This window comes from Pseudophryne corroboree, chromosome 4, assembly GCF_028390025.1.
Source record: "Pseudophryne corroboree isolate aPseCor3 chromosome 4, aPseCor3.hap2, whole genome shotgun sequence".
NCBI classification, from domain to species: domain Eukaryota; kingdom Metazoa; phylum Chordata; class Amphibia; order Anura; family Myobatrachidae; genus Pseudophryne; species Pseudophryne corroboree.
In genome coordinates this window covers 545,210,664-545,282,752 of record NC_086447.1, presented here as the reverse complement: position 1 = coordinate 545,282,752, position 72,089 = coordinate 545,210,664, and the positions used below count along the sequence as shown (strand labels likewise).

Here is a 72,089-nt window from a genome sequence, read left to right as displayed (position 1 = left end):
TCCGAACGAAGAATTTTCATCGTTGAAGTGATCGGAGTGTGATTGACAGGAAGTGGGTGTTTCTGGGCGGAAACTGACCGTTTTCTGGGAGTGTGCGGAAAAACGCAGGCGTGTCAGGGAAAAACGCGGGAGTGTCTGGAGAAACGGGGGAGTGGCTGGCCGAACGCTGGGCGTGTGTGTGACATCAAACCAGGAACGAAATGGCCTGAGCTGATCGCAATCTGTGAGTAGGTCCGTAGCTACTCAGAAACTGCTAAGAAATTTTTAATCGCAATTCAGCAAATCTTTCGTTCGCTATTCTGCTAAGCTAAGATACACTCCCAGAGGGCGGCGGCCTAGCGTGTGCAATGCTGCTAAAATCTGCTAGCGAGCGAACAACTCCCAATGAGAACAGAATACCGCTGGAGGAAAGCTACTGGAAGCCAAGGCATATACTCTGCCAACACTGGGTGCAATAGCAAGAGAGTCAGACTGCACCACAGGGGGTAATCACAGGAGAAGCAGGCTGCACCGCAGAGTATAGTCACAGGGGAGTCAGGCTGTACCGCAGAGTGTAACCACAGGAGAAGCAGGCTGTACCGCAGAGTATAATTACAGGAGAGTCTCTAGTGAAGCTGAAGACTGGAATCACTGAAAAGACAATTGAAGCACTGACAATTTCCTGGGTGATGGGACAGGATATTTATACCTGCTGGTGAGCAGGCATTGGCTGACAATTAGACACAGGCACCAGCAGCGCTGCAGATTGGTGAGAAGAATGACATGTGACTTTATCCAACATGGCTGCGCCCTTCAGAGTATGAAGGGGATAGAACCATGTGCCAAACAACAATGGCGGCGGAGACAGCAGCAGCAGAAGACTCCACGCTCTCCCACATACGCACAGCGGCCACAGGGATGACGGCGGAGGCCGCGGCACACAGAGGACGCCACACTCAGCTTCCATGCGGCAAGAACGCGGGTGTGGCAGTGACGGCCGCGACGGGGCTGAGAGCGCCATACTAAACTAAGTAAAACCACTAAGAAGTCCGCTGAACCAGCTCTGCGGGTAACACAAAAATGAAATGTAAGACAAAACATAGTTATGACCCGGCCCTGGCACGCTGAGCCAATCTCAGGAGACACCGAACTGGTAGGAAATGGCGTCCAGTTACCCGGATCGTGACACCTGAGGGTTTTCAAATTCAAAATGGAGTCTCTCAGAGCCATGATTTCATGTCTGAAGGAGGGAGAGTTTCTGGTATCCCTGGATATCAAGGATGCGTACCTCCACATTCCGATTTGGCTGCCTCACCAGGCTTATCTCAGTTTTGCACTGTTGGACAGTCACTGTCAATTCCAGGCACTACCATTCGACTTCTCCACAGCACCGAGGGTGTTCACCAAGGTGATGGCAGAGATGACGGTTCTCCTCCGCAAACAGGGGGTGAAAATAATCCCATAGCTGGACGATCTGCTGATAAAGGCTTCGTCCAGTGAGAGGTTGTTGCAGTTCATTGTTCTCCCGACTCATCTGCTCAGGTGACACGGTTGGAACCTGAATTTTCCAAAATCATATTTGGAGCCGATCAGGAGGTTGTCTTTTCTGGGAATGATCCTCGACACAAAAGTGCAGAGGGTGTGTCTTCCGGGGGGAAAAGCGTTGGTGATACAAACAATGGTCCGGGATGTCCTGAAGTCAGCCCGGGTTTCGGTTCATCAGTGCATTCGCCTTCTGGGGAAGATGGTGGCCTCTTACGAGGCTCTATAGTACAGAAGGTTTCATGATCGGCCCTTCCAACTGGATCTCCTGGACAAGTGGTCGGGATCTCATCTACACATGCACCAGAGAATACATCTGTCGCCTAAAGCCAGGATTTCGCTCCTCTGGTGGCTACAACTACCTCACCTTCTGGAGGGCCGCAGGTTCGGGATTCAGGACTGGATCCTTCTAACCACAGATGCAAGTCTCCAGGACTGGGGTGCAGTCACTCAGGGGGAAACCTTCCAAGGAAGGTGGTCAAGCCTGGATCCAGCCTTCCAATAAACATTCGGGAACTAAGAGCCGTCTACAACGGTCTTCTCCAAGCGGCCCATCTTCTGCGAGATTGAGCCAATCAAGTACAGTCCGACAATGTAACGACAGTGGCTTACATAAACCGACAGGGCGGAATGAAGAGCAGAGCTGCAATGTCAGAGGTAACAAGAATCCTCCTCTGGGCAGAAAAACACGCGTTGGCGCTGTCAGCGATCTTCATTCCGGGAGTAGACAACTGGGAAGCGGACTTCCTCAGCAGACACTATCTCCATCCAGGAAAGTGGGGATTCCATCCGGAGGTGTTCATGGAGGTAACAGATCTTTGGGGTGTACCTCAAATAGACATGATGGCCTCTCGTCTCAACAAGAAGCTTCGGCGGTATTGTTCCAGGTCAAGGGACCCGCAAGCCGTGGCGGTGGACGCCCTAGTGATCCATGGGTGTTCCAGTCGGTGTACGCGTTTTCTCCACTTCCACTTATTCCAAGAGTTCTAAAACTCATAAGGAGAACAAGAGTTCAGGTGATCCTCCTTGCTCCGGACTGGCCAAGAAGGGCTTGGTACGCGGATCTTCTGGATCTACTGCTAGAAGAGCCAAGGCCTCTTCCTCTTCGGGAGGACCTGTGCAGCAGGGGCCGTTCGCTTATCAAGACTTACCGCGGCTATGTTTGACGGCATGAAGGTTGAACTCAGATATTAGCTCGGAAGGGCATTCCAAACAAGGTTATTCCTACCCTGTTACAGGCTAGGAAAGGAGTAACGTCTAAACATTACCATCATATGTGGAAAAAAATATGTATCTTGCTGTGAGTCCAAGAAGTTTCCTACAGTGGAGTTTCAACTGGGATGGTTTCTCCTCTTCATGCAAGTAGGTGTGGATATGGGCCTGAGGTTGGGATCTGTAAAGGTCCAGATTTCGGCCCTATCCATTTTCTTCCAGAAACAATTGGCTTTCCTTCCGGAGATTCAGACCTTTTTAAAAGGAGTTCTGCACATCCAGCCTCCCTTTGTGCCGCCTACGGCACCATGGGATCTTAACATGGTGCTGCAGTTTCTCCAATCGGATTGGTTCGAGCCTCTACAGGAGGTTGAGGTTAAGTTTCTCACATGAAAGGCTGTCACTTTGTTGGCCTTAGCTTCTGCTAGACGTGTGTCGGAGCTGGGGGCTTTGTCTTGTAAGAGCCCCTACTTGATCTTCCATGAAGATAGAGCTGAGCTCCAGACACGTCAGCAGTTCCTTCCTAAGGTTGTGTCGGCATTTCATATCCATCAACCTATTGTGGTGCCAGTTGCTACTGACTCCTCAATTTCATCAAAGTCCTTGGATGTTGTAAGGGCTCTGAAAATCTATGTGAAGAGGACTACTCGTCACAGAAAATCGGACTCTCTGTTTGTCCTGTATGATCCCAAGAAACTTGGGTGTCCTGCTTCTAAGCAGACAATCTCTTGCTGGATCAGGTTCACTATCCAGCATGCGTATTCTACGGCAGGATTGCCGTGTCTTACGTCTGTTAAGGTCCACTCTACTCGTAAGGTGGGTTCTTCCTGGGCAGCTGCTCGGGGTGTCGTGGCTTTACAGCTTTGCCGAGCAGTTACTTGGTCGGGGTCGAACACGTTTGCAAAGTTCTACAAGTTGACACCTTGGTCGCTGAGGACCTGAAGTTTGGTCAATCAGTTCTGCAGGAGTCTCCTCGCTCTCCCTCCTGTTCTGGGAGCTTTGGTACATCCCCATGGTACTAATGTGGACCCCAGCATCCTCTAGGACGTAAGAGAAAATAGGATTTTAATTACCTGCCGGTAAATCCTTTTCTCGTAGTCCGTAGAGGATGGTGGGCGCCCGCCCAGCGCTTCGTGATCCTGCAGTGGTTACTTTGTTCAGTACTGCTTAGTTCTCGGTTAGTACTATTTTGTTACTTGGTTAAGTAATATTGGCCCTCATTCCGAGTTGTTCGCTCGCTAGCTGCTTTTAGCAGCTTTGCACACGCTAAGCCGCCGCCTACTGGGAGTGAATCTTATCTTTGCAGAATTGCGAACGAAAGATTTGCAGAATTGCGAAAATAAATTTCTTTGCAGTTTCTGAGTAGCTCGATACTTACTCTGCCACTGCGATCAGTTCAGTCAGTTTCGTTCCTGGTTTGACGTCACAAACACACCCAGCGTTCGCCCAGACACTCCCCCGTTTCTCCAGCCACTCCCGCGTTTTTCCCAGAAACGGCAGCGTTTTTTCGCACACACCCATAAAACGGTCAGTTTCCGCCCAGAAACACCCACTTCCTGTCAATCACACTCCGATCACCAGAACGAAGAAATTTCTTTGTTAAGCCGTGAGTAAAATACCAAACTTTTTTGCAAATTTACTTGGCGCAGACGCACTGCGAACATTGCGCATGCGCAGTTTGCGACTAATCGCTCCATTGCGATAAACACTAACGAACGAACAACTCGGAATGAGGGCCACAGTTCAGCCGTTGCTGATGTTTCAAGCTAGTTAGCTTGGTTTGCCTTGTATGTGTGAGCTGGTGTGAATCTCGCCACTAAAAGCCTTCTCTCAAAGTTGTCCGTCTCCTCGGGCACAGTTTCTAGACTGAGTCTGATAACAGGCGCATAGAGGGAGGAGCCAGCCCACACTCTCAAACTCTTAAAGTGCCAGTGGCTAATAGTGGACCCGTCTATACCTCATGGTACTAATGTGGACCCCAGCATCCTCTACGGACTACGAGAAAAGGATTTACCGGTAGGTAATTAAAATCCTATTTTCAGATCTCTCCAGAGATGTTCAATCGGATTCAAGTCTGGGCTCTGGCTGGGCCACTCAAGGATATTCACAGAGTTGTCCTGAAGTCACTTCTTTGATATCTTGGCTGTGTGCTTAGGGTCTTTGTCCTGCTGAAAGATTAACCGTCGCCCCAGTCTAAGGTCAAAAGCGCTCCGGAGCAGGTTTTCATCCAGGATGTCTCTGTACATTGCTTCATTCATCTTTCCCCTATCCTGACTAGTCTACCAGTTCTTGCCGCTGAAAAACATCCCCACAGCATGATGCCGCCACCACCATGCTTCACTGTAGTGATGGTATTGGCCTGGTGATGAGCGGTGCCTGGTTTCCTCCAAACGTGACGCCTGGCATTCACGCCAAAGAGTTCAATCTTTGTCTCATCAGACCAGAGAATTTTGTTTCTCATGGTCTGAGAGTCCTTCAGGTGCATTTTGGCAAACTCCAGGCGGGCTGCCATGTGCTTTTTACTAAGGAGTGGCTTCCATCTGGCCACTCTACCATACAGACCTGACTGTTGGATTGCTGCAGAGATGGTTGTCCTTCTGGAAGGTTCTCCTCTCTCCACAGAAGAATGCTGTAGCTCTGACCAGGTTCAGGTTCTTGGTCACTTGCTCTGATCAGGTTCTTGGTCACTTCCCTGACTGGGGCCCTTCTCCCCTGATCGCTCAGTTTAGACGGCCGGCTAGCTCTAGGAAGAGTCCTGGTGGTTCCGAACTTCTTCCATTTACGGATGATGGAGGCCACTGTGCTCATTGGGACCTTCAAAGCAGCAGATATTGTTCTTGTACCCTTCCCTAGATTTGTGCCTCGAGACAATCCTGTCTCGGCAGTCTACAGACAATTCCTTTAACTTCATGCTTGGTTTGTGTTCAGACATGCACTGTCAAGTGTGGGACCTTATAGAAACAGGTGTGTGTCTTTCCAAGTCATGTCCAATCAACTGAATTTACCACAGGTGGACTCCAATTAAGCTGTAGGAACTTCTCAAGGATGATCAGTGGAAACAGGATACACATGAGCTCAATTTTGAGTTTCATGGGAAAATAGGATTTTACTTACCGGTAAATCTATTTCTCGTAGTCCGTAGAGGATGCTGGGGACTCCGTAAGGACCATGGGGAATAGACGGGCTCCGCAGGAGATAGGGCACTTTAAGAAAGCTTTGGATTCTGGGTGTGCACTGGCCCCTCCCTCTATGACCCTCCTCCAGACCTCAGTAAGAGAAACTGTGCCCAGAGGATATGAACAGTACGAGGAAAGGATTTATGTAACCTAAGGGCGAGATTCATACCAGCCACACCAATCACACCGTATAACTTGTGATAAACTACCCAGTTAACAGTATGAACAAGTAACATAGCCTCGGTTCAAGACCGACCAACTATAACATAACCCTTATGTAAGCAATAACTATATACAAGTCTTGCAGAAGAAGTCCGCACTTGGGACGGGCGCCCAGCATCCTCTACGGACTACGAGAAATAGATTTACCGGTAAGTAAAATCCTATTTTCTCTTACGTCCTAGAGGATGCTGGGGACTCCGTAAGGACCATGGGGATTATACCAAAGCTCCCAAACGGGCGGGAGAGTGCGGGTGACTCTGCAGCACCGATTGAGCAAACAGGAGGTCCTCCTCAGCCAGGGTATCAAACTTATAGAACTTTGCAAAGGTGTTTGACCCCGACCAAGTAGCAGCTCGGCACAGTTGTAGTGCCGAGACCCTTCGGGCAGCCGCCCAAGAAGAGCCTACCTTCCTAGTGGAATGCGCCTTAACCGATTTAGGCAATGGCAATCCTGCCGTAGAATGTGCCTGCTGAATCGTGTTACAGATCCAGCGAGCAATTGTCTGCATTGAAGCAGGAGCGCCAACCTTGTTGGCCGCATACAGAACAAACAGAGCTTCAGTCTTCCTGATCCTAGCTGTTCTGGTCACGTAAATCTTCAAAGCCCTGACCACATCCAGGGACTCGGAGTCCTCCAAGTCCCGTGTAGCCACAGGCACGACAATAGGTTGGTTCATATGAAAAGATGAGACCACCTTGGGCAGAAATTGAGGACGAGTCCTCAACTCTGCCCTATCCATGTGAAAAATCAGGTATGGGCTTTTATATGATAAAGCCGCCAATTCCGAAACACGCCTTGCAGAAGTTAAGGCCAACAACATGACCACTTTCCAAGTGAGGTATTTCAACTCCACTGTTTTGAGTGGTTCAAACCAAGGTGACTTGAGGAAACTTAATACCACGTTAAGATCCCAAGGCGCCACCGGAGGTACAAAAGGAGGCTGAATATGCAGCACTCCCTTCACAAAAGTCTATACTTCAGGAAGAGAAGCCAATTCTCTTTGAAAGAAAATGGATAAGGCCGAAATTTGGACCTTTATGGACCCTAATTTTAGGCCCAAATTCACTCCCGTTTGAAGGAAGTGAAGCAGACGGCCCAAATGGAACTCCTCCGTAGGAGCAGCTCTGCCCTCACACCAAGAAACATATTTCCACCATATACGGTGATAATGTTTCGACGTCACATCCTTCCTAGCCTTGATCAGGGTAGGAAAGACCTCCTCCGGAATCCCTTTTTCAGCTAGGATCCGGTGTTCAACCGCCATGCCGTCAAACGCAGCCGCGGTAAGTCTTGGAAAAGACAGGGCCCCTGCTGCAGCAGGTCCTGCCTTACAGGAAGAGGCCACGGATCTTCTGTGAGCAACTCTTGCAGATCCGGATACCAAGTCCTCCTTGGCCAATCTGGAACAATGAGAATTGTTCTGACCCTTCTTAGTCTTATTAATCACAACACCTTGGGTATGAGAGGCAGAGGAGGAAACACATAGACCGATCTGAACACCCATGGTGTCACCAGAGCGTCTACCGCTAACGCCTGAGGGTCTCTTGACCTGGCGCAATACCTCTTTAGCTTTTTGTTGAGACGGGACGCCATCATGTCCATTTGAGGCAGTCCCCACCGATCCACGATCTGTGCGAAGACTTCTTGATGAAATCCCCACTCTCCCGGATGCAGGTCGTGCCTGCTGAGGTAGTCCGCCTCCCAGTTGACCACCCCCGGGACGAACACTGCTGATAGTGCGCTTACATGGCCTTCCGCCCTGCGCAGAATCCTGGTCGCTTCTGCCATGGCCACTCTGCTCCTTGTGCCGCCTTGGCGGTTTACATGAGCCACTGCCGTGACATTGTCGGACTGAATCAGAACCGGGTTGTTCTGAAGCCATTCCTCCGCCTGGCGTAGGGCGTTGTAAATGGCCCTTAACTCCAGGACATTGATGTGGAGACAAGTCTCTAGGCTCGACCAGAGACCTTGGAAATTTCTTCCCAGTGCGTCAGCCCCCCAACCTCGGAGGCTCGCGTCCGTGGTCACCAGGATCCAGTCCTGAATGCCGAACCTGCGACCCTCTAGGAGGTGAGCACTGTGCAGCCACCACAGGAGAGATACCCTGGCCCTGGGAGACAGGGTGATCCGTTTCTGCATATGTAGATGGGACCCGGACCATTTGTCCAATAGGTCCCATTGGAAAGTCCTCGCATGGAACCTGCCGAAGGGGATGGCCTCGTATGAAGCCACCATCTTCCCCAGAACCTTTGTGCAATGATGCACCGAAACCTTTTTTGGCTTTAAAAGGTTCCTGACCAGGGCTATGAGTTCCTGAGCCTTCTCCACCGGAAGAAAAACTCTTTTTTTGGTCTGTGTCTAGAATCAGGCCCAAAAAGGTCAGACGCGTTGCATTTCGGTAAATTGAGAATCCAGCCGTGCTTCTGCAACGTCTGCACGGACAGAGACACGCTGTCCAGCAACTTCTCCCGAGATCTCGCCTTTATAAGGAGATCGTCCAAGTACGGGATAATTGTGACTCCCTGCTTGCGCAGGAGCACCATCATTTCCGCCATTACCTTGGTGAAAATTCTCGGGGCCGTGGAAAGACCAAACGGCAACGTCTGAAATTGGTAGTGACAATCCTGTACTGCAAATCTCAGAAACGCCTGGTGAGGGGGGAAAATCGGAACATGAAGGTACGCATCCTTTATGTCCAGGGACACCATCCAATCCCCTCCCTCCAGGCTGGTGATGACCATTCTGAGTGATACCATTTTGAACTTGAACCTCTTCAAGTACAGGTTCAGGGATTGTAGATTTAGAATGGGTCTGACCGAACCGTCCGGTTTCGGTACCACAAACAGGGATGAATAATAACCCTCTCCTTGCTGGAGAGGAGGTACCGTGATTATCACCTGTTGAATGTACAATTTGTGAATTGCCGCTAACACTAGCTACCTGACGGGGAAGCCGGCAGAGCCGATTTGAAAAACCGGCGAGGGGGCATGTCTTCGAATTCCAGTCTGTATCCCTGGGAAACAATCTCTATTGTCCAGGGATCCACCTGTGATTGAACCCAGACGTGGCTGAAAAGACGAAGACGTGCCCCCACTTGATCTGACCCCCCCCCCCGGAAAGCCCCAGCGTCATGCTGTGGATTTTGCGGAAGTAGGGGAGGACTTCTGCTCCTGGGAACTAGCTGAGTGCAGCTTTTTTCCCTTGCCTTTACCTCTGGCAACGAAGGACGATCCTCGTACCTTCTTGTTTTTATTGGAACGAAAGGACTGCATTTGATAATGTGGTACCTTCTTAGAATGCTGCGGGGGAACATAAGGTAAAAAATTTGATTTACCGGCCGTAGCAGTAGAGACTAGGTCCGAGAGGCCTTCTCCAAACAACTCCTCCCCCTTGTAAGGCAATTACTCCATATGCCGCTTTGAGTCGGCGTCTCCCGTCCACTGTCGGGTCCACAAGAGCCGCCTAGCAGAAATAGACATAGCGTTTATTCTAGAGCTTAGTAAACAAATGTCTCTCTGAGCATCCCTCATATACAAGGCAGCATCTCTGATATGCTCCATGGTCATTAGAATGGTATCCCTATCTAAGGTGTCCATCTCCGTAGATAAGGAGTCTGCCCATGCCACGACAGCACTACAAACCCAGGCCGACGCCATGGCCGGCCTAACTATAGTTCCTGAATGTGTGTAAATGTGCTTCATGGTAATTTCCTGCTTGCGATCAGCAGGATCCTTGAGGGAAGCAGTATCCGGAGAAGGCAGTGCCACCTTCTTGGATAAGCGTGTCAGCGCCTTGTCTACTTTAGGCGCAGATTCCCATCGTATCCGATCCTTCTGTGGAAAAGGATACGCCATGAGAATCCTTTTGGGAACATGGAGTCTCCTATCCGGAGATTCCCAAGCCTTTTCGCATAATTCGCTTAGCTCAAATGAGGACGGAAACGTGACCTCAGGCTTTTTCCCTTTATACATGTGAACCCTCATGTCAGGGACAGGGGGTTCCTCCGTGATATGCAAAACCTCTTTTATGGCAATAATCATGTACCTAATACCTTTTGCCACCTTCGGCTGTAATTTTGCATCCTCATAGTCGACACTAGAGTCAGTATCTGTGTCGGTATCTGTGTCAGCGACCTGGGATATGGGGCGCTTTTGAGACCCTGAAGGTCCTAGCACCACAGGGACAGGCACGGACTGGCTACCTGACTGATCCCTAGCTTCAGCCTTGTCTAATCTTTTATGCAGGAGATTTACATTTGCATTCAAGACATTCAGCATATCCACCCAGTCCGGTGTCGGCGTTGCTGACGGCAACCTGACATTCAAGCACTCCCCCTCCACATTAAGCGAGCCTTCCTCATCAAACATGTCGACACACACGTACCGACACACTGCACACACCCAGGGAAACTTTTCCTGAAGACAGTATCCCCTGAAAGGCCCTTTGGAGAGACAGAGAGAGAGTATGCCAGCACACACCCCAACGCAACAACCTGGAGACCAACACAGAATGCTTTTCCCCAGCAGCGCTGTATTATACTTTATTCCGCCAATTATGTGCCCCCCCCCCTCTCTTTTTAAACTCCCTTCACTGTGTGTAAGCAGGGGAGAGTCCGGGGAGCTTCCTCTCAGCGTTCTGTGGAGAGAAATGGCGCTGGTGAGTGCTGAGAAGCCCCGCCCCCTCGGCGGCGGGCTTCTGTCCCGCTCAAAATCGTGTAAAATGGTGGGGGCTCAATTATATACATGTACAGTGCCCAGCTGTACATGTATATACCTATTTGCCATCTAAGAGGTGTTATTATTGCTGCCCAAGGCGCCCCCCCCTGCGCCCTGCACCCATACAGTGACCGGAGTGTGTGAGGTGATGTGGAGCAATGACGCACAGCTGCAGTGCTGTGCGTTACCTCTGTGAAGCTGAAGGCTTCTGCCGCCTGAGACGTCTTCTTGCTTCTGTTCTTCTGGCTCTGTGAGGAGAACGGCGGCGTGGCTCCGGGGGTGGACGCCCAGGACGAACCTGTGTTCACCCCCTCTGAAGCTAATGGTGTCCAGTAGCCGAGGAAGCAGATCCTATCAGTTAAGTAGGTCTGCCCCTCTCTCCTCAGTCCCTCGATGCAGGGAGCCTGTTGCCAGCAGTGCTCCCTGTGAAAAAGTAAAAATCCAAACAAAAATGCTTCCTGTAGCAAAGAACTCAAGAGAGCTCCCTGCAGTGCGCCCTTCATCCTCTGGGCTCAGTGTAAAACAGAGGTCTGGAGGAGGGACATAGAGGGAGGAGCCAGTGCACACCCAGAATCCAAAGCTTTCTTAAAGTGCCATATCTCCTGCGGAGCCCGTCTATTCCCCATGGTCCTTGCGGAGTCCCCAGCATCCTCTAGGACGTTAGAAAAAGGCTGTGAATACTTATGTACATGTGATTTATTACTATTTTTTATTTTTAATAAATTTGCAAACTTTTTTCACGTTGTTATTATGGGGTATTGTGTGTAGAATTTGGAAGAAACAGTTTTATTTATTCCATTTTTTAATAAGGCTGTAACATAACAAAATGTGAAAAAAGTGAAGCACTGTGAATACTTTCCGGACGCACTGTACTGCTACCTCCTTGTCACAGGCTCCAGAGTCCCGGCAAGACCTCAGTTGCTGCTGCTGGGTCCTCCCCCCACTGACATCTGAGCTGTCCCCAGAGCCAGGTCAGCGGCATGGGAATGGGGCGGGGAGCACAGGAGAGGGGCTGCAAATACTGTGCAGCCAGACATGGAAGTGCGAGTACAGGCCACACCACCCCCTTAGGCAGATCTGATAGAGCCTCACAGGGTCCGTTTTCTATGCAAATATATTGGCTGCAGCTCGGCCCCGCCCCTAGCTCCAGGCACTTCCTAACATACAGAGGGGAGGCAGGGACTCTCTGCTGCACAGCCAGAGGCTGAACTACCATTGGTGCAGCAGGTGCATTGCACCAGGGCCCCTGAGGACTAAGGGGCCCACTGCTGCACAGACAAGCAATGAGTTATCTCCTGGACCACTGGCAGACCATTTTGGACAATGCTGGATGACTGGCTCCCACTGGCTGAGGGATTTGCCCCTTATTTAGGTAGGCAGGGCTGACCTTGTGTGTGCGCCGGACTGATAGGGAAGTCCTGTCACCTATCAGCGCTGGTGATCACAGCCACTTACTGCCTCAGTAGCTACAACTACTAACAGACCTCTGTACATAACAATCATTGGTGTAATACAGGGGTGGGGAACCTCCGGCCGAAGCCGTTTGGTCCGGCCCACCAGCTTGTGTCAGTGAGACACGCTGCCGCTCAGTCCGGCGGCAGCGTGTCTCAACTGTCAGAACAGAGAGGAGAGCGCGGCTGTCGGGTGGGAGCGGCGGCGTGTAGTACTTCAAACCAGCCGCCGGTCCGTGAGCCAATCAGAGCTCGCGGACCGGCAGCCAATCAGGAGCCGCGGCTGCCGGTCCGCGAGCTCTGATTGGCTCTCGAACCGGCAGCTGGTTTGAAGTACTACACGCCGCCGCTCCCACCCGACAGCCGCGCTCTCCTCCGTGTTCCACGGTAAGCAGCACGGACGGGAGAGGGGAGGGCATCTGTATACCTGGCACTGTGGGGGCATTTGTATACCTGGCACTGTGGGGGCATCTGTATAACTGGCACTGTGAGGGGCATTTGTATACCTGGCACTGTGGGGGCATCTGTATACCAGGCACTGTGGGGGCATCTGTATACCTGGCACTGTGGGGGGCATCTGTATACCTGGCACTGTGAGGGGCATCTGTATACCTGGCACTGTGGGGGCATCTGTATAACTGGCACTGTGAGGGGCATCTGTATACCTGGCACTGTGGGGGCATCTGTATACCTGGCACTGTGGGGGCATCTGTATACCTGGCACTGTGAGGGGCATTTGTATACCTGGCACTGTGGGGGCATCTGTATACCTGGCACTGTGGGGGGCATTTGTATACCTGGCACTGTGGGGGGCATTTGTATACCTGGCACTGTGGGGGCATCTGTATAACTGGCACTGTGAGGGGCATTTGTATACCTGGCACTGTGGGGGCATCTGTATACCTGGCACTGTGGGGGGCATTTGTATACCTGGCACTGTGGGGGGCATTTGTATACCTGGCACTGTGGGGGCATCTGTATAACTGGCACTGTGAGGGGCATTTGTATACCTGGCACTGTGGGGGCATCTGTATACCTGGCACTGTAGGGACATCTTTATACCTGGCACTGTGGGGGCATCTGTATACCTGGCACTGTGGGGGCATCTGTATACCTGGCACTGTGGGGACATCTGTATACCTGGCACTGTGAGGGGCATTTGTATACCTGGCACTGTGGGGGCATCTGTATACCTGGCACTGTGGAGACATCTGTATACCTGGCACTGTGAGGGGCATTTGTATACCTGGCACTGTGAGGGGCATTTGTATACCTGGCACTGTGGGGGCAATTGTGGATCTGGCACCGCACTATTGGGGGCATATGTGTATCACGTCCCATTTTAACTGGCCACACCCATTTTTTTGGCGCGTGCGCGCCTCCGGCGCGCACACACAGTACCTCTAAGGGGCAGACCTACTGGGGGGCAGGGTAATTTTTTAAGTTGAGAATTTTTGTATGGCCCCCGAAGGATTTTATAAATATCCAAATGGCCCTCGGTAGAAAAAAGGTTCCCCACCCCTGGTGTAATACTATGAATTCTATATACAAGGGCAGGAATAATCACACTGGGGTAATACTCTGTATACAAGGGGAGGAATCCTCACACTGGGGTAATACTCTGTATACAAGGACAGGAATAATCACACTGGGGTAATTTTCTTTATACAAGGGTAGGAATAATCACACTGGGGTAATACTCTGTATACAAGGGCAGGAATAATCACACTGGGGTTAATTTCTTTATACAAGGGTAGGAATAATCACACTGGGGTAAATTTCTTTATACAAGGGTAGGAATGATCACACTGGGGTAATACTCTGTATACAAGGGCAGGAATAATCACACTAGGGTGATACTCTGTATACAAGGGGAGGAATCCTCAAACTGGGATAATACTCTGTATACAAGTGGAGAAATCTTATCTCTGGGGTAATATTCTGTATAACATGGGAGGAATCCTCACACTGGGGTAATTACTAATACTCTGTATACAACGGGAGGAATCATCACACTGGGGTAATACAGGGGGTATTAATGGTCGTACACTGTTGCAGTGCGGGAATACCAGCGGCTGATACTTTAAAACAGTATAATATAACAATACTACCTGGAGTACTGGGCCAGCAGATACTCACGCTTACTCTAAAAGTTCGCGACCAGCTATGATTATTTTGTTGCCTGGTAACCGAGTCGAAGAAATGACGTCTTAACTGAGCTGCCGGCTACTTCCGGGAACATCATGGCGGAGGAAGAGGAAACCGGGTGAGAGTTCAGGGGAGGTGATGACAGTGGTCTAACACGGTTATCCCTTTGTATGTATATGTCTGTTTATAGCTATATATATATAAATAGATTTGATACCGGCATTCTGTAACACTCTTTGAAACGATGTATGCCCGGTGCCCTCCATGTAAATCAGCTAAAGAGCTGTCTGTACAGCTCTTTCCATGGCCGCACTCAATAAAAATCCACGACAACATAATTTTCAATCAACGTTTCAGCGCTATAATGCGCATTTTTTTTTTTTAGATCAGTTTACAAACAAAAAGCTGATTGAAGAAGTTGTTGTGAACTTATTTATAAGAGTCCTGAGTGCCGCCATGCAAAAAAATAAAATAAAAACAAAGTACATATAATGTAATTATTCCTCTGGTGCCATAAAAGTGTATACCTCCCAACATGACCCTCTCCAGGAGGGACAGAATGCTCTGTTCCTGGGCATCCTTCTTAATTTATGATTGCCATCACCTGTGCTGAAATTCCTTTCTTATCCATTAACCTGTTCAATACAGGTGTCGGCAATCATACATTAAGAGGGAAGTCCAGGTGCAGAGCATTCTATCCCTCCTGGAGAGGGTCATATTGGGAGGTATGATAGTGTTATATACAAGTGCAAGAGGGGGGAGAGTAATAACTCATAATGACACATGTACCCCATCTGTGTCACCCCTGTCTGTCTTCCCCTCCCCTTAGAATGTAAGCTCTCACGAGTAGGGCCCTCTTCCCTCATGTGCTTATACGTTTCTTACTTTAATAATCCTCAACTGCCTAGATCCCGCAGTTTTTTGGCCACCTGGAACTTATCTCTATGTTTACTGGTGTAGTTATGCTTAGTTACCCTGTCTGTACTTGTCCAATATTGTCTTCAACTGTAAGTCACTGTTTTCCTGTTTTGATTATGTGCATATGTACTCTGTAATTGGGCACTGCGGAACCCTTGTGGCGCCATATAAATAAAGGATAATAATAATAATACCATAACAATGTTATATACCAGAGCGGGATGGAGAAATTATCCCTCTTATACCATAACAGTGTTATATACCTTTTGGAGGAGGGTGGGGTAATAATCCCTCTGATACCATAATACCGGGTTCACATCACAATGTCGGGTCGCACACAGGAATTGGAAACGGGTCCTTCCTGAGGGCGACTCGGCATTGGACACTTTCAGACTGGTTTCCCGACCCCTCAATATGCGAGGTCGGGTTAACATTGGGGGCGGGGACGGAGCCTGCATTGGATGCAGAGACGGCAATGGGAGATTATATTATCTCCACATCACCTCTTCTCTGAACGGGTCCCTGGTCGCATCGACTCTGTAACCCGTTCACAATGCACTTGACCCAGGAATAACCCTTCTTTCTCATACGTCCTAGAGGATGCTGGGGTCACCATTAGAACCATGGGGGTATAGACGGGATCCGCAGGAGACATGGGCACTTTAAGACTTTGAAAGGGTATGAACTGGCTCCTCCCTCTATGCCCCTCCGCCAGACTCCAGTTTTAGAATTGTGCCCAGTGAGACTGGATGCACTACAGGGGAGCTCTACTGAGTTTCTCTGAAAAGACTTATGTTAGGTTTTTTATTTTCAGGGAGGCTGCTGGCAACGGTCTCCCTGCTTCGTGGGAGTTAGGGGAGAGAGGTATGACCTACTTCTAGTGAGTTCAAAGGCTCTGCTTCTGGCTGACAGGACACCTGCAGCCTGCCGTCACCCCCTTACAGAGCCAGAAATCAGAAGACAGGTGAGTAGCAGAAGAAAGAAGACTGCTCTTCAGTGATGGCTTTATGAGGTACCGCGCGGCGGGCGAGACGATGCGCGCCATGCTCCCACACAAATCACAGGTACTGCGGGGGGGGGGGGGCGCCGCCGCCAGCATAAAATCCTCAATTTGACCTGGCAAGAGTGGACATTAGTGCCTAGGCACTGTCCGAACCCCCGCCAGTATAATAATTTATTTAGGAGCGGGCAGAAGCGCGCCATTACGAACTGCTTCCTCACTCCCTCAGCTCACTGCTCGGCGCCATTTCCTCTCTCAAGACTGCAGAGACGCTGGTCCTCCCTTCCACTGTCTGACAACTATCAGGGTGCAAAACGGGGGGGGAGGGCGCAGTAGTTTTTGGTGCAATATATTGGCAGAGAAGCGCTACAACTTCTGAGGCATTATTTAGTGTTTTCAGGGTTGTTGTTGGCGCTGGGTTGTGAGCTGGCTAATCCTCTCTGTGTCCCTCTAACGGACTTTACTATGGGTCTGTCCCCTTATAAGCCCGGTGTGTCTGAGTGTTTGGCACACGTGTGTCGACATGTCTGAGGCTGAGTGCTCTTTTCAGGAGGAGGCTGTATTGGGGACACTGATATATGTGGGTAAATCCCTGTCGGCACCGCCGACTCCTGACTGAGTGAATGTCTTGAATGCGAATAGGACTCGTATCAGTAAGGAGGATGTGTTATCGCAGGTCCAGGACCCTTCGGGGTCACAAAGACGTTCGTTTGCCCAGTTGGTTAACACTGATACCGACACGGACACTGATTCCAAGTGAAATGTCCGTCTCCCTGGGCACAGTTCCTATAACTGGAGTCTGGAGGAGGGGCATAGAGGGAGGAGCCAGTTCACACCCTTTCAAAGTCTTAAAATGCCCATGTCTCCTGCGGATCCTGTCTATACCCCCATGGTTCTAATGGTGACCCCAGCATCCTCTACGGACTAAGAGAAAAGGATTTACCGGTAGGTATTAAAATCCTATTTTTTCTCCTGCAGGGTCCACAGGATAACACTGGGATATGAGGTAGCGTCAGCGGAATGGCACCAATCAATCAAAAGCTTTTGGCCTCCCAGAATGCAACGGGCCAGTCTCCTATATCCCTGGCTCAGGCAATTCATTTTCTCTAACGTCCTAGTGGATGCTGGGGACTCCGAAAGGACCATGGGGAATAGCGGCTCCGCAGGAGACTGGGCACAAAAGTAAAAGCTTTAGGACTACCTGGTGTGCACTGGCTCCTCCCCCTATGACCCTCCTCCAAGCCTCAGTTAGATTTTTGTGCCCGAACGAGAAGGGTGCATACTAAGGGGCTCTCCTGAGCTGCTTAGAGTAAAAGTTTAAAGTAGGTTTTTTATTTTCAGTGAGACCTGCTGGCAACAGGCTCACTGCACCGAGGGACTAAGGGGAGAAGAAGCGAACTCACCTGCGTGCAGAGTGGATTGGGCTTCTTAGGCTACTGGACATTAGCTCCAGAGGGACGATCACAGGCCCAGCCATGGATGGGTCCCGGAGCCGCGCCGCCGGCCCCCTTACAGAGCCAGAAGAGTGAAGAGGTCCGGAAAATCGGCGGCAGAAGATGTCCTGTCTTCAATAAGGTAGCGCACAGCACCGCAGCTGTGCGCCATTGCTCTCAGCACACTTCACACTCCAATCACTGAGGGTGCAGGGCGCTGGGGGGGGCGCCCTGAGACGCAATAAAAATACCTTTTTTGGCAAAAAATACATCACATATAGCTCCTGGGCTATATGGATGCATTTAACCCCTGCCAATTTTTCCATAAAAAAGCGGGAGAAGGGGGCGGAGCCTATCTCCTCAGCACACTGGCGCCATTTTTTCCTCACAGCTCCGTTGGAGGAAGGCTCCCTGACTCTCCCCTGCAGTCCTGCACTACAGAAACAGGGTAAAACAAGAGAGGGGGGGCACTAATTTGGCAGATAAATATATACAGCAGCTATATCAGGGAAAAGCACTTATATAAGGTTATCCATATATATATATATATATATATATATATATATATATATATAATATATAGCGCTCTGGTGTGTGCTGGCAAACTCTCCCTCTGTCTCCCCAAAGGGCTAGTGGGGTCCTGTCCTCTATCAGAGCATTCCCTGTGTGTGTGCTGTGTGTCGGTACGTTGTGTCGACATGTATGAGGAGGAAAATGGTGTGGAGGCGGAGCAATTGCCTGTGTTAGTGATGTCACCCCCTAGGGAGTCGACACCTGACTGGATGGTCTTATGGAAAGAATTACGTGATAGTGTCAGCACTTTACAAAAGACTGTTGACGACATGAGACAGCCGGCAAATCAGTTAATACCTGTACAGGCGTCTCAAACACCGTCAGGGGCTATAAAACGCCCGTTACCTCAGGTCGATACAGACACGGACACTGACTCCAGTGTCGACGGTGAGGAAACAAACGTATTTTCCAGTAGGGCCACACGTTACATGATCACGGCAATGAAGGAGGTTTTGAACATTTCTGATACTACAAGTACCACAAAAAAGGGTATTATGTGGGGTGTGAAAAAACTACCCGTAGTTTTTCCTGAATCAGATGAATTAAATGAGGTGTGTGATGAAGCGTGGGTTTCCCCCGATAAAAAACTGCTAATTTCTAAAAAATTATTGGCATTATACCCTTTCCCGCCAGAGGTTAGGGCACGTTGGGAAACACCCCCTAGGGTAGATAAGGCGCTCACACGCTTATCAAAACAAGTGGCGTTACCGTCTCCTGATACGGCCGCCCTCAAGGAACCAGCTGATAGGAAGCTGGAAAATATCCTAAAAAGTATATACACACATACTGGTATTATACTGCGACCAGCAATCGCCTCAGCCTGGATGTGCAGTGCTGGGGTGGCTTGGTCGGATTCCCTGACTGAAAATATTGATACCCTGGACAGGGACAATATATTATTGACTATAGAGCATTTAAAGGATGCATTTCTATATATGCGTGATGCACAGAGGGATATTTGCACTCTGGCATCAAGAGTAAGTGCGATGTCCATTTCTGCCAGAAGAGGGTTATGGACGCGACAGTGGTCAGGTGATGCGGATTCCAAACGGCATATGGAAGTATTGCCGTATAAAGGGGAGGAGTTATTTGGGGTCGGTCTATCGGACCTGGTGGCCACGGCAACGGCTGGGAAATCCACCTTTTTACCCCAGGTCACCTCTCAGCAGAAAAAGATACCGTCTTTTCAGGCTCAGTCCTTTCGTCCCCATAAGAGCAAGCGGGCAAAAGGCCACTCTTATCTGCCCCGGGGCAGAGGAAGGGGAAAAAGACTGCAGCAGACAGCCTCTTCCCACGAACAGAAGCCCTCCCCCGCTTCTGCCAAGTCCTCAGCATGACGCTGGGGCCTTACAAGCGGACTCAGGCACGGTAGGGGCCCGTCTCAAGAATTTCAGCGCGCAGTGGGCTCACTCGCAAGTGGACCCCTGGATCCTGCAGGTAGTATCTCAGGGGTACAAATTGGAATTCGAGACGTCTCCCCCTCGCCGGTTCCTGAAGTCTGCTTTACCAACGTCTCCCCCCGACAGGGAGGCGGTATTGGAAGCCATTCACAAGCTGTATTCCCAGCAGGTGATAATCAAGGTACCCCTCCTACAACAGGGAAAGGGGTATTATTCCACGCTGTTTGTGGTACCGAAGCCGGGCGGCTCGGTGAGACCCATTTTAAATCTGAAATCCTTGAACACTTACATAAAAAGGTTCAAGTTCAAGATGGAGTCACTCAGAGCAGTGATAGCGAACCTGGAAGAAGGGGACTATATGGTGTCTCTGGACATCAAGGATGCTTACCTCCATGTCCCAATTTGCCCTTTTCACCAAGGGTACCTCAGGTTTGTGGTACAGAACTGTCACTATCAGTTTCAGACGCTGCCGTTTGGATTGTCCACGGCACCCCGGGTCTTTACCAAGGTAATGGCCGAAATGATGATTCTTCTTCGAAGAAAAGGCGTCTTAATTATCCCTTACTTGGACGATCTCCTGATAAGGGCAAGGTCCAGAGAACAGTTAGAGGTCGGAGTAGCACTATCTCAAGTAGTACTACGACAGCACGGATGGATTCTAAATATTCCAAAATCGCAGCTGATTCCGACGACACGTCTGCTGTTCCTAGGGATGATTCTGGACACAGTACAGAAAAAGGTGTTTCTCCCGGAGGAGAAAGCCAGGGAGTTATCCGACCTAGTCAGGAACCTCCTAAGACCAGGCCAAGTGTCAGTGCATCAATGCACAAGGGTCCTGGGAAAGATGGTGGCTTCTTACAAAGCGATTCCATTCGGCAGATTCCACGCAAGAACTTGTCAGTGGGATCTGCTGGACAAATGGTCCGGATCGCATCTTCAAATGCATCAGCGGATAACCCTGTCTCCAAGGACAAGGGTGTCTCTCCTGTGGTGGTTACAGAGTGCTCATCTCCTAGAGGGCCGCAGATTCGGCATTCAGGATTGGGTCCTGGTGACCACGGATGCCAGCCTGAGAGGCTGGGGAGCAGTCACACAGGGAAAAAATTTCCAGGGCTTGTGGTCAAGCATGGAAACGTCACTTCACATAAATATCCTGGAACTAAGGGCCATTTACAATGCCCTAAGTCAGGCAAGGCCTCTGCTTCAGGGTCAGCCGGTGTTGATCCAGTCGGACAACATCACGGCAGTCGCCCACGTAAACAGACAGGGCGGCACAAGAAGCAGGAGGGCAATGACGGAAGTTGCAAGGATTCTTCGCTGGGCGGAAAATCATGTGATAGCACTGTCAGCAGTGTTCATTCCGGGAGTGGACAACTGGGAAGCAGACTTCCTCAGCAGACACGATCTTCACCCGGGGGAGTGGGGACTTCACCCAGAAGTCTTCCACATGATTGTGAACCGTTGGGAAAAACCAAAGGTGGACATGATGGCGTCCCGCCTCAACAAAAAACTGGACAGATATTGCGCCAGGTCAAGGGACCCTCAGGCAATAGCTGTGGATGCTCTGGTAACACCGTGGGTGTACCAGTCAGTATATGTGTTCCCTCCTCTGCCTCTCATACCCAAGGTACTGAGAATCATAAGAAGGAGAGGTGTAAAGACTATACTCGTGGCTCCGGATTGGCCAAGAAGGACTTGGTACCCGGAAATTCAAGAGATGCTCACGGAAGACCCGTGGCCTCTACCTCTAAGAAAGGACCTGCTCCAGCAGGGACCCTGTCTGTTCCAAGACTTACCGCGGCTGCGTTTGACGGCATGGCGGTTGAACGCCGGATTCTGAAGGAAAAAGGTATTCCAGATAAAGTCATCCCTACCCTGATCAAAGCCAGGAAGGATGTAACTGTGCAACATTATCACCGTATTTGGCGTAAATATGTTGCGTGGTGTGAGGCCAGGAAGGCCCCTACAGAGGAATTTCAACTGGGTCGATTCCTGCATTTCCTGCAAACAGGACTGTCTATGGGCCTCAAATTAGGGTCCATTAAGGTTCAAATTTCGGCCCTGTCAATATTCTTCCAAAAAGAACTAGCTTCAGTTCCTGAAGTTCAGACGTTTGTCAAGGGGGTACTGCATATACAGCCTCCTTTTGTGCCTCCAGTGGCACCTTGGGATCTCAATGTAGTTTTGGGATTCCTAAAATCACATTGGTTTGAACCACTCACCACTGTGGACTTAAAATATCTCACATGGAAAGTGGTAATGCTGTTAGCCTTGGCTTCAGCCAGGCGTGTATCAGAATTGGCGGCTTTATCCTATAAAAGCCCTTACCTAATTTTTCATACGGACAGGGCAGAATTGAGGACTCGTCCTCAATTTCTCCCGAAGGTGGTTTCAGCATTTCACTTAAACCAGCCTATTGTGGTGCCTGCGGCTACTAGGGACTTGGAGGATTCCAAGTTGCTGGACGTAGTCAGGGCCCTGAAAATATATGTTTCCAGGACGGCTGGAGTCAGAAAATCTGACTCGCTGTTTATCCTGTATGCACCCAACAAGCTGGGTGCTCCTGCTTCTAAGCAGACGATTGCTCGTTGGATTTGTAGTACAATTCAGCTTGCACATTCTGTGGCAGGCCTGCCACAGCCAAAATCTGTAAAAGCCCATTCCACACGGAAAGTGGGCTCATCTTGGGCGGCTGCCCGAGGGGTCTCGGCTTTACAACTTTGCCGAGCAGCTACTTGGTCAGGGGCAAATACGTTGGCAAAATTCTACAAATTTGATACCCTGGCTGAGGAGGACCTGGAGTTCTCTCATTCGGTGCTGCAGAGTCATCCGCACTCTCCCGCCCGTTTGGGAGCTTTGGTATAATCCCCATGGTCCTTTCGGAGTCCCCAGCATCCACTAGGACGTTAGAGAAAATAAGAATTTACTTACCGATAATTCTATTTCTCATAGTCCGTAGTGGATGCTGGGTGCCCATCCCAAGTGCGGATTGTCTGCAATACTTGTACATAGTTATTGTTACAAAAATCGGGTTATTATTGTTGTGAGCCATCTTTTCAGAGGCTCCTCTGTTATCATGCTGTTAACTGGGTTCAAATCACAAGTTGTACGGTGTGATTGGTGTGGCTGGTATGAGTCTTACCCGGGATTCAAAATCCTTCCTTATTGTGTACGCTCGTCCGGGCACAGTATCCTAACTGAGGCTTGGAGGAGGGTCATAGGGGGAGGAGCCAGTGCACACCAGGTAGTCCTAAAGCTTTTACTTTTGTGCCCAGTCTCCTGCGGAGCCGCTATTCCCCATGGTCCTTTCGGAGTCCCCAGCATCCACTACGGACTATGAGAAATAGAATTATCGGTAAGTAAATTCTTATTTTTTTGTTTGGTGTGGCAGAAGCCGTACCATGATCATGGGGCTGCTATTTTTTCGCAGCCATAAGCTATTTATTATTTTATTTCTCTGACGTCCTAGTGGATGCTGGGTACTCCGTAAGGACCATGGGGAATAGACGGGCTCCGCAGGAGACTGGGCACTCTTAAAAGAAAGATTAGGTACTATATCTGGTGTGCACTGGCTCCTCCCTCTATGCCCCTCCTCCAGACCACAGTTAGAATCTGTGCCCGGCCAGAGTTGGATGCACCTAGTGGGCTCTCCTGAGTTCACTAGAAAAGAAAGTATATTTAGGTTTTTTATTTTCAGTGAGATCTGCTGGCAACAGACTCACTGCTACAAGGGACTGAGGGGAGAGAAGCAAACCTACCTGCTTGCAGCTAGCTTGTGCTTCTAAGGCTACTGGACACCATTAGCTCCAGAGGGATCGAACACAGGGCCCGACCTCGATCGTCCGTTCCCGTAGCCGCGCCGCCGTCCCCCTTGCAGAGCCAGAAGACGGAAAAAAAAGATGAAAAACGGCGGCTGAAGACTCCGGTCTTCATTAAGGTAGCGCACAGCACTGCAGCTGTGCGCCATTGCTCCCATAGCACACCACACACTCCGGTCACTGTTGGGTGCAGGGCGCTGGGGGGGGCGCCCTGGGCAGCAATTAGTTTACCTTTTGGCATAAATTAGCACATAATACAGTGTATAACACTGTATATGTGCAAAAACCCCCGCCATTAACATTATAAAAAGCGGGAGAAGCCCGCCGCTGCGGGGGCAGGTCTATCTTCCTCAGCACAGCCTGCGCCATTTTCTCTTCACAGCTCCGCTGGAAGGACGCTCCCCAGGCTCTCTCCCCTGCAGTATCCAGTACGACCAGGGTAAAAAGGAGAGGGGGGGCACATAAATTTAGGCGCAAATTGTGTATTAGCAGCTATTGGGAAATCCCTGTGTTATATAGCGCTGTGGTGTGTGCTGGCATACTCTCTCTCTGTCTCCCCAAAGGACTTTGTGGGGTACTGTCCTCAGTCAGAGCATTCCCTGTGTGTGTGCGGTGTGTCGGTACGGCTGTGTCGACATGTTTGATGAGGAGGGCTACGTGGAGGCGGAGCAGGAGCCGATAAGTGTAATGTCGCCCCCTACGGGGCCGACACCAGAGTGGATGGATATGTGGAAGGTATTAACCGACAGTGTCAACTCTTTACATAAAAGGTTCGATGACGTAACAGCCTTGGGACAGCCGGCATCTCAGCCCGCGCCTGCCCAGGCGTCTCAGAGGCCATCAGGGGCTCAAAAACGCCCGCTAGCTCAGATGGCAGACACAGATGTCGACACGGAGTCTGACTCCAGTGTAGACGAGGATGAGACAAATGTACAGTCCACAAGGGCCATCCGATGCATGATTATGGCAATGAAAAATGTATTGCACATTTCTGACATTAACCCGGTTACCACTAAAAAGGGTATTATGTTTGGGGAGAAAAAGCAGCCAGTGACTTTTCCCCCATCTGATGAATTAAATGAATTGTGTGAAGAAGCGTGGTGTTCTCCTGATAAGAAACTAGTGATTTTTAAGAGGTTACTGATGGCGTACCCTTTCCCGCCAACGGATAGGTTACGCTGGGAGACATCCCCTAGGGTGGACAAGGCGCTCACACGATTATCTAAAAGGGTGGCACTGCCGTCTCAGGATACGGCCGCCATAAAGGAGCCTGCAGATAGAAAGCAGGAGGCTATCCTGAAGTCTGTGTATACACACTCAGGTACTATACTGAGACCTGCTATTGCTTCAGCATGGATGTGTAGTGCTGCAGCAGCATGGTCTGATACCCTGTCAGACAACATTGATACCCTCGACAGGGATGCTATTTTGCTAACCATAGAGCATATAAAGGACGTTGTCTTGTATATGAGGGATGCACAGAGGGACATTTGCCGGCTGGCATCTAGAATTAATGCAATGTCCATTTCTGCCAGGAGAGTATTATGGACTCGGCAGTGGACAGGTGATGCTGATTCTAAAAGGCACATGGAGGTTTTGCCTTATAAGGGTGAGGAATTGTTTGGGGACGGTCTCTCGGACCTCGTATCCACAGCAACAGCTGGGAAGTCGACTTTTTTTACCTCAGGTTTCCTCACCGCCTAAGAAAGCACCGTATTATCAAGTACAGTCCTTTCGGCCTCAGAAAGGCAAGCGGGTCAGAGGCGCATCCTTTCTGCCCAGAGGCAGGGGTAGAGGGAAAAAGCTGCACCAGACAGCCAGTTCCCAGGAACAAAAATCCTCCCCTGCTTCCACTAAGTCCACCGCATGACGCTGGGGCTCCACAGGTGGAGCCAGGTGCGGTGGGGGCGCGTCTCCGGAACTTCAGCGACCAGTGGGTTCGCTCACAGGTGGATCTCTGGGTTCTACAAGTGGTATCTCAGGGATACATGCTGGAGTTCGAGGCGACTCCCCCTCGCCGTTACCTCAAATCAGCCTTGCCAGCGGCTCCCAGGGAAAGGGAGGTAGTGCTGGCGGCTATTCACAAGCTGTACCTTCAGCAGGTGATAATCAAGGTTCCCCTCCTTCAACAGGGACGGGGTTACTATTCCACAATGTTTGTGGTACCGAAACCAGACGGTTCGGTGAGACCCATTCTAAATTTGAAATCCTTGAACACTTATGTAAGGAAGTTCAAGTTCAAAATGGAATCGCTCAGGGCGGTTATTGCGAGCCTGGAAGAGGGGGATTTTATGGTGTCGCTGGACATCAAGGACGCTTATCTGCATGTCCCCATTTACCCACCTCACCAGGAGTACCTCAGGTTTGTGGTACAGGACTGCCATTACCAATTCCAGACGTTGCCGTTTGGTCTGTCCACGGCACCGAGGGTATTTACCAAGGCAATGGCCGAAATGATGATACTCCTTCGGAAGAAGGGAGTTATAATTATCCCGTACTTGGACGATCTCCTTATAAAGGCGAGGTCCAGAGAGCAGTTGTTAGTCAGCGTGGCACTTTCTCGGGAAGTGTTGCAACAGCACGGCTGGATTCTGAATATCCCAAAGTCGCAGCTGATTCCTGCGACGCGTCTGCTCTTCCTGGGCATGATTCTGGACACAGAACAGAAGAAGGTGTTTCTCCTGGTGGAGAAGGCCCAGGAATTGTCATCGCTGGTCAGGGACCTCCTGAAACCAAAACAGGTGTCGGTGCATCACTGCACGCGAGTCCTGGGAAAGATGGTGGCTTCTTACGAAGCAATTCCTTTCGGCAGGTTCCATGCAAGGATCTTTCAGTGGGATCTGTTAGACAAATGGTCCGGATCGCATCTTCAGATGCATCGGTTGATCACCCTGTCCCCAAGGGCCAGGGTGTCTCTGCTGTGGTGGCTGCAGAGAGCTCATCTTCTCGAGGGCCGCAGATTCGGCATACAGGACTGGATCCTGGTGACCACGGACGCAAGCCTCCGAGGATGGGGGGCAGTCACTCAGGGAAGGAACTTCCAGGGACCGTGGTCAAGTCAGGAGACTTCACTACACATAAATATACTGGAACTAAGGGCCATTTACAACGCCCTGAGTCTAGCAGAGCCCCTGCTTCAAAACCAACCAGTGCTGATTCAATCAGACAACATCACGGCGGTCGCCCATGTAAACCGCCAGGGCGGCACAAGAAGCAGGATGGCGATGGCAGAAGCCACAAGGATTCTCCGATGGGCGGAAAATCACGTGCTAGCACTGTCAGCAGTGTTCATTCCGGGAGTGGAAAACTGGGAAGCAGACTTCCTCAGCAGGCACGACCTCCACCCGGGAGAGTGGGGACTTCATCCAGAAGTCTTCACGCAGATTGTAAACCGTTGGGAACGGCCACAGGTGGACATGATGGCGTCCCGCCTCAACAAAAAGCTAAAAAAATATTGCGCCAGGTCAAGAGACCCTCAGGCGATAGCTGTGGACGCACTAGTGACACCGTGGGTGTACCAGTCGGTTTATGTGTTCCCTCCTCTTCCTCTCATACCCAAGGTACTGAGGATAGTAAGAAAGAGAGGAGTAAGAACTATACTCATTGTTCCGGATTGGCCAAGAAGAACTTGGTACCCAGAACTACAAGAAATGATCTCAGAGGAACCATGGCCTCTGCCTCTCAGACAGGACCTGTTACAGCAGGGGCCCTGTCTGTTCCAAGACTTACCGCGGCTGCGTTTGACGGCATGGCGGTTGAACGCCGGATCCTAACGGAAAAGGGCATTCCAGATGAAGTGATTCCTACGCTGATAAAGGCTAGGAAAGATGTGACAGCACAACATTATCACCGTATATGGCGAAAATATGTTGCTTGGTGTGAGGCCAGAAAGGCCCCTACAGCGGAATTCCAGCTGGGTCGATTCCTGCACTTCCTACAGTCAGGAGTGACTATGGGCCTAAAATTAGGATCCATAAAGGTCCAGATTTCGGCCCTATCTATTTTCTTTCAAAAAGAACTGGCTTCACTACCTGAAGTTCAGACGTTTGTTAAGGGAGTGCTGCATATTCAGCCCCCTTTTGTGCCTCCAGTGGCACCTTGGGATCTTAACGTTGTGTTGGATTTCCTGAAATCCCACTGGTTTGAGCCACTTAAGACCGTGGAACTAAAATATCTCACGTGGAAAGTGGTCATGCTATTGGCCTTAGCTTCGGCTAGGCGTGTGTCAGAATTGGCGGTTTTGTCATGTAAAAGCCCTTATCTGATCTTCCATATGGACAGGGCAGAATTGAGGACTCGTCCCCAATTTCTCCCTAGGGTGGTATCATCGTTTCATTTGAACCAACCTATTGTGGTGCCTGCGGCTACTCGGGACTTGGAGGACTCCAAGTTACTAGATGTAGTCAGGGCTTTGAAAATCTATGTAGCCAGGACGGCTGGAGTCAGGAAGACTGACTCGCTGTTTATCCTGCATGCGCCCAACAAGCTGGGTGCTCCTGCTTCAAAGCAAACTATTGCGCGCTGGATCTGTAACACGATTCAGCAAGCTCATTCTGCGGCAGGATTGCCGCATCCTAAATCAGTAAAAGCCCATTCCACGAGGAAGGTGGGCTCTTCTTGGGCGGCTGCCCGAGGGGTCTCGGCTTTACAACTTTGCCGAGCTGCTACTTGGTCGGGTTCAAACACATTTGCTAAATTCTACAAGTTTGATACCCTGGCTGAGGAGGACCTTGCCTTTGCTCATTCGGTGCTGCAGAGTCGTCCGCACTCTCCCGCCCGTTTGGGAGCTTTGGTATAATCGCCATGGTCCTTACGGAGTACCCAGCATCCACTAGGACGTCAGAGAAAATAAGAATTTACTCACCGGTAATTCTATTTCTCGTAGTCCGTAGTGGATGCTGGGAGCCCGTCCCAAAGTGCGGACTCTCTGCAATACATGTATATAGTTATTGCTTACCTAAAGGGTTATTGTTTTGAGCCATCTGTTGACTGAGGCTCAGTTGTTGTTCATACTGTTAACTGGGTATGGTTATCACAAGTTGTACAGTGTGATTGGTGTGGCTGGTATGAGTCTTACCCTGGATTTCCAAATCCTTTACTAGTAATGTCAGCTCTTCCGGGCACTGTTTTCTTAACTGAGGTCTGGAGGAGGGGCATAGAGGGAGGAGCCAGTGCACACCAGATATAGTACCTAATCTTTCTTTTAAGAGTGCCCAGTCTCCTGCGGAGCCCGTCTATTCCCCATGGTCCTTACGGAGTACCCAGCATCCACTACGGACTACGAGAAATAGAATTACCGGTGAGTAAATTCTTATTTTTTATAGCCTTATTCTTTTGAGTGATCTTCCTAAAAAGCGTCATATATGCACCTTAGAAATAGTCACTCCAAAAACTCCCTGCCGGGTTGCGACAACGCTTACCCACGTGTACAGTGCTGTTTCGGCGGATGTCTGTGTGGATGTACTAATAAGTCAAGCTGACATTACCAGGCTGTGGCTGGAGAACAGGGAGAAGGTAAGGCGTCGGTTCCACATAGCGGGAGGGAGACGCGAGACACAGCCACACTGTTTTCGGGAGGAGACTACCGAACAGTCGCTGATGCGGCTGCCCAACTCGGTTGCACCAGTGCTAGGCCTCAGAGATTATAGGCTCCAGGGGTTAGTGTGAGGCCGCGATCCCTGGGGTTGATGTCAGCAGTGGTTAGTAAGACGCTCCCCTGGTCGCCCCTTTCCCCTGGTTCATGACCAGTTTCTTCCGAGTTCCCCGCCATGAACTGATTTCGCGTTTCTGTCTGAGACGCTAGATATATAACTGACCCAGTTGCAGCATAGGCGGCTGTGTCACTGGTGCTTCTGTGTTCACTTGGGCGTTTGTGTTCACTGATAACATGTGTTGACTTGGACGTCATTGTTCACTATTTGTGTCTTGAACAGATATGTAAGGCAGCCGTCTTCCATTAACACATTCATTAGACATTATACCTTTGATACCTTTGCCTCTCAGGACTCTGCATTCGGGCGAAGGATTCTTCTGTCCAATCACGAATGTCCCCTCCACTAAATTTGCTTTGGTACAACCCAATGTTATCGTGTGGATAATCTGTGAACCCTGCGGGAGAAATAAGTAGTTATGGTAGACTTACCGTCGATAACTGTTTCTCCTAAGTCCACAGTATCCACAGGGATCCCACCCTGACGCACCTGATTTGAGGATCCTTACAATTACTAAGCTCTTTCCTCTTGTGTGGAAGTGTGTGTATGTGTTCTTCTCGCCTGATTAGGTTTCTATGATGCTCCTGCATTGAGCTTTGGAAAATAACTGAATTGCCTAGCCAGGAGGCGGGGACTTTCTGGGTGCCATTCCGCTGATGCTACCTCCTATCCTAATGTTATCCTGTGGATACTGTGGACTTAGGAGAAAAAGAGTTATTGACGGTAAGTCTACCATAACTACTTATATTCCCGGGTTGAATTACTGGGTCAGGTGTTCCGGGAATTCGTCAGTGACCCCTTTCACACCGCACAGCGACCCGCGTCGACCCGACAATATACCAGGTCGTTACCAGGTTATTTGTGTGGTGTGAAAAAGGTATATGCCAGTTCAGGGATGAAGGGGGAGTAATTTTCCCTCTGGTGCCATAGCAGTGTTATATACAGTACCAGTTCAAGGGGAGTAATTATCCCTCTTATAGCGTGACAGTATTATATACCAGTGCAGGGAGGAGTAATTATCCCTCTGATACCATAACCTTTATATACCAGTAGAGGGGGGAGTAATTATCTCTCTGATACTATAACAGTCATTGATTGTGCTGAGCCCAAAAAAAAGTGGGTCCCCTCACTTTTAAAAAGTTGGGGACCTACCTGTCCTTTTCTGGGTCCCATCGGAATGAAGGTTCTTCTTGTTCATCATCTTCATCATCATCATCATCATCATCATCATACAGGACACTCTGCACCAAAGCTGTAAATAGAAATTTTGGTGCCCTCTGGCAGAAAGTGAATTGGTGCTCGCCTCCCATAATGAAAATCAGGGACAGTAAAAATGTAGGGGCGTGGCTTCATGGGGAAGTGGCGCGGCCACATAATAGTACCAATTCACATTACACTAAACAGTAGTGCCGCTTATACACAGTGCACCAGATAGAGCATGCTATACATATTGCGCCAGGTGGAGCACCTTAACCTTATATACATTGCGCCAGGTAGAGCACTTAGACACATTGCACCACTGGCCCAGGCCCCCTCCCCCTCATAGGCCAGAGGAACCCCCCACAGCAAGCGCAGCCACCACATCAGACCCAGAGTCCTGTCGTTGTCTCCCCCCACCCCACCCCCAGATGGTGTCGTGGGAACCCCCCACAGCGAGCCCATCCACCACTTCTTTTTACACTATGAATTATATGCGCCCGCTACCTGATGTCAATCTCGCAGCATGCGACCCGATGACTGTCACACAGACACTCCCCGGCAGTTCTGTACACTTAGCCAGGGAGCTGCGCCATGCCCGGACCCCATGGGGAACCCCCAGCGGCATTCACAGCGGCAGCCTGTCCAGCCACCATCGCCAGCACTCCCCGTGGGAATCCCAGCAGCGGTCACAAGTCCAGCCAGCCCCCACCGTGGGAACCACCCAGCCACCACTCCAGATGCTGTGAGAACCTCCCCTGACAGCAAGCCCAGCCACAACCCACTTGTTACTCTACACTCACCCGTGGCAAGCTACACCATACCCGTACCCCAAGTCCACGTGACCAGGAGAGGCACCAAAGAGGACTGGAAATGCTCCACCTCCTCTTTTTATACCTTGCAGCCAGGCTAGCATTAATCAATCATTCAAATGGCTGCTGTGGGACGTGTCCCTAGGGACCCACCCACTTTAGAAAATTAAGTCCCACGTCCTCATGATTGAGTAAAATATGTGCCATGGCGCGTTTTTGCGATCACTGAACAGTGCAGAGGGGAGTAATTATCCTCCTGATTAAAATGCTATTTCTCTAACGTCCTAAGTGGATGCTGGGGACTCCGTAAGGACCATGGGGAATAGCGGCTCCGCAGGAGACTGGGCACATCTAAAGAAAGCTTTAGGACTATCTGGTGTGCACTGGCTCCTCCCCCTATGACCCTCCTCCAAGCCTCAGTTAGATCTCTGTGCCCGAACGAGAAGGGTGCACACTAGGGGCTCTCCTGAGCTTCTTAGTGAAAGTTTTAGTTTAGGTTTTTTATTTTCAGTGAGACCTGCTGGCAACAGGCTCACTGCATCGAGGGACTAAGGGGAGAAGAAGCGAACTCACCTGCGTGCAGAGTGGATTGGGCTTCTTAGGCTACTGGACATTAGCTCCAGAGGGACGATCACAGGCCCAGCTTGGATGGGTCCCAGAGCCGCGCCGCCGGCCCCCTTACAGAGCCAGAAGGCAGAAGAGGTCCGGAAAATCGGCGGCAGAAGACGTCCTGTCTTCAACAAGGTAGCGCACAGCACTGCAGCTGTGCGCCATTGCTCTCAGCACACTTCACACTCCGGTCACTGAGGGTGCAGGGCGCTGGGGGGGGCGCCCTGAGACGCAATAATAAACACCTTGGATGGCAAAAAAAATGCATCACATATAGCTCCTGGGCTATATGGATGCATTTAACCCCTGCCAAAATACATAAAAAAAACGGGAGATAGGCTCCGCCCCCTTATCGGCGGCCTTATCTCCTCAGCACACTGGCGCCATTTTCCCTCACAGCTCCGTTGGAGGGAAGCTCCCTGGCTCTCCCCTGCAGTCACTACACTACAGAAAGGGTTAAAAAAGAGAGGGGGGCACAAATTAGGCGCAGTATTAACTATACAGCAGCTATAAGGGGAAAAACACTTATATAAGGTTATCCCTGTATATATATAGCGCTCTGGTGTGTGCTGGCAAACTCTCCCTCTGTCTCCCCAAAGGGCTAGTGGGGTCCTGTCCTCTATCAGAGCATTCCCTGTGTGTGTGCTGTATGTCGGTACTTTTGTGTCGACATGTATGAGGAGAAAAATGATGTGGAGACGGAGCAGATTGCCTGTAATAGTGATGTCACCCCCTAGGGGGTCGACACCTGAGTGGATGAACTGTTGGAAGGAATTACGTGACAGTGTCAGCTCTGTATAAAAGACAGTGGTTGACATGAGACAGCCGGCTACTCAGCTTGTGCCTGTCCAGACGTCTCATAGGCCGTCAGGGGCTCTAAAGCGCCCGTTACCTCAGATGGCAGATATAGACGCCGACACGGATACTGACTCCAGTGTCGACGGTGAAGAGACAAATGTGACTTCCAGTAGGGCCACACGTTACATGATTGAGGCAATGAAAAATGTTTTACACATTTCTGATAATACGAGTACCACCAAAAAGGGGTATTATGTTCGGTGAGGAAAAACTACCTGTAGTTTTCCTGAATCTGAGAAATTAAATGAGGTGTGTGATGTTGCGTGGGTTTCCCCCGATAACAACTGATAATTTCTAAAATGTTATTGGCATTATATCCTTTCCCGCCAGAGGTTAGGGTGCGTTGGGAAACACCCCCTAGGGTGGATAAAGCGCTCACACGCTTGTAAGGGCTCTATCCTCTCCTGAGATGGCCGCCCTTAAGGATCCTGCTGATAGAAAGCAGGAGGGTATCCTAAAATGTATTTACACACATACTGGTGTTACACTGCGACCAGCAATCGCCTCAGCCTGGATGTGCAGTGCTGGGTTGGCGTGGTCGGATTCCCTGACTGAAAATATTGATACCCTAGATAGGGACAGTATATTTTTGCCTATAGAGCATTTGAAAGATGCATTTCTATATATGCGTGATGCACAGCGGAATATTTGCCGACTGGCATCAAGTCTAAGTGCGTTGTCCATTTCTACCAGTAGAGGGTTATGGACACGTCAGTGGTCAGGTGATGCGTATTCCAAACGGCATTTGGAAGTATTGCCTTATTAAGGGGAGGAGTTATTTGGGGTCGGTCTTTCAGACCTGGTGGCCACGGCAACAGCTGGGAAATCCACGTTTGTACCCCAGGTCGCCTCTCAACATGAGAAGACGCCGTATTATCAGGCGCAGTCTTTTCGTGGATAAGCGGGCAAAAGGTTCCTCATTTCTGCCCCGTGACAGAGGGAGAGGAAAAAGGCTGCAGAAATCAGCCAGTTCCCAGGAACAGAAACCCTCTCCCGCCTCTGCCAAGCCCTCAGTATACGCTGGGGCTTTACAAGCAGAATCAGGCACGGTGGGGGGCCCGTCTCAATGAATTTCAGCGCGCAGTGGGCTCACTCGCAAGTAGACCCCTGGATCCTTCAGGTGATATCTCAGGGGTACAAATTAGAATTCGAGACGTCTCCCCCTCGCCGTTTCCTAAAGTCGGCTTTACCGATGTCTCCTTCTGACAGGGAGACAGTTTTGGAAGCCATTCACAAGCTGTATTCCCAGCAGGTGATAATCAAGATACCCCTCCTGCAACAGGGAACGGGGTATTATTCCACACTGTTGTGGTACCGAAGCCGGACGGCTCGGTGAGACCGATTCTAAATCTAAAATCTTTGAACACTTACATACAGAGGTTCAAATTCAAGATTGAGTCACTCAGAGCAGTGATTGCGAACCTGGAAGAAGGGGACTACATGATGTCTCGGGACATCAAGGATGCTTACCTTCATGTCAAAATTTACCCTTCTCACCAAGGGTACCTCAGGTTTATGGTACAGAACTGTCACTATCAGTTCAGACGCTGCCGTATGGATGGTCCACGGCACCCCGGGTCTTTACCAAGGTAATGGCCGAAATGATGATATTCCTTCAAAGGAAGGGAATTTTAGTTATCCCTTACTTGGACGATTCCCTGATGAGGGTAAGATCCAGGGAACAGTTGGAGGTCGGTGTAGCACTATCTCAGGTAGTGTTGCTGCAGCACGGTTGGATTCTCAATATTCCAAAATCGCAGCTGGTTCCGACGACTTGTCTTCTGTTCCTAGGGATGATCCTGGACACAGTCCAGAAAAAGGTGTTTCTCCCGGAGGAGAAAGCCAGGGAGTTATCCGAGCTAGTCAGGAACCTCCTAAAACCGAGCCAAGTCTCAGTGCATCAATGCACAAGGGTTCTGGGTAAAATGGTGGCTTCCTACGAAGCAATCCCATTCGGCAGATTCCACGCAAGAACTTTCCAGTGGGACCTGCTGGACAAATGGTCCGGGTCGCATCTTCAGATGCATCAGCGGATAACCCTGTCACCAAGGACAAGGGTGTCCCTCCTGTGGTGGTTGCAGAGTGCTCATCTTCTAGAGGGCCGCAGATTCGGCATTCAGGACTGGGTCCTGGTAACCACGGATGCCAGCCTGCGAGGCTGGGGAGCAGTCACACAGGGAAGGAATATCCAGGACTTATGGTCAAGCCTGGAGACATCACTTCACATAAATATCCTGAAGCTAAGGGACATTTACAATGCTCTAAGCTTAGCAAGACCTCTGCTTCAAGGTCAGCCGGTGTTGATCCAGTCGGACAACATCACGGCAGTCACCCACGTAAACAGACAGGGTGGCACAAGAAGCAGGAGGGCAATGGCAGAAGCTGCAAGGATTCTTCGCTGGGCGGAAAATCATGTGATAGCACTGTCAGCAGTATTCATTCCGGGAGTGGACAACTGGGAAGCAGACTTCCTCAGCACGACCTCCACCCGGGAGAGTGGGGACTTCACCCAGAAGTCTTCCACATGATTATAAACCGTTGGGAAAAACTCGACAGGTATTGCGCCAGGTCCAGGGACCCTCAGGCAATAGCTGTAGACGCTCTGGTAACACCGTGGGTGTACCAGTCAGGGTATGTGTTCCCTCCTCTGCCTCTCATACCCAAGGTACTGAGATTGATAAGATGGAGAGGAGTAAGCACTATATTCGTGGCTCCGGATTGGCCAAGAAGGATTTGGTAACCGGAACTTCAAGAGATGCTCACGGAGGATCCGTGGCCTCTACCTCTAAGAAGGGACCTGCTCCAGCAAGGACCCTGTCTGTTCCAAGACTTACCGCGGATGCGTTTGACGGCATGGCGGTTGAACGCCGGATCCTGAAGGAAAAAAGGCATTCCGGATGAAGTCATCCCTATCCTGATCAAAGCCAGGAAGGATGTAACCGCAAAAACATTATCACCGCAATTGGCGAAAATATGTTGCGTGGTGCGAGGCCAGTAAGGCCCGACGGTGGAAATTCAACTGGGTCGATTCCTACATTTCCTGCAAACAGGAGTGTCTATGGGCCTGAAATTGGGGTCCATTAAGGTTCAAATTTCGGCCCTGTCAATTTTCTTCCAAAAAGAACTAGCTTCAGTCCCTGAAGTTCAGACGTTTGTAAAAGGGGTACTGCATATACAGCCTCCTTTTGTGCCTCCAGTGGCACTTTGGGATCTCAATGTAGTTTTGGGTTCCAAAAGTCACATTGGTTTGAACCACTTAAATCTGTGGAGTTAAAATATCTCACATGGAAAGTGGTCATGCTGTTGGCCCTGGCCTGGGCCAGGCGCGTGTCTGAATTGGCGGCTTTATCCTGAAAAAGCCCTTATCTGATGTTCCATTCGGACAGGGCGTTATTGAGGACTCGTCCTCAGTTTCTCCCTAAGGTGGTTTCAGCGTTTCACCTGAACCAACCTATTTGTGGTGCCTGCGGCTACTAGGGACTTGGAGGACTCCAAGTTGCTAGACGTTGTCAGGGCCCTGAAAATATGTTTCCAGGAGGGCTGGAGTCAGGAAATCTGACTCGCTGTTTATCCTGTATGCACCCAACAAGCTGGGTGCTCCTGCTTCTAAGCAGACTATTGCTCGTTGGATTTGTAGTACAATTCAGCTTGCACATTCTGTGGCAGGCCTGCCACAGCCAAAAATCTGTAAATGCCCACTCCACAAGGAAGGTGGGCTCATCTTGGGCGGCTGCCCGAGGGGTCTCGGCTTTACAACTTTGCCGAGCAGCTACTTGGTCAGGAGCAAATACGTTTGTAAAATTCTACAAAATTGATATCCTGGCTGAGGAGGACCTGGAGTTCTCTCATTTGGTGCTGCAGAGTCATCCGCACTCTCCCGCCCGTTTGGGAGCTTTGGTATAATCCCCATGGTCCTTACGGAGTCCCCAGCATCCACTTAGGACGTTAGAGAAAATAAGAATTTACTTACCGATAATTCTATTTCTCATAGTCCGTAGTGGATGCTGGGCGCCCATCCCAAGTGCGGATTGTCTGCAATACTTGTACATAGTTATTGTTACAAAAATCGGGTTATTATTGTTGTGAGCCATCTTTCAGAGGCTCCTCTGTTATCATGCTGTTAACTGGGTTCAGATCACAGGTTATACGGTGTGATTGGTGTGGCTGGTATGAGTCTTACCCGGGATTCAAAATCCTTCCTTATTGTGTACGCTCGTCCGGGCACAGTATCCTAACTGAGGCTTGGAGGAGGGTCATAGGGGGAGGAGCCAGTGCACACCAGATAGTCCTAAAGCTTTCTTTAGATGTGCCCAGTCTCCTGCGGAGCCGCTATTCCCCATGGTCCTTACGGAGTCCCCAGCATCCACTACGGACTATGAGAAATAGAATTATCGGTAAGTAAATTCTTATTTTTACAGGTATAACTTATTCTTTTTATTTTCTCACCTTTCCTTTTTATTCTTTTTGGCCCCTACTCAATATTCCTGTCGGGCGGACAGTGTGTATGACAGATGCTGAGCTTAGTGTGTTTCTTATCTCGCCTCAGGTCTGTATTACAGGAGCTGCAGGTTCTACAGTCCATTTATCTGGAGGAGCTGGAGGTATCTGAGGAAGACGGGTAAGAAATGTGATTCCAGACTTTCATACTAATTACACAGTGCTCTATCTACCCCTAGTCCCTGGTATGTGTAATTGACAAATAATGGTAATAACTGGTATTACTAGGTTGGTGTTGAGAATCACTTTACATCCAGCAACTGGCGATGACCTGGAGACCCAGTATGTGCGCCTAACCCTACAACTGTCCCTCCCATCACAGGTAACATTATAGATCTTGTCTTTATACTTCTCCCCCTATATGTGATCTGTAAGGCCCGGTTCTCTGTTACCCTTCCCCTGTATGCAATCCCTGTGTTTTATAGGCCCAATTCTATTTTCCTGTTCCTCTCTATGTGATCCTTGTGTCTTATAGGCCTAGTTACTATTACTCTTCCTCTGTATACAATATTACTCTTCCTCTGTATGCGTTGCCTGAGTCTTACAGGCGCAGCTCTGTTACTCTTCCCCTGGTACGTGTTCCCTGTCTAATAGGCCTGCCTCTATGAATACTGTTCCTCTGTATGTGATCTCTATGTCTTATGGGCCTGTCTCTATGTTCTCTTCCATGTAATTTTAGAAATAATATTTGTATGTATTGCTCTTGTCCCCTCTCCCCTTTTTTATGGAGTAAATGTACTCCTTAGTCCAGTTTATGCACTGGTTTGTCTCTGATGTGCTCATGTACTGCTCTCTGTTCCATGACTTGCTGTGATCTATGTGTCTATTCTGCAGTATCCTGAAGAACCACCTGAGATAAGTGTGAGCAACCCCCGAGGTCTGTGTGATGAGCAGATTCAGAGGTATGGCGAGAGTAGAGATTGGGCTTTTGTCGGGCTGTGACAGGGGATTGCTATCAGAGCTCCATCCTAAAAATTAGGTGTAGAGGAGATAGCAGCCAATACTTTGTCCCTTTCTATCTGATTGGTCAGACCTTCAGAGAAACACAGCCCATGTGAAGTGTTATGTTATTGGCTGGAAGAAGACCAGTCTGCTCAGATAGGGGTACATTTACTAAGATGGGAGTTCTATTCAAGATGGGATGTTGCCCATAGCAACCAATCAGATTCTACTTCTTATTTATCTAGCACCTTCTAGAAGATATTACCTGGAATCTGATTGGATGCTATTGGCAACATCCCATCTTAAATAGAACTCCCATCTTAGTAAATTTACCCCATAGTGTCTATAGGGGAATGTGTGCGTCTTTTGCAATGGTACAGTGACACTAAGTTCTGCCCATTGCCAGTATACATTAGAGAGTAACTGAAGTGACCACAAGTTCAGCTGCTAAGATATTGGCCACAGCATTTTTCCACCCATATGTATGGACGCGTTCCAGTAGCATAACAATAACATAACATCTGGTTTACCCCTGACACGCCCATTATTGTACAACAAATGCCTTCACTATTGGACTGTATAAACTACAAAACCCTGTGTAATATAGCAGAATGAACTCTCAGCATTGCATGCTCAGTGCACTGTATGACGTATAAAGCTCTGATCCATGTCGCCGGAGGGCACATCAAAAGTAGTTCGCTAATGCCACTGCCATCATCTGCTATCTTTCCCTGACCACCTAAAAATCATATGGCTTCCTACATGGTACTGTATAACAAGCTGATAACAAGAATGATGTGTATTCCACCCGACAAATTTATACTGTATCTTTGTATCCAAGGAGTCAATCAGGTGCTGAGTGAATTTTTATACTCTTATAGCAGCTCACCCAGGTCTCTCTCTCGTAATACCATATGCAGGGCTGTTTGTCTCTCTTAGGGGGTAATTCAGAGTTGATCGCAGCAGCAAATTTGTTAGCGGTTGGGCAAAACCATGTACACTGCAGCTGTGGCAGATATAACGTTTGCAGAGAGAGTTAGATTTGGGTGGGTTATTTTGTTTCTGTGCAGGGTAAATACTGCCTGCTTTATTTTTACACTGCATATGAGATTTCAGTTTGAACACACCCCACCCAAATCTAACTCTCTCTGCACATGTTATATTTGCCCCCCCCCCCCCCCCCCCCCCCTGCAGTGCACATAGTTTTGCCAAACTGCTAACAAATTTGCTGCTGCAATCAACTCTGAATTAGGCCCGTAGGGGGTCATTCCGAGTTGATCGCTCGCTAGCAGTTGTTAGCAGCCGTGCAAACGCTATGCCGCCTCCCACTGTGAGTGTATTTTAGCTTAGCAGAAGTGCGAACGAAAGGATTGCAGAGCGGCTACAAAAAAAATTGTGCAGTTTCAGAGTAGCTTCAGACCTACTCAGCGCTTGCAAACACTTCAGACTGTTAAGTTTCGGATCTGACGTCCCAAACACTCCCTGTGTTCTCCGAGCCACGCCTGCGTTTTTCCTGGCATGCCTGCGTTTTTCTGAACACTCCCTGAAAACGGGCAGTTGACACCCAAAAACGCCCCCTTCCTGTCAATCACTCTGGCGGACATTGTGAAAGAAAAGCCTCGCTAGATCTTGTGTAAAACTACATCGGCTGTTGTGAAAGTACATTGCGTGTGCGCAGAAGTGCTGCTTTTTCACTTAATCGCTGCGAACATTTTTATCTAGCGATCAACTCGGAATGACCCCCTTAGTACCGTACACAGGGCTGTTTCTCTGTCTTAGTACCGTACGCAGGGCTGTTTCTGTCTCTTAGTACCGTACACTGGGCTGTTTCTCTTGTAGTACCGTACGCAGGGCTGTTTCTCTCTCTTAGTACCGTACGCAGGGCTATCTGTCTCTCTTAGTACCGTACGCAGGGCTGTTTCTCTCTCTTAGTACCGTACACTGGGCTGTTTCTCTTGTAGTACCATACGCAGGGCTGTTTCTCTCTCTTAGTACCGTACGCAGGGCTGTCTGTCTCTCTTAGTACCGTACGCAGGGCTGTTTCTCTCTTGTCCTACTTGATGCAGGGCTGTCTCTCTTTTGTAGTGTATTACATGGGGCTGTCTCTCATAGTACCTGATGCAGGGCTGTCTCTCTCTCTTGTAGTATCATCAATACGTTACACGTGACTGCTACACAGTCTGCGGGATGTCCTGTTCTCTATCAGCTTATTGAGGTGAGTCTTCCTATATATGGTGCGTGCCTGTATGTTGAGGGTCAGTTTGAAGTGTGTGGATAGATAGAGATAGAGATATATATATATATATATCTCTATCTCTATCTCTATATATATCTATAATAAAGAGAAATATGTTATGTCTTTATAGAAAGGGAAGGAGATGCTGACATCCAGCAATATTCCTCGTGGCCACTGTGTCATCTGCCTATATGAATTTCAGGTTTGGTTTTTATCTCTTCTTTGTTGAACATGAACATATTTTGTTATCATGTATGTTTCCTTGTTGAGTTCACTGCCCCAGGTTTGTTGTGATTGGGAAAACAAGAAAAACAAAAAAAGGCTGTGCTCATGGGAGTGATAGTAAATGAATAAAGGAGAGCTGACGTGGTTATCACTTTAAAATAATTTATTAATATTACATTAATCAATTAGAAATCCTAAATGGATAATAATAAAATATGTAGAAATAAAATGAAACAAATACACTGAGTCGCTGTAAGGGTAAAAAACAGTAATGTCTGTGCACGTTAGTATTTCTCAGATAGGGCCGTTACTGATACGGCTCAGATGCTGTAATGAGTAAAAGCCGGGCGGCTTACAGCTGCTATCAGCCGGCTCTCCCTTTCATTCTAGAGCGGCGTGTCCCCATCCAAGAATGTCTCCCTGCAGCAAACGGTGATTGTTCCAGGACTCCTCTTTTAATCACACAGCGACTCTTTCTCTTTCACCCCCTGGACATTCTTGAACCTTTCTCTTTACCTAACCTCACCTCTTTTGCCTTTCCTGCACCACTTTTTCTCTCCAACCTGACACTTTTTTTCCCCACCTCTCTCCACCTCAACCCCCACACCCGTTTTCTCACCACCTCTCATACACTCACCCACCCCTTTCAAGTTTGTTGTCTGGTTGTGCATGTGCTGGCTTGGAGCTGTTGTGCATGTGCTTGCTTGGAGCTTGCTGGCTGGGTGTGTATGTGCTGGCTCAGAGAATTGGCTGGATGTGGGTATTCATGGTCTTCAGGTGGTATTAGGGTTTGTTTCAGTAACTCATGCGTAAGATTATCTCACAGGTGCTACAAATTGCAAACCAGCAGCTGTATTGAGGTCCTTCTATCTCTTCATGTAATCCCAGACAGACTTGATAATGTTGAGATCAGGGCTCTGTGGGGGCCATATCATCACTTCCAGTACTCCCTGTTCTTCTTTGCGCTAAATATAGTTCTTAATGACATTGGCTGTATGTTTGGGATCATTGCCTTGCTGCAGAACACATTTGGAGCCAATCAGATGCCTCCTTGATGGTATTGCATGATGGATAAGTACCTGTTATTTCTCAGCATTGAGGACACCATTAGTCATGACCAAATCCACAACTCCATTTGCTGAAATGCAGCCCCAAACTTGCAAGGAACCTCCACCATGTGTCACTGTTGCCTGCAGGCACTCACTGAGTGTCGCTCTCCAGCCCTTCGGCAAACAAACTGCCTTCTGTTAGAGCAGAGCCAAATATTTCACATCTTGTCTCATCAGCCAGGGCACCTGCTGCCATTTTTCTGCACCCCAGTTGCTATGTTTTTGTGCATAGTTGAGTCATTTGCCCTTGTTTCCAAGTCAAAGGTATGACTTTTTGGCTGTAATTCTTCCATGAAGACCACTTCTAGCAAGGCTTCTCCAAACCGTAGAATGGGTGTACCTGGGTACCACTGGTTTCTGACAGTTCTGAGCTGATTGCGCTGCTGGACATTGTCCAATTTCAAAGGGAAGTAAGCATGATGTGTCTTTCATCTGATCCACTAAATTTCCTTGGCTGACCACTGCGTCTATAGTCCTCAGCGTTGCCCACTTCTTTGTGCCTCAGTGCTTGGAAATATAGGCAGGTACTTATCCATCATGCAATACCTTCATGGAGGTGCCTGATTGGCTCCAAATTTATTCTGCAGAAGGACAACGACCCCAAACATACAGCCAATGTCATTAACTATCTTCAGTGTAAAGAAGAAGAAGGAGTCCTGAAAGCGATGATATGGCCCCCAAAGAGCCCCGATCTCAACATCATTTAGTCTGTCTGGGATTACATGACGATACAGAAGGATTTGAGCAAGCCCATATCCAAAGAAGGTCTGTGGTTAGATCTCGATGATGTTTGTAACAACCTCCCTTCGGAGGAGAAGAAATGATACTGTATTGAAGGAAAAGGGTGGTCACACCAATATTGATTTGATTTAGATTTATCTTCTGTTCATTCACTTAACAGTTTATTTTTATCAATTAACAAAATGCAAACACTTCGATTTTTGAAATCATCCTTATCATTGTAAAATAATTGTCATATTATAGACCATACTAGCACTGTTACATTCTGTGTATAGCTGGCTTTGTGTCAGTCACTGGCTTGGGAAGAGATGAGCTTCCAGTGTGTGAAGTTGGCAACTCTTTATAGGTTGAGGTTATTATGCATGCCTCCCAACATGACGTATTACAGGAGGGACAAATTGCTATGCTCCTGGACTTCCCTTTTACTTTGATTGCTTTCATCTGTGTTGAGCTAGTTAGTTGATGAGAAAGGTGTTCAAACCCAGGTGATGGCACTCATAAGTTAAGAGGAAAGTCCAGTAACAGCATTTTGTCGCTCCTGGAATGGGTCATGTTGGGAGGTATGCATTATGTGGTTCACTGTGGAGTGTTGAGTTACTGGACCCTTTGAAGGCATGAATGGTAATCTATGTATGCTTGGTTGTATGTCAGACATTGTTTTACGGAATTTTGAGATATACATGTCTCTTAGGAAGGCGATTCGCTCACAAAGACAACGTGTTTTCATCACTTTCATTCCCACTGTTTGGGTCGGTACGCCAAGCACTGCCGAGACAACAGTCTTGGAAAGGTAAGTAACATACAGGTATTACCAATAACTAGAGGTCATCTAGTATGTGAATTGATTTTATCACACTAATTCTATACTACCTACAGTAGTCTTCTTTACAGTGTGTGCAAGCTTTATAGCATTAACTGTGGTGATATAGCGGCGTCTCTGCCTGATACACAAACAGTAACCAGCCGCTAGAGGATTAAATAAATAAAAAATGTGTTAAATGGGCATAGGTCAAAATAGATTCTAACATTATAATTACAGCTGCGCATTCCAAATGTTAGTGTGCGTTCATTCACTAGTTAATATCCTAAAATATAGGTAAGAAGGTAATTGGGATAGGGAGCAGAGTCAGACCCAAGTGATTACTCTCAGTACAATAAACATCTCCAGTGGTGAAGCAAATCTCAACACTGAAATCAGAGGCCTTCACTAGTACACTGTTTATTTTTATTTTGTTTTGAATGAAATTAAGTTTTAAAAGTTTATTCCACTGATAAACATTTTTTGAAAAGAGCACATTATGTAGAATGCAAAGGGTGTGGTCCAGTAGATCTACAATAAACAGACAGCCAGTAGGCTGATAGGGTCAAAAAGTCAACATGGAAAAGGTAGATGGTAGAAAAGTTGGAACTGGTTAAAAGGTCGACACAAAAATGGTCGACATAAGTTTTGTTTTTGTCATTTTGTATATTTCACCAATATGAGCCAAATTAGTGGAAACATGTACCCTAGCAGGCTCGCCACACTTCGGGCAAGGTGCATTGCTCCGCTACCACTGCACACGGCACGGGTTACTATACCCAATCGTAGTCCATAAATAAATGATGAAAAAAGTAAAAAAAATCTTGTATTGACCATTGTCTCGTCAACCGTTTGATCCTGTCGACCATTTAGGGTCGACCTATTGACTATCTTTTCACTGTAGATTTTTCAGCTAGATAATGGTGCACATATGTTACCAAGGTGTACAATCCTACACGGATTGTTGTCTTTATGTACATGTAGTTAAGTACTAATTATATTTTAGAAATTAATTTAACTGTTTAAAAAAAGTCTGTGTATTATAGTCATTACATTTATTTTGTTCTTAGAAACTTGTAAGGTTTAGGTACCCCCTGACATGCTCTTTTCTGTAGCATGTACCACTGATCTACTTTTTATGGTGTATTTTAGGAATCTGTCGTCATATGTCCTGTTTGTCGTGAGAATTTGACCTGTGACTTGAGCAAGCTGCAAGATGCCTCACCCCCACAGCAGCCAGAGGTAAGGACTCCCATATTAAGCTGTAGCCTCACCCCCACAGCAGTACAAGGTGAGGACCCTCATGTTAGGCTGTAGCCACACCTCCATAGCAGACAGAGGTAAGGACTACAGTAATATTGAGGGTCCTTACCTCTGGCTGCTGTATGGGTAGGTTTACAGCTTAATATGGGGGGTCATTCCACTGGGAGAGGAGTCAAAGTAGATAAGGCACATCCATGTGGAGAGTGCAGAGAGGCAGTTAGGAACATAGAATAATTGCGGAGGCAAGGTGGTTTTGGGTGTCACCTGAATAGAGGTGATTGTGGACACTAAAGAAGAATATTAGTTTACTGAGAGAATAGATGTAACAGTAGAAAAACAGTGATCTGAGAATGAGATGTGCCACAACAATTTGAGGGTTTTGTTTTTTTTGCTAGTAGAGACACTGAAGGCGCTTTCATGAATCTAGGAGGTGATTCAGGAGAGAAGGGTGTAGAAGAGGTATATTTTCTGTATCAAAACCTGGAGATTGTCAGGGTCTGGCTTGTTAGAAGTAATTAGTACATGCTTCTTCAAGGTGGATTGGAACGTGGTACTAGAGAGGGATAAGTTGAGGAGCAAGTTACAGACATGCATTGTAGTGGAAGTTCTAGAGGAGTTGGAAGGGAACAAGATTGAGGTGGAAGAGAAGTGAGAAGACCTCTGTAACCCTCAGCTGAATTGAGGGCAGTTGGGTGAGATTTCCTAATGTATGGTGTCGATTTTGCCTTTGAAGTACTCCTGAGCAGCGAGCCTGTCATGGCAGCCCTGCACTAGGCAGAGACCTTTCTTCAGGGCTATGAATGTGCACAGAACCACATGCTGGGCAGCTGGAAGAGCAGGCTTCCAGTACCCCAGTGTAAAAAGGTGACAGGGGCTCCCACTGTCCTCTCCGAGTCTAGTCACTGCAGTGTTCAGGTGGTTTGCTGTTAACACCCTCACTTCCCTAGGCTGCAGGAGCGGAAGCTCAACGCAGTAGTTCCTGGTACTGCCAGCACAGGAAGTGTAAAAAGTCCTAGTGCTGGGACTAGTGTATGCATAATAAAATAAAATGTATTAAAATCTGTTTTACTGTACGGTACCACCTGGGTGTGTAAAGGAGTCCGAATAAAGTATATAAAACAAATGTATATATTTTACAATGTATTTATATGTTCCCTGGTGGTCTAGGAGGATCTAGAGCCCTCTGTCCCCCTCCCAGGAAATCAAAAAGGCTTCCTCTGCAGCCTCATATCTTAAAGTGGTACGAGCAGGTGCAAGGAGAGCAGGCAAGCACATCCATCTAATTGTTTCATTGGAGCCTTACAAAACTCCCACTCATTGCAAGGAGATTGTTGCCTGCGGATCTTGTCTGCCTGCATCTCAAGCCCAAATTCATCCAGAGAAGATAAGGTCCCACTAGTAGAATCCTGGAAGTACGTTTTGGAGGGAAATATTCACCCACTCTAGTCATATTGGCACTTGGGGTGTGGATTTATCTGTCCAGGTGGTCTCAGGCACAGGGGAGTGACCCCCTTCCCGCTGTCCACTATTGACAATGGTAAAGTTGTGCTTGTAAGGCACATGCACTTAGCTTAATTGGTTAAAAGACCCAGAGCAGATTTACCCCCTGTGGTATTGTGTATTGCATCAGGATTAAAGAAGACCTGCTTGTCTGGGTGAACAAAATCATAAACTGGCATACGTTATAGATCTTCTGCACTACTGAACTTCACTACTGGCTGTCCTGGAGACCACACACAGCATGTTTCTCTATGGGAAAACCAATCAGTTATTGATCTTCTCAACAGTTGTGTTTCCAGTGCTGGAGCAGCAGAAAGGGTGGAGTGTAACAGAACAAACACATGCTGTCCATGAACACCAGGGCCTTCTCACATTTACTATTCAGACCAATCATTTTCTATTTTGGGCTCCATCTTTCAGCCAGATGACTGCACCAATGATGATAATGATGTTTGCCGTTGTGGCTGCCCTTCTGAGATTAGCAGATCAGAAGAGAGTCCCCGACCTTGCTTCAGGCCCATATATAAGACACGTTTCAGATCTAAGCATCTGCTGATTAGCTAAAAGAAGAAACTCTACTTAACACCTTCCAGGGGTTTGTGCTCTTGGGACTGCTATTCGACACCCATCAGCAGAGAGAAAACTAGTCCCTATAGTATGTAGGGACTAGAAAAAGTCCCTGATGGCATACAGACTGGCATTATTTTTTGCAAGAAGGTTTTCTCAACCTTTGTGGTGATGTCATTTGTAAGGTCCCTCTTAGGGGAGTTCTTGATGGAATTGGAACAGACGAGAAGGGGTTCAAGTTATGCTGGAAGCACATACTGGCCAATATAGGCATGGTACTTGGACACTCTTTGTTTAGCAGTTGGCCTGTTGTGGCACCTGCTTTCAAGACTACACTTTTTATATTAACAAGATTTAGCTGCAACTCCAGCTGGGGTACATATTGGTCTAAAACTCCAGGACTGAGATTGTCTCTTCCATCGTGTTCCAGTGTACACCGATGGACTAGTGTAAAATACATTTTTCATCTTCAATTATGGTCTCTGCAGCTCAGTGTGGAGTGAATATCCCGTGACCATACTCCCTTGGTATCGTAGCTGCAGCGACAGTGTAAGAAATGTCAGTTTACCAGAGATCACCATGTTATGCAGCGGCCAGCCGCGCCTCGTGTTTCATTCCTACAGTTAGAGTAGAATGTGCAGTGTAAGGCAAGGCTGATTGTATTCTTAATTTTCGCCCATAGGAGCTGTATGTCCCAGACACCTGTACACTACAGAGAGAAAAGGAACTCCGCCAGGTATATGAGAGGCAGTTGGCAAATGGAGGAATTATTGACCTTGAAGCGGAAAAAAATCGCTTTTTCATTAGCATCCAGGAGGTAAGGATCATAGAGAGAGCAGAAGGTCACTTTATCGGGGATGCAGTCAATTTACCTACAATCAAAATCCTGACGGTCAAAACACGACAACCATTGACTGATGGTCAAAATACCGACAAGGTCAAAATACCAACATGGTCAAAATACAGACTTAAAAAATTTAAACACTGTCAAAATACTGACATTTAAATGTCGACAGATGAAAAAAATGACATGAGTTTTTTATGATTTTTTTCTTGGAAACAGACTTGTTTATATTTTACCATCCCAGTGGAGGGGGAATATAATAGTGTGCCGAGCGCAGCGAGGGGACGCGGTACACTTATACGGTGTCCATGTTGACACACACACACAAAAAATTAGAAACACTTGTGTCGACTTTTTGACCTGTCGGCATTTAAATGTCAGTGATCGTGTTGCCATTTTAAATGTCGGTATTTTGACCATGTCTGTATTTTGAGCATCGGTCAAATGTTGTCGGGATTTTGCTTGTAAGTAAATCATGCTGATCTCCTTTATCTGGCATTGGTCCACGTTAATGGCCACTATGAGGTGTGTGCTTTAGTTTTACATCCACTGTCTAGAGTTGTGCAGGAGAGATGAAGCACAATGTAAGGGTCTCAGAAGTCATTCTTAGCAGCCTGGTAATTGCTTGTTTGGGTTCTTAGCTGGTAACTGAGCAAGTCATAGGCTATGGGTGCGTACACACTATGCAACATCGCATACGATCCGGCTGATATCGTCTGGTTCGCTGCGATATTGTATAGTGTGTATGCACGATACAGTATATGATACGTGCACCCGCCATGCTGCCGAATGCAGCATGGCCCCGCTTTTCCCTCCCCTCCCCTCATCCATCGCTGCCGACATCGGCAAGTGTGTATGCACTTGCCGGTGTCGGGACCCCATGTCGCATCCTGCGGACTTCGCACTGATGTGTACATAGCCTAAGGGTCTCAGAAGTCATTCTAAGCAGTCTGTAAATGGCTTGTTTGGGTTCTGAGCTGGTAACTGAGTAAGTCATACTCCTGTAGATGGGGGTGTTGTGATTATGGATCAGCAACCAAGGGAAGAGGTTGAGTAACATTGCCCTTCGCTCCTAAGGGAATCCGTGCCCCCTAATGAGTCGCCGTCTCTGGAGATCACTTTCCTCTGCTGCTAACAAACTAATAAAACGCCTACCTTTAGGTACCGTACATTATATGAGACTGGTAACCTATCCCAAACACTTAGTGCTCAGAGGTTGTCAGGGTATGAAATAGCAATAAGCAGATGAGGGAAATTTTGGATTTGCTCTGCATATATTAGTGATGTCTCCATAATCAGGAGCTTGGTTTCCATAATACTCAGATCAATGTCTGCAGTGTAAGTCACCCATGATGAGACCAGTTCTGTATTTGCCATGCTTTAGCACCTCTTATTACCTCAAATTACCCGTTGCCCCAAACAGGAGATTTAGGGCCTAATTCATGTTTGTACGCACATGCCTACGCAGCTGTGATTTTTCAGCCTACGAACTTGAAGAATATAGACGCCCATTGGAGCCATTGCAAAGTCCGCAGCAACAGTGTACACAAATGCAACACCAACCCCTTCAGTGAGTGTGTAGTCACGCAAAGTGGCCGCAGCAGTAGAGACGCTAGCGTCTTGTTTCTCTGTGTACATGATCGCAGCTGAAGGCCCAAAAACAGCCTGTCACCTCCCCTAAATGGTCCCTTCCTGTTAATCAGTCTGCCTATAAAATGTCACTGCGATCATGATCACAAAGGTACCTTGGTGTGTGCGCAGTGGGATCGCAGCGCATGCATAGTCTACTGATAATCGCTCCATGGCATGAACATCGGCATTGCATACAAACATGAATTAGGCCCTTAGCATCCAACCACCCACCCACTTCCTAGAACCTTAAGGATGGTGCAGTCCGCCTGGAAACCTTAATACTAGCAGAGGAGATGTAGGGTCCCATATGCTCTTACAACAAACAGTGCATCCCCAGGAGAATCCCTAACCCAATCCTGAAGGTGCCATGGCATTAACCAGTCATGCTATTGGTTGCGATGAAATGCTGTTTATTGCCAGCTGTTGCCTAGCACTCTACAATAATGCATGAATGGAGCCCTTGTTTTTGCCCTTGGAAATCTATGCTGATCTCACTTCAGACGTTGCTTGTAAAGCATCTTTTATAGATGGATCTTACTGATGTCTCCTATTGCTTCTATGCCAGCTACATGTCTAGGCAACCAGGGCAGCCCTGCTTGGTTATATTTGATGTTGAGTATGTTGGGAATGACATGTGAGCCACACCTTCCATATTCTTCCTACCCTTCATTTGTCACTACATATGTTCTTGACAAACATGCATTGTGTAACGTTCATTGTTTCCCAATTGACCAGACACCTGCCAGTGACCTCCAAGTACCACAGGAAGACCAAGTCTCTGCTGAACCGACGGCTCCGGCTGCCGTATCAAGGATGGAACCACCTCCCCTTCTCTGTCTTTCCAAGCAGCACCGTGGTGGACACAGGCCTGGTGTAAAAACACCTCTGAACATGGGTGGTAGATCTTTCCATCATGACCACCCTGATGGCCAGCCCTGGCAGAATAGCAGAGGATGGGCTGCCCACAACAGGTGGAGGTCGGACACTCGGAGGCTGTGGAGAGAGGAGGCTGTCTCCAGGGACACTCAGACACACACCAGGGGGAGGGTTAAGGGACGTAACTGTCGGACCACTGAAACTGTCCAGCCACCACAGAGAGACAGCACGGACAGCTCATTGGAGGAACAGCATGCCCTCTAACACACACTGCATCAAGTCTGAATAAAGCGGACAGTTCTGAGTAATGTCCACGTCCTTCATTATGTGAGCAGTGTATGGGGTTTGGGTGGGGTTTGAAGGGACTATAATAGAAGATGCTGTATAATAGTATATTTATGTTATATTAGTCTGAATGCCCTCTTTACCTGTCAGGTGGGACACACATCTTACACTTGCAATGTTGGGACCCATTACCAATAAACTAAAAATCATAAATTAATTACTATGACTAATCCTAACCCTTCATGTCAAGAGGTTCTGCTTTCAATGCATTCACAACCAGGCCAGTTCTTATTAGAGTTATCAGCCTCCTGCATTTTCCTGTGGCCCCGGCCGGGGTTACTTTACTGCTCATAGCAGCACAGAGCATATCTTTAGATTAGTGATTTGTTAGTAAGGGCAGGGGTGCATGTGACATGATGTCAGGAGGGGAATGGAGGCATCAGGAAGCCACAGACTGAAAGTATTATACTGGGAGGAGCAGGGTCCCCAGCAGCACGGAGCTTATCAGGAGATGAGTGATGTGTTGGTGAGAACAGGACTGCATGTGCCAGACTGAGAGTTAGATAGTGGAAGGAGCAGGGTCCCCAGCAGTACAGAGTAATTCAGGAGTTGAGTGATACAGTGCATCTGGAAAATATTCACAGCGCTTCACTTTTCTCTAACGTCCTAGTGGATGCTGGGGACTCCGTCAGGACCATGGGGAATAGCGGCTCCGCAGGAGACAGGGCACAAAAAGTAAGCTTTTAGGATCACATGGTGTGTACTGGCTCCTCCCCCTATGACCCTCCTCCAAGCCTCAGTTAGGTTTTTGTGCCCGTCCGAGCAGGGTGCAATCTAGGTGGCTCTCATAAAGAGCTGCTTAGAAAAAGTTTTTTAGGTTTCTTATTTTCAGTGAGTCCTGCTGGCAACAGGCTCACTGCTACGAGGGACTTAGGGGAGAGAAGTGAACTCACCTGCGTGCAGGATGGATTTGCTTCTTAGGCTACTGGACACCATTAGCTCCAGAGGGATCGAACACAGGCCCAGCCATGGAGTCCGGAGCCGTGCCGCCGACCCCCCTTGCAGATGCCGAAGTTGAAGAGGTCCAGAGGTCCGGAAACAGGCGGCAGAAGACTTTCAGTCTTCATAAGGTAGCGCACAGCACTGCAGCTGTGCGCCATTGTTGTCGGCACACTTCACACCAGCGGTCACTGAGGGTGCAGGGCGCTGGGGGGGGCGCCCTGGGCAGCAATGTATAATACCTTTTTCTATGGCTAAAATACATCACATATAGCCCTTGAGGCTATATGGATGTATTTAACCCCTGCCATATATCGCAAACTCCGGGAGAAGAGCCCGCCGTTTTAGGGGGCGGGGCCTATTCTCCACAGCACACAGCGCCATTTTCCTGCTCAGCTCCGCTGTGAGGAAGGCTCCCAGGACTCTCCCCTGCACTGCACTACAGAAACAGGGTAAAACAGAGAAGGGGGGCATATTTTGGCGATATTTTTATATATTAAGCGCATATAACAGAAACAACACCTTTTAGGGTTGTTTATATACATTTTTATAGCGCTTTGGTGTGTGCTGGCAAACTCTCCCTCTGTCTCCCCAAAGGGCTAGTGGGGTCCTGTCTTCGATAAGAGCATTCCCTGTGTGTCTGCTGTGTGTCTGTACGTGTGTGTCGACATGTATGAGGACGATTTTGGTGTGGAGGCGGAGCAATTGCCGGTAATGGTGATGTCACCCCCTAGGGAGTCGACACCGGAATGGATGGCTTTAATTATGGAATTACGTGATAATGTTAGCACGCTGCAAAAGTCAGTTGACGACATGAGACGGCCGGAAAACCAGTTAGTACCTGTCCAGGCGTCTCAGGCACCGTCAGGGGCTGTAAAACGTCCCTTACCTTAGTCAGTCGACACAGGTACCGACACAGATGAATCTAGTGTCGACGGTGAAGAAAGAAACGTATTTTCCAATAGGGCCACACGTTATATGATCACGGCAATGAAGGAGGCTTTGCATATCTCTGATACTACAGGTACCTCAAAGGGGGGTATTATGTGGGGTGTGAAAAAACTACCTGTAGCTTTTCCAGAATCAGAGGAATTGAATGACGTGTGTGAAGAAGCGTGGGTTAACCCCGATAGAAAACTGCTAATTTCAAAGAAGTTATTGGCATTATACCCTTTCCCACCAGAGGTTAGGGCGCGCTGGGAAACACCCCCTAGGGTGGATAAGGCGCTCACACGCTTATCAAAACAAGTGGCGTTACCGTCTCCTGATACGGCCGCCCTCAAGGATCCAGCTGATAGGAGGCTGGAAACTACCCTGAAGAGTATATACACACATACTGGTGTTATACTGCGACCAGCAATAGCCTCAGCCTGGATGTGCAGTGCTGGGGTGGTGTGGTCGGATTCCCTGACTGAAAATATTGATACCCTGGATAGGGACAGTATTTTATTGACTATAGAGCAATTAAAGGATGCTTTTCTTTATATGCGAGATGCTCAGAGGGATATTTGCACTCTGGCATCGAGAGTAAGTGCGATGTCCATATCTGCCAGAAGAAGTTTATGGACGCGACAGTGGTCAGGTGATGCGGATTCCAAACGGCATATGGAAGTATTGCCGTATAAAGGAGAGGAATTATTTGGGGTCGGTCTATCGGATCTGGTGGCCACGGCAACAGCCGGAAAATCCACTTTTTTACCTCAGGTCACCTCCCAACAGAAAAAGACACCGTCTTTTCAGCCGCAGTCCTTTCGTTCCTATAAGAACAAGCGGGCAAAAGGACAGTCATATTTGCCCAGAGGCAAAGGAAGGGGTAAGAGGGTGCAGCAAGCAACTACTTCCCACGAACAGAAGCCCTCCCCGGCTTCTACAAAGCCCTCAGCATGACGCTGGGGCTGTGCAAGCGGACTCAGGGGCGGTGGGGGGTCGACTAAAGATTTTCAGCACACAGTGGGCGCGCTCACAGGTGGACCCTTGGATCCTGCAGGTAGTATCTCAGGGTTACAAGTTGGAATTCGAAAAGTCTCCCCCTCGCCGGTTCCTAAAGTCTGCTTTACCAACGTCTCCCTCAGAAAGGGCGACGGTATTGGAAGCCATTCACAAGCTGTATTCTCAGCAGGTGATAGTCAAGGTACCCCTCCTACAACAGGGAAAGGGGTATTATTCCACACTATTTGTGGTACCGAAGCCGGACGGTTCGGTAAGACCTATTCTAAATCTGAAATCCTTGAACCTGTACATACAGAAATTCAAGTTCAAGATGGAGTCACTCAGAGCAGTGATAGCGAATCTGGAAGAAGGGGACTTCATGGTGTCCCTGGACATAAAAGATGCTTATCTGCATGTCCCAATTTACCCTTCACACCAAGGGTATCTCAGGTTCGTGATACAAAACTGTCATTATCAGTTTCAAACGCTGCCGTTTGGTTTGTCCACGGCACCTCGGGTCTTTACCAAGGTAATGGCCGAAATGATGGTTCTTCTACGAAGAAAAGGCGTATTAATTATCCCTTACTTGGACGATCTCCTGATAAGGGCAAGGTCCAGGGAACAGCTGGAAGTCGGAGTAGCACTAACCCAAGTAGTGCTTCAACAACACGGGTGGATTCTGAATCTTCCAAAATCTCAATTGACCCCGACGACACGTCTGCTGTTCCTGGGAATGATTCTGGACACTGTTCAGAAAAAGGTGTTTCTCCCGGAGGAGAAAGCAAGGGAGTTATCCGAACTTGTCAGGAACCTCCTAAAACCAGGAAATGTGTCAGTACATCAATGCACAAGAGTCCTGGGAAAGATGGTGGCTTCTTACGAAGCAATTCCATTCGGCAGATTCCACGCACGAATATTTCAGTGGGATCTGCTGGGCAAATGGTCCGGATCGCATCTGCACATGCATCAGCGGATAACACTGTCACCAAGAACAAGGGTGTCTCTTCTGTGGTGGTTGCAGAGTGCCCATCTGTTAGAGGGCCGCAGATTCGGCATACAGGACTGGGTCCTGGTGACTACGGATGCCAGCCTACGAGGCTGGGGAGCAGTCACACAGGGAAGAAACTTCCAGGGCGTGTGGTCGAACCTGGAGACGTCTCTTCACATAAATATACTGGAGCTAAGAGCGATTTACAATGCTCTAAGCCTGGCAAAACCGCTGCTTCAGGGTCAGCCGGTGTTGATCCAGTCGGACAACATCACGGCAGTCGCCCACGTAAACAGACAGGGCGGCACGAGAAGCAGAAGAGCAATGACAGAAGCTGCAAGGATTCTTCGCTGGGCGGAAAATCATGTCATAGCACTGTCAGCAGTGTTCATTCCGGGAGTGGACAACTGGGAAGCAGACTTCCTCAGCAGACACGACCTCCACCCGGGAGAGTGGGGACTTCATCCAGAAGTCTTCCACATGATTGTGAACCGTTGGGAAAAACCAAAGGTGGACATGATGGCGTCCCGCCTCAACAAGAAACTGGACAGATATTGCGCCAGGTCAAGAGACCCTCAGGCAATAGCTGTGGACGCTCTGGTAACACCGTGGGTGTACCAGTCCGTGTATGTGTTTCCTCCTCTGCCTCTCATACCAAAGGTACTGAGAATTATACGGCTACGGGGAGTAAGAACAATACTCGTGGCTCCGGATTGGCCGAGAAGGACTTGGTACCCGGAACTTCAAGAGATGCTCACGGAAGAGCCGTGGCCTCTACCGTTAAGAAGGGATCTGCTTCAGCAGGGACCTTGTATGTTCCAAGACTTACCGCGACTGCGTTTGACGGCATGGCGGTTGAACGCCGGATTCTAAAAGAAAAGGGCATTCCAGAGGAAGTTATTCCTACCTTGATTAAAGCCAGGAAGGAAGTGACCGCACAACATTATCACCGCATTTGGAGAAAATATGTTGCGTGGTGTGAGGCCAAGAAGGCCCCAACGGAGGAATTTCAATTGGGTCGATTCCTACATTTCCTGCAGGCAGGATTGTCTATGGGCCTCAAATTGGGGTCTATTAAGGTTCAAATTTCGGCCTTATCGATTTTCTTCCAGAAAGAATTGGCTTCAGTGCCTGAAGTACAAACCTTTGTCAAAGGTGTACTACATATACAGCCCCCGATTGTGCCTCCAGTGGCACCGTGGGATCTCAACGTAGTTTTGGATTTTCTCAAATCCCATTGGTTTGAGCCGCTCAAATCGGTAGATTTGAAGTATCTTACATGGAAAGTAACCATGCTACTGGCCCTGGCTTCAGCCAGGAGAGTATCAGAGTTGGCGGCTTTATCGTACAAAAGCCCATATCTGATTTTCCATTCGGACAGGGCAGAACTGCGGACGCGTCCTCAGTTTCTGCCTAAGGTGGTTTCGGCTTTTCACTTGAACCAGCCTATTGTGGTGCCTGCGGCTACTAGCGACTTGGAGGACTCCAAGTTGCTGGACGTTGTCAGAGCATTGAAAATATATATTTCAAGGACGGCTGGAGTCAGAAAATCTGACTCGCTGTTTATCCTGTATGCACCCAACAAGAGGGGTGCTCCTGCGTCTAAGCAGACGATTGCTCGTTGGATCTGTAGCACAATCCAACTTGCACATTCTGTGGCAGGCCTGCCACAGCCTAAATCTGTAAATGCCCACTCCACAAGGAAGGTGGGCTCATCTTGGGCGGCTGCCCGAGGGGTCTCGGCATTACAACTTTGCCGAGCAGCTACGTGGTCAGGGGAGAACACGTTTGTAAAATTTTACAAATTTGATACTCTGGCTAAGGAGGACCTGGAGTTCTCTCATTCGGTGCTGCAGAGTCATCCGCACTCTCCCGCCCGTTTGGGAGCTTTGGTATAATCCCCATGGTCCTGACGGAGTCCCCAGCATCCACTAGGACGTTAGAGAAAATAAGAATTTACTTACCGATAATTCTATTTCTCATAGTCCGTAGTGGATGCTGGGCGCCCATCCCAAGTACGGATTGTCTGCAATACTTGTACATAGTTATTGTTACAAAAATCGGGTTATTATTGTTGTGAGCCATCTTTTCAGAGGCTTTTTCGTTGTTATCATACTTTTAACTGGGTTCAAATCACAAGTTGTACGGTGTGATTGGTGTGGCTGGTATGAGTCTTACCCGGGATTCAAGATCCTTCCTTATTGTGTACGCTCGTCCGGGCACAGTACCTAACTGAGGCTTGGAGGAGGGTCATAGGGGGAGGAGCCAGTACACACCATGTGATCCTAAAAGCTTACTTTTTGTGCCCTGTCTCCTGCGGAGCCGCTATTCCCCATGGTCCTGACGGAGTCCCCAGCATCCACTACGGACTATGAGAAATAGAATTATCGGTAAGTAAATTCTTATTTTTCCACATTTTGTTATGTTACAGCCTTATTCCAAAATTTAATAAATTTATTTCTTCCCTCAAAATTCTACATACAATACCCCATAATGACAAACGTGAAAAAAGTTTTTTTGAGATTTTTGCACATTTATGTACATAAGTATTCACAGCCTTTGCCATGAAGCTCAAAATTGAGCTCGGGTGCATCCTGTTTCCACTGATCATCCTTGAGATGTTTCTACAGCTTAATTGGAGTCCACCTGTGGTAAATTCAGTTGGTTGGACATGATTTGGAAAGGCACACACCTGTCTACTGTATATAAGAAGGTCCCACACTTGACAGTGCATGTCTGAGCACAAACCAAGTCAAAGGAATTGTCTGTAGACCTCCAAGACAGGATTGTCTCGAGGCACAAATCTGGGGAAGGGTACAATAAATGATCTGCTGCTTTGAAGGTCTCAATGAGCACAGTGGCCTCCATCATCCATAAATGGAAGAAGTTTGGAACCACCAGGACTCTTCCTAGAGCTGGCCAGCTGTCTAACTGAGTGATCGGGGTAGAAGGGCCCTAGTCAGGGAGGTGACCAAGAACACGATGGTCACTCTGTCAGAGCTACAGTATTCCTCTGTGGAGAGAGGAGAACCTTCCAGAAGGACAACCATCTCTGCAGCAATCCACCAATCGGACCTGTATGGTAGAGTGGCTAGACGGAAGACACTCCTTAGTAAAAAGCATATGGCAGCCCGCCTGGAGTTTGCCAAAATGCACCTGAAGGACTCTCCGACCATGAGAAACAAAATTCTATGGTCTGATGAGACAAAGATTGAACTCCTTGGCATGAATACCAGGCGTCATGTTTGGAGGAAACCAGACGCTGCTCATCACCAGGTCAATACCATCCCTACAGGGAAGCATTGTGGTGGCAGCATCATGCTGTAGGGATGTTTTTCAGCGGCAGAAACTGGGAGACTAGTCAGGATAGAGGGAAAGAGGAATGCATCAATGTACAGAGACATCCTAGATGAAAATTGCTCCAGAGCGCTCTTGACCTCAGACGGGGGCGATGGTTGATCTTTTAGCAGGACAACGACCCTAAGCACACAGCAAAGATATCAAAGGAGTAGCTTCAGGACAACTCTGTGAATGTCCTTGAGTGGCCCAGCCAGAGCCCAGACTTGAATCCGATTGAACATCTCTGGAGAGATCTGCAAATGGCTGTACACTGACGCTTACCATCCAGCCTGATGGCGCTTGAGAGATGCTGCAAAGAGGAATGGGTGAAACTGCCCAAAGATAGGTGTGCCAAGCTTGTGCCATCACATTCAAAAAGACTTGAGGCTCTAATTGCTGCCAAAGGTGCATCAACAAATTATTGAGCAAAGGCTGTGAATACTTACGTACATGTGATGTCTTAGTTTTCTCTAACGTCCTAGAGGATGCTGGGACTCCGTAAGGACCATGGGGAATAGACGGGCTCCGCAGGAGACATGGGCACTTTAAGAAAGACTTTTGATCTGGGTGTGCACTGGCTCCTCCCTCTATGCCCCTCCTCCAGACCTCAGTTTGATACTGTGCCCAGTGGAGACTGGGTGCTTTCAGGGAGTTCTCTTGAGTTTCCTGTAAAAGAAAGTATTTTAGTTAGGTTTTTTATTTTCAGGGAGCCTGCTGGCAACAGACTCCCTGCATCGAGGGACTGAGGAGAGAGAAACAGACCTACTTCTGTGAGTTTCAAGGCTCTGTTTCTTAGGCTACTGGACACCATTAGCTCCAGAGGGATCGGTACGCAGGTCTCGCCCTCGCCGTCCGTCCCAGAGCCGCGCCGCCGTCGTCCTCGCAGAGCTGGAAGAAAGAAGCCGGGTGAGTATGTGAGGAAAAGACTTCAGAGGCGGCAGAAGAAATTATCTTCATAAGAGGTAACGCACAGAAGTGAAGTGGTGCGCCATTGCTCCCATTCACCTCACACACTCCGGTCACTGTAAGGGTGCAGGGCGCAGGGGGGGGGGCGCCCTGGGCAGCAATAAACACCTCAGGTGGCAAATGCACATATATACATGTACAGCTGGGCACTGTACATGTATAAAAAGAGCCTCCGCCATGTTATTAGTAAATTTGAGCGGGACAGTAGCCCGCTGCCGAGGGGGCAGGGCTTCTCCCTCAGCACTCACCAGCGCCATTTTTTCTCCACAGCACCGCTGAGGGGAAGCTCCCCGGACTCTCCCCTGCTTGACACACGGTGAAAGAGGGTTTTAAAGTAGAGGGGGGGCACATAAGCGCTACTGGGTAAACATTCTGTGTTTTTTCCTGGGTCATATAGCGCTGGGGTGTGTGCTGGCATACTCTCTCTCTGTCTCTCCAAAGGGCCTGGTGGGGAACCTGTCTTCAGAAAAGAGCTTCCCTGTGTGTGTGTGTGTGTGGTGTGTCGGTACGCGTGTGTCGACATGTCTGAGGTTGAAGGCTCACCTTAGGAGGAGGGGGAGTGTATGAATATTAGGTCTCCGTTGGCACCGCCGACACCTGACTGGATGGATATGTGGAATGTTTTAAGTGCTAATGTAAATTTATTGCACCAAAGATTAGACAAAGCTGAAGCTAGGGTACAGTCAGTGGGTCAACCCATGTCTGTCCCTATGTTGCCGGGACCTTCAGGGTCTCAGAAGCGCCCACTATCCCAAATAGTTGACACAGATACCGACACGGATTCAGACTCCAGTGTCGACTACGATGATGCTAAATTGCAGCCAAGGGTGGCTAAATGTATTCGATATATGATTATCGCAATTAAAGATGTTTTGCATATTACTGAGGAACCCCCTGTCCCTGACACGAGGGTACACATGTATAAGGGAAAGAAATCGGAGGTCACCTTTCCTTCCTCACATGAGCTGAACGAATTATGCGAAAAAGCATGGGAAACTCCAGACAAAAAACTGCAGATTCCCAAAAGGATTCTAACAGCGTATCCTTTCCCGTCACAGGACAGAATACGGTGGGAATCCTCCCCTAGGGTAGACAAAGCTTTGACACGCTTATCAAAAAAGATAGCGCTCCCGTCCCAAGATACGGCTACCCTCAAGGTTCCTGCTGACCGCAAGCAGGAGGTTACCTTGAAGTCCATTTACACTCATTCTGGTACGTTGCTTAGACCGGCAATTGCGTCGGCCTGGGTTTGTAGTGCTGTAGCAGCATGGACAGATTCTTTATCAGCGGATATTGAGACCCTTGATAAGGATACCATTTTAATGACCCTAGGGCATATAAAAGATGCTGTCTTATATATGAGGGATGCTCAAAGAGACATTAGTTTACTGGGTTCCAGAATAAACGCTATGTCCATTTCTGCTAGGTGAGTCTTATGGACCCGACAGTGGACGGGGCATGCCGACTCAAAGAGGCATATGGAGTTTTTGCCGTACAAGGGTGAGGAATTGTTTGGCGAGGGCCTCTCGGACCTCGTCTCCACAGCTACACAAGGTAAATCAAATTTTTTGCCTTATGTTCCCTCAATCTAAGAAGGCGCCTCATTATCAAATGCAGTCCTTTCGTTCAAATAAAAGCAAAAGAGTACGTGGATCGTCCTTTCTTGCCAGGGGTAAGGGCAGAGGAAAAAAGCTGCACAACACAGCTAGTTCCCAGGAACAGAAGTCCTCCCCGGCCTCTGCAAAATCCACCGCATGACGCTGGGGCTCCCCTGAGGGAGTCCGCTCCAGTGGGGGCACGTCTTCGACTTTTCAGTCACATCTGGGTTCAATCACAGGTAGATCCCTGGGCAATGGAAATTGTTTCCCAGGGATACAGGCTGGAATTCGAAGAGGTGCCTCCTCGCCGGTTTTTCAAATCGGCGCTACCAACTTCTCCCCTGGAAAGGGAGATAGTGTTACAGGCGATTCAAAAATTGTGTCTTCAACAAGTGGTCGCCGAGGTTCCCCTGCTTCAGAGGGGGAAGGGGTACTACTCAACCCTGTTTGTGGTCCCGAAACCGGACGGTTCGGTCAGACCCATTTTGAATTTAAAATCCCTGAACCTTTACTTAAAACGGTTCAAGTTCAAGATGGAATCGCTCAGAGCGGTCATCGCCAGCCTGGAAGGGGGGATTTTATGGTATAGCTGGACATAAAGGATGCATACCTGCATGTTCCCATATATCCTTCTCATTGGGCTTACCTGAGATTTGCGATACAGGATTGTCATTACCAATTTCAGATGTTGCCGTTTGGGCTTTCCACGGCCCCGAGAATTTTCACCAAGGTAATGGCGGAAATGATGGTGCTCCTGCGAAAGCAGGGTGTCACAATTATCCCGTACTTGGACGATCTCCTCATAAAAGCGAGATTACGGGAGAAGTTGCAGAACAGCGTATCCCTTTCAATGAAGGTGTTACAGCGACACGGCTGGATTCTCAATATTCCAAAGTCGCAGCTGGTTCCTACGACTCGCCTGTCCTTCTTGGGCATGATTCTGGACACAGACCAGAAAAGGGTTTTTCTTCTGGAAGAAAAAGCGAAGGAACTCATGACTCTAGTCAAGAACCTGTTGAAGCCAAAACAAGTGTCAGTGCATCATTGCACTCAAGTCCTGGGAAAAAGGGTGGCGACATACGAAGCCATTCCCTTCGGCAGGTTCCATGCAAGGACTTTCCAGTGGGACCTATTAGACAAATGGTCCGGGTCACATCTGCACATGCATCAGCGGATCACCCTGTCCCCCAGGGCCAGGGTTTCTCTCCTGTGGTGGCTGCAGAGTGCTCACCTTCTAGAGGGCCGCAGGTTCGGCATTCAGGATTGGATCCTGGTGACCACGGACGCGAGCCTCCGCGGTTGGGGAGCAGTCACACAGGGAAGAAAGTTCCAAGGCCTTTGGTCAAGTCAAGAGACTTGTCTTCACATCAACATCCTGGAACTGAGGGCCATATTCAATGCCCTACGTCAAGCGGAGACCTTACTTCGCGACCAACCGGTGCTGATTCAGTCAGACAACGTCACCGCAGTAGCTCATGTAAACCGCCAAGGCGGCACAAGGAGCAGAGTGGCGATGGTGGAAGCCACCAGAATTCTTCGCTGGGCGGAGAATCATGTAAGTGCACTGTCAGCAGTGTTCATTCCGGGAGTGGACAACTGGGAAGCAGACTTCCTCAGCCGACACGACCTGCATCCAGGAGAGTGGGGACTTCATCAGGAAGTCTTCGCACAGATTGCAAGTCGGTGGAGATTGCCCCAAATAGACATGATGGCGTCCCGTCTCAACAAAAAGCTACGAAGGTATTGCGCCAGGTCAAGAGATCCTCAGGCGGTAGCTGTGGACGCCCTAGTGACACCGTGGGTGTTCCAGTCGGTCTATGTATTTCCTCCTCTTCCTCTCATACCCAAGGTGTTGAGAATAATAAGAAAAAGAGGAGTGAGAACAATACTCGTTGTTCCGGATTGGCCACGGAGGACCTGGTATCCGGATCTGCAGGAAATGCTCACAGAAGATCCGTGGCCTCTTCCTCTAAGACAGGACCTGTTGCAACAGGGGCCCTGTCTGTTCCAAGACTTACCGCGGCTGCGTTTGACGGCATGGCGGTTGAACGCCGGATCCTAGTGGAAAAAGGTATTCCGGAGGAGGTCATTCCTACGCTAATACAGGCTAGGAAGGGCGTGACATCTAAACATTATCACCGGATATGGCGAAAATATGTTTCTTGGTGCGAGGCCAGGAATGCTCCTACGGAAGAATTCCATATAGGCCGTTTTCTTCACTTCCTACAGACTGGAGTGAATTTGGGCCTAAAGTTAGGCTCCATTAAAGTTCAGATTTCGGCCTTATCCATTTTCTTTCAAAAGGAATTGGCCTCTCTGCCTGAAGTACAGACTTTTGTGAAGGAAGTACTGCATATTCAGCCTCCTTTTGTGCCTTCGGTGGCACCTTGGGACCTTAACGTGGTGTTTAGTTTTCTTAAGTCACATCGGTTTGAACCACTTCAAACAGTGGAGTTGAAATATCTCACTTGGAAGGTGGTCATGTTGTTAGCCTTGGCTTCGGCTAGGCGAGTTTCGGAATTGGCGGCTTTATCACATAAAAGCCCCTATCGATTTTCCATATGGATAGAGCGGAATTGCGGACCCGTTCTCAATTCCTACCTAAGGTGGTCTCATCCTTTCATATGAACCAACCTATTGTCGTGCCTGTGGCTACACGGGACTTGGAGGATTCCGAGTCCCTTGATGTGGTCAGGGCTTTGAAGATTTACGTGGCCAGAACGGCTAGGATCAGAAAAACAGAAGCACTGTTTGTCCTATATGCAGCCAACAAGGTTGGCGGCCCTGCTTCAAAGCAGACTATTGCTCGCTGGATCTGTAACACGATTCAGCAGGCGTATTCTACGGCAGGATTGCCGTTACCAAAATCGGTGAAGGCCCATTCCACTAGGAAGGTGGGCTCGTCTTGGGCGGCTGCCCGAGGGGTCTCGGCACTACAGCTGTGCCGAGCTGCTACTTGGTCGGGGTCAAACACCTTTGCAAAGTTCTATAAGTTTGATACCCTGGCTGAGGAAGACCTCCTGTTTAATCATTCGGTGCTGCAGAGTCATCCACACTCTCCCGCCCGTTTGGGAGCTTTGGTATAATCCCCATGGTCCTTACGGAGTCCCAGCATCCTCTAGGACGAGAAAAAGATTTACCGGTAGGTTTAAAAGCTTATTTTTTATTTTTAATAAGTTTGCAAAAATCTCAAAAAACTTTTTTCACATTGTCATTATGGGGTATTGTGTGTAGAATTTTGAGGGGAAAAATTAATTTATTCCATGTTGGAATAAGGCTATAACATAACTAAATGTGGAAAAAGTGAATCGCTGTGAATACTTTCCAGATACACTGTATGAGGCTGCTGTCACACATACGGGAGCCGTGGACTGTCATTGATTCAATAGCAGATATGTGTCTCACTGTGATGTATACTGTACATTTATCTTGAATACACTAATAGTGTGTGGTAATGTAGAATACTAAAACTGCATGGTCCAAAAGTTTCTTGCAGATATCTAGGGGTACAGTGTCTGTAACCGACCAGCTGGTGGAAGGGATGATGGAGAGGTGTAGGACATGACCATGATCTTCATTAGACTAAAATGCAAGGCATTCACTATGGGATGATGCATAGAAGTTTTACGCTATATAACATAGGTTTGGTATATACGAGTTAGTGCTAAGACATCCCCCAAATCTTCCATTGAAAGCGAAGGATGTATAGCCAAGACACTGGGCTATAGGAAGACCTGGAAGTCTAAGCAAGGTCTTTATAGTAGTGGAAGATTGCTATTGAAAATATTGTCTATGTTCATATAAAAAACTATTTTTCTCTAACGTCCTAGTGGATGCTGGGGACTCCGTCAGGACCATGGGGAATAGCGGCTCCGCAGGAGACAGGGCACAAAAAGTAAGCTTTTAGGATCACATGGTGTGTACTGGCTCCTCCCCCTATGACCCTCCTCCAAGCCTCAGTTAGGTTTTTGTGCCCGTCCGAGCAGGGTGCAATCTAGGTGGCTCTCTTAAAGAGTTGCTTAGAAAAAGTTTTTAGGTTCTTTATTTTCAGTGAGTCCTGCTGGCAACAGGCTCACTGCATCGAGGGACTTAGGGGAGAGAAGTGAACTCACCTGCGTGCAGGATGGATTGGCTTCTTAGGCTACTGGACACCATTAGCTCCAGAGGGAGTCGGAACACAGGTCTCGCCCTGGGGTTCGTCCCGGAGCCGCGCCGCCGACCCCCCTTGCAGATGCTGAAGATTGAAGAGGTCCGGAACCAGGCGGCAGAAGACTTTCAGTCTTCATCAGGTAGCGCACAGCACTGCAGCTGTGCGCCATTGTTGTCAGCACACTTCACACAGCGGTCACGGAGGGTGCAGGGCGCGGGGGGGGGCGCCCTGGGCAGCAATGTATAATACCTGTATGGCGAAAAATACATCACATATAGCCCTTGAGGCTATATGGATGTATTTAACCCCTGCCAGATATCACAGACTCCGGAGAAGAAGCCCGCCGAAAAGGGGGCGGGGCCTATTCTCCTCAGCACACAGCGCCATTTTCCCTCACAGAAATGCTGGTGGGAAGGCTCCCATGCTCTCCCCTGCACTGCACTACAGAAACAGGGTTAAAACAGAGAGGGGGGGCACTGATTTGGCGATATGAATATATATTAAAATGCTATAAGGGAGGAACACTTATATAAAGGTTGTCCCTGTATAATTATAGCGTTTTGGTGTGTGCTGGCAAACTCTCCCTCTGTCTCCCCAAAGGGCTAGTGGGTCCTGTCCTCTATCAGAGCATTCCCTATGTGTGTGCTGTATGTCGGTACGTGTGTGTCGACATGTATGAGGAAAATGTTGGTGAGGAGGCGGAGCAAATTGCCTGTAATGGTGATGTCACTCTCTAGGGAGTCGACACCGGAATGGATGGCTTATTTATGGAATTACGTGATAATGTCAACACGCTGCAAGCCGGTTGACGACATGAGACGGCCGGCGAACAAATTAGTACCTGTCCAGGCGTCTCAAACACCGTCAGGGGCTGTAAAACGCCCATTTACCTCAGTCGGTCGACACAGACCCAGACACGGACACTGATTTCAGTGTCGACGGTGAAGAAACAAACGTATTTTCCTTTAGGGCCACACGTTAAGGGCAATGTAGGAGGTGTTACATATTTCTGATACTACAAGTACCACAAAAAAGGGTATTATGTGGGATGTGAAAAAACTACCTGTAGTTTTTCCTGAATCAGATAAATTAAATGAAGTGTGTGATGATGCGTGGGTTTCCCCCGATAGAAAATTATTGGCGGTATACCCTTTCCCGCCAGAAGTTAGGGCGCGTTGGGAAACACCCCTTAGGGTGGATAAGGCGCTCACATGCTTATCAGAACAAGTGGCGGTACCATCTACAGATAGGGCCGTACTTAAGGAGCCAGCTGATAGGAGGCTGGAAAATATCCTAAAAAGTATACACACACATGCTGGTGTTATACTGCGACCAGCGATCACCTCAGCCTGGATGTGCAGAGCTGAGGTGGCCTGGTCGGATTCCCTGACTAAAAATATTGATACCCTTGACAGGGACAGTATTTTATTGACTATAGAGCATTTAAAGGATGCATTTCTATATATGCGAGATGCGCAGAGGGATATTTGCACTCTGGCATCAAGAGTAAATGCGATGTCCATATCTGCAAGAAGATGTTTATGGACACGACAGTGGTCAGGTGATGCAGATTCCAAACGGCACAAAGATGTATTGCCGTATAAAGGGGAGGAATTATTTGGGGTCGGTCCATGGGACCTGGTGGCCACGGCAACTGCTGGAAAATCCACCGTTTTTTACCCTAAGTCACATCTCTGCAGAAAAAGACACCGTCTTTTCAGCCTCAGTCCTTTCGTCCCTATAAGAGTCATATCTGCCCAGGGATAGAGGAAAGGGAAGAAGACTGCAGCAGGCAGCCCATTCCCAGGAACAGAAGCCCTCCACCGCTTCTACCAAGTTCTCAGCATGACGCTGGGACCGTACAGGACCCCTGGATCCTACAAGTAGTATCCAAGGGGTACAGATTGGAATGTCGAGACGTTTCCCCCTCGCAGGTTCCTGTAGTCTGCTGTACCAATGTCTCCCTCCGACAGGGAGGCAGTATTGAAAACAATTCACAAGCTGTATTCCCAGCAGGTGATAATAAAATTACCCCTCCTACAACAAGGAAAGGGGTATTATTCCACACTATATGGTGGTACTGAAGCCAGAAGGCTAGGTGAGACCTATTCTAAATCTGAAATATTTGAACACTTACAAAGGTTCAAATCCAGATGCAGTCACTCAGAGCAGTGATAGCGAACCGGGAAGAAGGGGACTATATGGTGTCCCGGGACATCAGGGATGCTTACCTCCATGTCCCAAAATTTGCCTTTCTCACCAAGGGTACCTCAGGTTCGTGGTACAGAACTGTCACTATCAGTTTCAGACGATGCCGTTGGATTGTCCAAGGCACCCCGGGTCCTTACCAAGGTAATGACCGAAATGAGGATTCGTCTTCAAAGAAAATGGACGACCTCCTGATAAGAACAAGGTCCAGTGAACAGTTGGAGGTCGGAGTAGCACTATCTCAAGTAGTTCTACGACAGCACGGGTGGATTCTAAATATTCCAAAACCGCAGTTGTTCCGACGACACGTCTGCTGGTCCTAGGGATGATTCTGGACACAGTCCAGAAAAAGGTGTTTCTCCCAGAGGAAAAAGCCAGGGAGTTATCCGCGCTAATCGGGATCCTCCTAAAACCAGGAAAAGTGTCAGTGCATCATTGCACAAGAGTCCTGGTAAAAATGGTGGCTTATTACGAAGCGATTCCATTCGGCAGATTTCACGCAAGAACTCTTCAGTGGGATCTGCTGGACAAATGGTCCGGATCGCATCTTCAGATGCATCAGCGGATAACCCTATATCCAAGGACAAGGGTGTCTCTCCTGTGGTGATTACAGAGTGCTCATCTTCTAGAGGGCCGCAGATTCGGCATTCAGGATTGGATGCTGGTGACCACGGAGGCCAGCCTGAGAGGCTGGGGAGCAGTCACACAGGGAAAAAATTTCCAGGGAGTGTGATCAAGTCTGGAGAATTCTCTCCACATAAATATACTGGAGCTAAGAGCAAATTTATAATGCTCTAAGCTTAGCAAGACCTCTGCTTCAAGGTCAGCCGGTATTGATCCAGTGGGATAACATCACGGCAGTCGCCCACGTAAACAGAAAGGGCGGCACAAGAAGCAGGAGGGCAGTGGCAAAACTGCAAGGATTTTTCGCTAGGCGGAAAATCACGTGATAGCACTGTCAGCAGTGTTCATTCCGGGAGTGGACGACTGGGAAGCAGACTTCCTCAGCAGGCACGACCTCCACCCGGGAGAGTGGGAACTTCATCGGGAAGTTTTCCGCATGATTGTGAACCGTTGGGAAAGACCAAAGGTGGACATTATGGCGTCCCGCCCGAACAAAAAACGGGACAGGTATTGCGCCAGGTCACGAGACCTTCAGGCGATAGCTGTGGACGTCCTGGTAACACCGTGGGTGTAACAGTCGGTGTATGTGTTCCCTCCTCTGCTTCTCATAACCAAGGTATTGAGAATTATAAGACATAGAGGAGTAAGAACTATACTCGTGGCTCCGGATTGGCCAAGAGGGACTTGGTACCCGGAACTTCAAGAGATGCTCACAGAGGACTAATGGCCTCGGGAGCTAAGAAGGGACTTGCTTCAGCAAGTACCATGTCTGTTCCAAGACTTACCGCGGCTGCGTTTGACGGCATGGCGGTTGAACGCCGGATCCTAAGGGAAAAGGCATTTCGGAAGAGGTCATACCTACCCTGGTCAAAGCCAGGAAGGAGGTGACCGCACAACGTTATCACCACATGTGGTAAAAATATGTTGCGTGGGTGAGGCCAGGAAGGCCCCACGAAGAAATTTCAACTAGGTCGATTTCTGCACTTCCTGCAAACAGGAGTGTCTATGAGCCTCAAATTGGGGTCCATTAAGGTTCAAGTTTCGGCCCTGTAGATTTTCTTCCAGAAAGAATTGGCTTCGGTTCCTGAAGTCCAGACGTTTGTCAAGGGAGTATTGCATATACAGCCCCTTTTGTGCCTCCAGTGGCACCGTGGGATCTCAACGTAGTGTTGGGATTCCTCAAATCATATTGGTTTGAACCGCTCAAATCTGTGGATTTGAAATATCTCACATGGAAAGTGACCATGCTGTTGGCCCTGGCCTGGGCCAGGCGATTGTCAGAATTGGCGGCTTTGTCTTACAAAAGCCCATATTTAATTTTCCATTCGGACGGGGCAGAACTGCGGACTTGTCCCCAGTTTCTTCCTAAGGTGGTGTCAGCGTTTCACCTGAAACAACCTATTGTGGTGCCTGCGGCTACTAGGGACTTGGAGGACTCCAAGTTGCTAGACGTTGTCAGGGCCCTGAAAATATATATATATATATATATATATATATATATATATATATATATATATATATATATATAATTCCAGGACGGCTGGAGTCAGAAAGTCTGACTTGCTGTTTATATTGTATGCACCCAAAAAGCTGGGTGCTCCTGCTTCTAAGCAGACTATTGCTCGTTGGATTTGTAGTACAATTCAGCTTGCACATTCTGTGGCAGGCCTGCCACAGCCAAAATCTGTAAATGCCCATTCCACAAGGAAGGTGGGCTTATCTTGGGCGGCTGCCCGAGGGGTCTCGGCTTTACAACTTTGCCGAGCAGCTACGTGGTCAGGGGGGAACACGTTTGTAAAATTCTACAAATTTGATACCCTGGCTGAGGAGGACCTGGAGTTTCTCTCATTCGGTGCTGCAGAGTCATCCGCACTCTCCCGCCCGTTTGGGAGCTTTGGTATAATCCCCATGGTCCTGACGGAGTCCCCAGCATCCACTAGGACGTTAGAGAAAATAAGATTTTACTTACCGATAAATCTATTTCTCGTAGTCCGTAGTGGATGCTGGGCGCCCATCCCAAGTGCGGATTGTCTGCATTACTTGTACATAATTATTGTTACAAAAATCGGGTTGTTATTGTTGTGGGCCATCTTTTCAGAGGCTCCTTCGTTGTTATCATACTGTTAACTGGGTTCAAATCACAGGTTGTACGGTGTGATTGGTGTGGCTGGTATGAGTCTTACCCGGGATTCAAGATCCTTCCTTATTGTGTACGCTCGTCCGGGCACAGTACCTAACTGAGGCTTGGAGGAGGGTCATAGGGGGAGGAGCCAGTACACACCATGTGATCCTAAAAGCTTACTTTTTGTGCCCTGTCTCCTGCGGAGCTGCTATTCCCCATGGTCCTGACGGAGTCCCCAGCATCCACTACGGACTACGAGAAATAGATTTATCGGTAAGTAAAATCTTATTTATCTAGCCATTCATTAATAACAGGGGAGAGGGAGACCTCCAGTGAATATTATTGTTCAGCTGTTTGAGCAGTGGTTTCTGGTTCCAAGACGTCAGGAGGGACGAAAAGCTAAGTAAACATAACTCCGGATCTTTAGGGACTGCTGCAGTGGGACAGAGCAAAGCTCTTTTGCACTTGCGGTCAGGCCCATTCTGGATAGCTGCAGAGGCAACATTAGTCATGCACACAGAAAGTAGCGTATTACCGACCATATGCTGAGATGTGTTATGGCTTTGTATCCGCAGTACACAAGCAGGGTATTACCATACATACACATAACCTACCTAAACATCATTTTGTATTGCTGGAGAAATACACATTTGCAAATGAGCATCACTAAAAAAACAAACCTATTACTATAGCACACAGGTGGGGAACCTTGCCCTCCAGCAGCTGTTGAACTACACATACCAGCATGCCTTGCTACAGTTTTGTTATTTAGCCATGCTAAAACTGTTGCAGGGTATGTTGGGATGAGTAGTTCAACAACAGTCTGTAGGTTCCCCATCCCTGCTATAGCAGAAACAACTCTCCTATTGTGTATGGGGGGAAAAATATCCAAACCATGCACATAAAATCTCAATATATTTACAAGCAAGGAAGACACAATAACAAGCAGTTCACTATTGCTTTTGACTGTCGTCCTCATATGTATTTGCACCTGACCACCCCATTAACATTAAACTAATAATGTGTTATACAATCAATGCCAGAGTTTATACATGGGACACTGTAGATTTTTCTTGTATTATTGGAATCAGTACGAGATCCCGGCGGTCGGAATACCGACACCGGGATCCCGACCGGCACAATCCCGACAGGGGGGCGAGTGCAACGCAGCCCCTTGCGGGCTCGCTGCGCTCGCCACACTAATTTGTTCTCCCTCTATGGGTGTCGTGGACACCCACAGAGGGAGAATATGTTGGGATTGTGCCGGTCGGGATCCCGGTGTCGGTATTCCGACCACCGAGATTCCGTCCGGCGGGATCTTCACCACATCCCGTATCAATGCCTGTTTCTGCCTGCATTACCACCTGTGGTCGCTGTCCATCCCATTGGCTGTGCTAGCTGACTGTCCTATTGCCTGCGCTTGTTGCCCGTACCACTGCTTCCTGCCTATACTATTGCCTGCGCTTGCTGCTTGTACCATTGCTACCTGCCAGTACTATTACCTCCACTCACTGCCTGTACCATTGCCTGCTCTTGCCTGTAGAATTGCCTGCGCTCACTGCTTGTACCACTTTATCACCAAGGTTTGATAAGTCTCACCAATAAGCTGATAAAGCAATCCACCTTTTGTGAGGAAAAGAGGCGTGGGGTAAAACTATTTGTGGTGTTTTTTTTCTCTTCAGCGATTAATGTACTTTTTAGCCCTTCTGTTCTGTCCCTCTTGCTGGTGTCACTATTCCCCATGTGGGTGTTAATTCACAGGACTCAACCTATTACGTTAGTCTGCATATTCTATACTGTAATCTTACTCAGGCAAATACAGGTGTGTTGTGATCTGGTACATAGTGCTGTGATTCTGCTGTGTTATGTTAGGAGCATGCCGTTCTGTGTATGAGATCAAATGTTAGGCACTTGCAAGTTATCATTGATATGCATGTTGTATCCATTTGTTATCCTTATATGGCCATACAAGAAGTACCCATGAGGGAAAGGTAACATCTCACTGAAAAACACCTCATGGTCAAATTCCACCTCCACAGGGGACACTCAGGACCTAAACCAATTTCCCTGTTTTTGTTCCGTCTATTTGCTTCCCTTTGTTCCTCTCTGGACTCTAACAGACATATTGGAGCCTGACCCAGCATGTGTATGTGGGAAGTAGGAGGGAGAGACCTGATAAGGGAACCCACCAATCAGAAAACTGCAACTCCCCCAGGTGATCACAGAACTGTGGGAATTTTAGCAAAATCTGCAACCATTAAAATCAAATGCCCAGCATGTGCGATTACAATTCAATTGTTTCCAAATGCAGGCAATGTCATTGGCCAGCCTGGAAATTGGCCATGTCCCTCCCCTGGACGCCCTTCGCCTGTCAGTCATGATGCGGTCGCATCCTTCCAGGTTGTGCACGCGCACTACAGCCGCTGCACAGGCAGCCAGTAAACACCCATTTGTGCGACCGCAGCGGCTGAAACATGGTCTGAATAAGGCCCTATATCCTCTACAAAGACTGCTACCTACATATTGTTTCTGTTCTCCATTTACCTTCTTTTCTGATTATCTATTTCTGTGTGCGGGTAAAAATAACCCAATACTTTGGTTTCATCTGCTCAGTGTCTGAGTGATTAAAAGAACCCTGTATCCTCACATTTGGTGGTAGCGACAGTGGGATCATTCAGACACCAAACAATGAGCACAGTAAGCATGAAGTCACAGCAGAGAACAGAGGATCAGCCCATATGTAATGAAAGGGAAACTATAGATCAGGCATGTCCAAACTGCGGCCCTCCAGCTGTTGAGAAACTACACATCCCAGCATGCCCTGACACAGCTTTAGCATTCTCAGACAGCAAAACTGTGTCAGGGCATGCTGGGA

General features: G+C 48.5%; 1 protein-coding gene across 1 annotated transcript; it reads left to right on the top strand.

Annotated features, from left to right (window-relative positions):
- The first annotated feature begins 14,466 nt into the window (after positions 1-14,466).
- Positions 14,467-50,508, top strand: RNF25 (ring finger protein 25). The gene is made up of 10 exons (XM_063917356.1): positions 14,467-14,564; positions 37,322-37,393; positions 37,501-37,594; positions 38,107-38,174; positions 40,360-40,429; positions 40,581-40,652; positions 43,217-43,315; positions 44,477-44,566; positions 47,337-47,471; positions 49,866-50,508. Exons 1-10 carry the CDS (start codon positions 14,542-14,544, stop codon positions 50,268-50,270), a joined length of 1,128 nt encoding a protein of 375 aa, XP_063773426.1. The 5' UTR covers positions 14,467-14,541; the 3' UTR covers positions 50,271-50,508.
- The last annotated feature ends 21,581 nt before the right edge of the window (positions 50,509-72,089 follow it).

Coding starts and splice junctions, on each gene's coding strand:
- RNF25 (XM_063917356.1), top strand. CDS start 14,542: ATGGCGGAGGAAGAGGAAACCGG. Junction 37,595..38,106: donor AACTGTCCCTCCCATCACAG/GTAACATTATAG, acceptor TCTATTCTGCAG/TATCCTGAAGAACCACCTGA. Junction 38,175..40,359: donor TGTGATGAGCAGATTCAGAG/GTATGGCGAGAG, acceptor TCTCTCTTGTAG/TATCATCAATACGTTACACG.